General features: G+C 49.1%; 1 long non-coding RNA gene across 2 annotated transcripts; it reads left to right on the forward strand.

The window, feature by feature from the left end:
• The first annotated feature begins 20889 nt into the window (after positions 1–20889).
• On the forward strand, positions 20890–59358 carry LOC137559776 (uncharacterized). Of its 2 annotated transcripts, XR_011029811.1 has the most exons (4): positions 20890–21239; positions 31113–31205; positions 53213–53314; positions 59091–59358. It is a non-coding gene; the product is annotated as an uncharacterized lncRNA (long non-coding RNA). The 2 variants fall into 2 exon arrangements; XR_011029810.1 differs by lacking the exon at positions 53213–53314.
• Positions 59359–72089: the final 12731 nt, after the last annotated feature.

The raw sequence follows: 72089 nt of genomic DNA on the forward strand, positions 1-72089 counted from the left end.
TAGATGTCCAGATGTGTCCCCAGTATCACCCCCTCCCCCAATGTAGCCAGATCTGTCCCCAATATCAGCCCCCACAGCATAGCCAAATGTGTCCCCTGCTTTTGCCACCCCAGAATAGATTGACAGACGCACCCCCAGGAATAGTGCCCCTCTTTATAGCCATATGTGTCCCCGGATCTGGATTACCCCCATTATGGCCAGATGTACCCCCAGGATTAGTGCTGCCCCCCCATTATAGCCAAATGTGCCCCCAGTATATGATTATTGCCCCCCCAGGTGCCCAGATGCACCAAATTAGTAAATCCCCCCTCCCCTTAGTCAATTAGATGCCCCCAGCAAATATGTAACCCCCCCCTTTTACATATCCTACCCCCACCCCCCCAGGATCGATAGCGATGCTCCCCCCCGCATGAGGCAGCCCCCTCCGTGCAGAAATCGTAAAAAAAATCCAACAGCAAGCAGACTCACTCACCTTACCTCGGTCCTGTGACTATCCTGAAGCCTGATCCTCTGTTCCCCGCTCTGCAGTCAGCCCCGTATTGCCGGTAGCCCGGGTTTCCGGCAATATGCGTCTGAATGGAGAGCGGTGATCGGAGGATCAGGCTTCAGGATCGTCACAGGAACGAGGTAGGTGAGTGAGGCTGCTTGCTGGTGGATTTTTTACTATTTGTGCGCCGAGGGGGACAGATGAAGGATCGCTGCAGTTCACTACTGCAGTGATCGTTCATGGGAGGGGGGTGGACTAAATGGCCAAAAGGGACATGTTCCCTTCCACCAATTAGTATTGCAGCTGACAGTGGCGGAGGATGCGCTCTAAAGCGCACCCGATCGTGCACAGCAGGGCTGCAAGGAGGTCAGTATATCTACGTGACTGTGGCTTGGAGGGTGCCACAGCTGACGTAGATATACTGTAGTGGTGGACAAAGTGGTTAAACCGAGTTAGACGAATAATTAGACGGTAACCGGCGGCAGGGAACGGAGCATCGTAGAGGATGGCGCGGGACAGGACAGCTGCAGGGGGCCGGTAGAAGCCCCAAGTAAGTGTCAGTATTTGTTTTTTTACAAGATCCACAGATACCATTTAAAATAAACACATGATGCACCTGAAAATATTACATACTATAAAAATATATTACCTTGCCATTAGTTCCACTCAGATGCTCACCATTTTCTTTTTACAAAGATTCCTTCAAGTTCTGACAAGATTTTGTCAGAGCTGAAATATATCAGTTGCTGACAGTTATAACTGAAAGGACAACTCATGAGCGAGGTAATGTCCATGTTTACCTATGGCTCAAGTGGGCAATATTACAGTTTAACAGTGTGCTGACCAGAAAGCTGTTTTGGTGTAATGGCCATTTTCAAAATGCAGGCGGGAGAATTTCATTGACCACAGTGGACTAACGGGATGCAGTAGAGGAGAAAGAGATTGATGAGCAGACTAAGGTACAAGTATGACGTATGTATATTATGACTTTTAATTTTCAGTTCAGGTTTGTTTTAAATATGCACAAATGGTGCATTTGTGCATATTTAAAACAAACCTGAACTGAAAATTAAAAGTCATAATATACATACTTGGTTGGTGCCATAGTGTGGGTGGGTGGCAGGTTAGTGTGGCGGTTGTGTTGTGCATGTTGCATGCATGATCCTTTTGAGAATCGGGGGGTTCCTGGTCATTTAGAAAATATAATTGTGGATTTCCCCATTTGTAAAGAACTAGTCCAGTTCCTCTTTAAATTTTGCTAGTGATTTAGCCATTGTCCCCTCTCACATTAGAGTATTCTGTTGTTTAACAATGGTGTTCTTGAACCATTTAGGGATCAGAGAAGCAGAGGTAGAAATAATTATATCTGTGAATTCCAGATTCAGCTATCTAATTTTCGAAATGTATTACCTTGCTGTCTTCTTTACATACTTTTGCCACAGGAAATATTTTATTACATAGTGTTGTTGTTGTTTGTTGTTTGAAGGTTGTTTTTCGCTATTTGCTATTTAGGTGGAAGTTGTCCTTCAAGGTTGGACAGCAAATAAATAAATAGAGCTTTTTAGTATTCAATGCGTAAATGTAGATAGTTATTTTTGTTTTTGGCACTGGTGTACCAGAGCCCGTTCAGTACACAAATATCTAAACATCTCATAGCGTACATAATTTTGATGATTGGAACATTAGTTCAAGGACAGGGAGAGAAGAATCCTCGGTACAGAACATGAGTCACCACAATGTAAAATGCGGCTGCTAATTGTTCACGTAGACGTCATTGCTGGTAGAGAAGAAATGATGCTCTGACCTTGGAGGTACCAGCAGCAGGCATTGTCCCCAAGCTCTGCTGGTAGAACATCTTGATGATGCTGAAGTACACCAGTGACCTGCATCTCACCACTGTGGAAACATCTTTTCACTGTACTCTGTAGGCAAGCCTGAATCCATTGGAAATGATTTATCAATCCCAACACAAGGAGACAGTGAAGAGAACCCGAGGTGGTTCTTGGGGAGGGGGGGGATGGGACACAGAGGCATATTCTGCCCCCTAACCCGCCCCCCCCCCCCCCACTGCCACACTATAGGCCCCCTAGATTTGCGTCGTTATTTGTTGCCATCTCCAAGGTAAACAGAGAGGAGAGGGGCTCTCTGTCCAAAACGCCCTCCTGGGGTGTTCCCACGTGGTCTCCAGAGCTGCTATTGGGCAGCTCTCTCTTCCTAGCCACGCCTCCTGCCACTCTCCTACCTCCAGTGTCGGGACTGGGAGCTGGAAAAGCTGGGGAAATCCACTTGCTGGCTTAGTAGCAGCAATCAGGTGTTGCTGCTCGAAGTGAGGACTTGCTACTGGTTTCTATTGGGAGTGATAACACAGGGTTACTGCTGCTTGGCCAGCAGGTGGATTTCCTCAGCTTTTCCACCTCCCAGTCTGACACTGCCCGCCTCCTTGCGTACTGGTAAGAGAATGAATCTCTCTTTCCAGCGCCGTGACCCAGGCTTCACGAAAGTAAAAGTGCGGCCCACAGGAGCGGCAGGGAGTGGCGGTTTTTGAGGCTCCCTGATCCGCTCAGCCCCTCGGATCAAGTACCCTACTTTTTTTTTATTTTATGAGCTCAACTCAGGCTCTCTTGAAGCCATTTCCCAGAGCATCCAAACAAAATCTTTATTTGATTCAAAGCTAAAACGTCATGGGGCTCCTGGAAAACATTCGGTTTTTGTTTTGACAAATCACCTGACCCCACGGCTTGCATTCTGCCATCTTGTGTTTCCATGTTTAACCACTTGAGGACCGCAGTGTTAAACCCCCCTAAAGACCAGGCCATTTATCTGGAAATAGGCCACTGCAGCTTTAAGGCCTCACTGCAGGGCCGCACAACTCAGCACACAAGTGATTCCTCCCCCTCCCCTCCCCACCAACAGAGCTCTCTGTTGGTGGGGTCCGATCGCTCCCCTAGTGTTTATGTTTTGGGGGCGTGGCTGCTGGGGGACTGCCTAACGCTGATTGGCGTCAAAGTGCGGTGGGTGGGATTAGCAGCTCATAAACAGAGCGGGGATCCATTAACAGCTTGCCAGCCGCAATCAGAGCAGACCCCCCCCCCCCCCAGCTATTTACATTTGTACAGTGCTGAAATCTAGCGCAGCGCTGTACAGGGTACAGCCCTGTTACTTAACTGTCCCAAGGAGTGGATCACAATCTAATCCCTCTCATAGGCAGATGCCTATCCTATGAGAGGTTACTGTACAGTATGGATCGCAGTCAGTGCCAATTTAAGGGGGAGGGAGGGAAATATAAAAAATAGGATTTTTTATTTTTTTTAAAAAAATCTTTTAAAATTAATAATAATAACAAAAAATCACATCAGCAATCAGAGACCACCAAAAAATCCTCTATTAGTGGCAAGAAAAGGAGGTAAAATTAATTTTGGTGGTAAGTTTTATGGCCGAGCAATAAATCGTTACAGTGGCGAAGTGTTGAATTGTAAAAATTCGCCTGGTCACTAGGGGGGCATAAATCTGTGGTCCTCTAGAGGTTAAATTAACTTACAGCCTAATTACAATACCATGTAAAACTGAGAACTGGCAGCAGTTTTAGAAAGTTTCACTTTGCCTAGAAAAAAAATGTTTCCCTACTGAACCGCAATCAATGACAACATAGAGGAAGTAGAAGGTACTTTGCAGACACATATAACATGCAGGGACAGAGCCCTCTTACCAAACCTATGTAAATTACTGGCTGGAAAACCCACATACAGTAATTACAGATAAATAGCACAGATATGTGGTAATGAGAGCATTAACACATACCGTGCTATTGAATAGTAACTGGGTAATGTAAATTAGGTGTATACTGTACAGTATGAACAGTGGGTAAAGCAACAGCAGGCTAAACTTTAAAGTGGACCTGAACTCTTGCACAGGACAGACGCAAAACACAGCGAAATGCACCCTGTATGTATTTAGAGAGTTTAGCCTGTCTAATTCCCCCTCATCTGTGACTAATCACAAGTGTAATTTGATCTCTCGGCTGTGTCAGCGGGCTGCTTCGGCAGAGCAGCTGATTTGTAAACACTGGATGTTGGCCCTATGTCAGCTTCCTTGAAAGCAGGAGGTAGACATACTGCATGCAGATTTTTTGCTGGACTTGTATCAGCTGTAACAAAGTAAGTTATTGTGCTGTTGCGTATCTTTTAGAGCAGAGAGGAAGTTCTAAAGTTCGGGTCCGCATTAAATGATGCAAAGAAAAAACAAACGGTTAAAAGGCTTAGCTCCGCCTTATTATTTATTATTCCTATCATCATAGATGAAATGGCTCCAGCAATTTCTGTGACACTTTAGAATTGCTGTGATGCAGGCCAACAATCCACACCAAGGATAGCAAACACCAACCAGTGCAAAGATTTCCTAATGCTGTGAGGTAAGTGGGTACTGTATTAATCCTGATCTGCAGAATGAGGCACAAGAATGCTTTGTGCAGCATATTACTTATGCAGGAACATTTAATCCTACATAGAAGCAATGTACGGCTGTAGGGGGCTGGCAGAAGGGTAACAGTAAATTCGGGCGCCTGAGGCAAGTGGACAAATCGGGCGCCGCCATTCACTCCCATAATAAATATCGTTTAATGGGCGCCCGACAGGAAAAAAGGGCGCCGGAGAAAAATAACGTTTTACAAGCGGCGCCCGGAGACTTTTACTGTTTTATAACTGCTTCTCATGATTACCTATTATTTTATGATTTATAATTTTTTAAACATTATTTTTAAACGAAAAACAGTACAATCTTTTTTAAAACATTATTTTTAAACGAAAAACAATACAATCTTTTTAAAAACATTATTTTTAAACGAAAAACAGCACAATATTTTTTTCACACGTTATTAATGCTTATCACAGGGGGGTCTTAGGTTTAGGCACCACCAGGGGGGTCTTAGGTTTAGGCACCAACAGGGGGGTCTTAGGTTTAGGCACCAACAGGGGGGTCTTATGTTTAGGCACCAACAGGGGGGTCTTAGGTTTAGGCACCACCAGGGGGGTCTTAGGTTTAGGCACCAACAGGGGGGTCTTAGGTTTAGGCACCACCAGGGGAGTCTTAGGTTTAGGCACCATCAGGGGAGTCTTAGGTTTAGGCACCATCAGGGGAGTCTTAGGTTTAGGCACCACCAGGGGGGTCTTAGGTTTAGGCACCAACACGGGGGTCTAGGGGTTAGGGGTAGGTACAGGGAGGGTTACTTACTTTTTTTTTTTAAACGTTATTATACGTTTCACTTTTTAAACGGAAGATTAACGTTTTCACAATTGCCAATTTCATGCACATTATTTAATGATTTATAACTTTATAAAACATTATTTTTAAACGAAATATAGTACATTATATTTTTAAACGTTATCCATGTTTATCGTTTAAAACCCCGCGCCCTTTTTTTTCCCAGCGCCCCTTTTTAACGTACGCGGCAGAAGCCCCAGGTAAGTGAAACTCTTTTTTAATGATATCTTTAGGTCCACTTTGACTACCACTCCCCACAGCTAACCCTTACCACCCCCTCATGGCTAACCTTAACTGTCTGACCCCCGCTGTGGGACAGGTGCATATTTTTGGGTACCGCCAGGGCCGGTTCTCTCATGAAGCAAGGTGAAACATTTGCATCAGGCTCAGAAATTACAGGGGCAGCATTTTTGTACTGTGTTTATACTAACAGCATGCAGTCAGAGTAGGAGAGCAAGGTGAAGAGGTCATCATTGGGGAAAAGCAGCTTGTTGTGCTGTGTGAAGAGCCTGACAGTGAGTGAGGAGGGGGGAGGCAGGAGAGCAGCAGTGAGGTGGCACTGCTGTCCTGACTGAGGAGGAATGGAGCGGCTGAGGCTGAGCAGTTTGTTTGTCACAGACTCACAGCCAGCCAGTGTGCTTTTGTGTTGAGCTGCAGCATGTCATGTGAGAACATTAAATGAAGCAGAGCAAATTGCCGGGTGCCGGGCGATCATTCCAAATCGGCGGGGGGGAAAGGGGGCGCATCCTCACAAGTTTGCCTCAGGCAGCAAAAAGTCTAGAACCGCCCTGGGTATTGCTCTAGGCGCCAATAGAAATAACAGCAGTGAGCGTACAGCGCAGGAGATTTGGGCGCTGCCAGCGCCACCATAGGCCGTAATAGGAATTACAACCATAGCAGCACAGTGTGTAACTTCGGCGCCGTCAGAAGACAGAGCTGAAGTTACTTTTTAAACACTGTAATTTGGCCTCTAGCAATTGCTGGAAGCCGAATTACATCATTCCCCCCTTATCCACCTGGACCTAGAGGGGGAATAGTATTTAACGTCGCCGGGAACTTGGGCAGAAGCCAGCCATACCGGCTGTATTCTGCGCCCAAGTTTCCTGCGACGATTCCTCTCGTCCGCGCAATAAGGGGTAATTTGGACGCCTGCAGCACAAATGCAAAATTGCGGGCACAAGAGTAAGCTAGTTAACATTTTTTCTCCTTAGGTTCACCTCGGGTTTGCTTTAATATCATTAAAATACAAAATGTCTCGCAGCACTGATATTTATAGCTACAATTCTGTGTAATGAAAGTGAAATTACAGTCCACAACAACAATAATAATAATTATTCTAGATGCTTTAAATATATATCATTGTACCTATAAATATACCTGAGAATAAGCGGGGCGGTTTCATGTCATTATGACATAACCAACCATAATATGGGCCTAGTGTGAGAAAGCCTTGAAGTTAATGAGCAGAGGAGACTGTGCTTTGTAATTTCAGGTACAATCGTAGGTGTGGAGAGAACTCACTAATTGTGATTTGGGTTTGTCATATCTGTAGCCAAAGTGCCAGATTCCCATGGGACAGGTGGCATTGTCACTCCAAACTGAGGAAGGCCTGAATGCACACTAGGGTGGCATGATCTGTTACCTAGGCCTTATTTTAGAGTCTGTGTATATGAATAGTGCACTATGATCACGCCCCAAATGCGATATATGAACAGGGTCATATTTTACATAAGGCACTGTAGGCTCATGCCTATAGGCACTTGAGGGTGGAGAGGCAGCTCACCCCCTCCTCTCCCTCCCTATTTATGTAGAGCCAAAAGCTGAGCGTAAATGAGAGGTTACTCACCGAGTTTTCAGTATTCCACCAACAAAGTCTCCCTTCAGCTCTCCATGGCTACAGTGGTGCCTTTCATCATGTAACAAGTCAGTATGTGCTGTTGGGTCAGATGCAGAGTGACAGGCTGCCTGTTACCATAGAGGGGACACTGGACACACGGCTGAAAGGAGAGTCAGTGGAGTGACAAGAGGGGTGCATAACCTCTCATTTACGCTCCGCTGGTGACTCTGCATAGGGAGGGAGGACGAGGCACACATGTCTAATAACTATACTGGGAGGGGGGAGACTGCCTAGAGGCACCGCTTAATATGTTACCTATACCGAAAGGGATGCACTACTTAACAATGGGGGCACCTCTGGCTGCCGAAACAGTGGTAACTTTGCTTTCATTGCTTTTTCTGACATACAAGATAATTTTTCTAGCATGTGCTATTGAAGTGACAATCCTCTGGACAGTACAATCACATTGTTGTATACAAGCTGCAGTTTAGTTTTATGCATTCAGACGGCACTCACAGAACATAATGTTATACTTAACCAGCATTTGATACATGATTTGTTGCCACAGTATGTAAACTTGTCAGAAATAATAGGAGTCTGAACTGCCTTTATCACAGGAAAGCACAAAGTTTATACATTTCTGAGAAAACTACCCAACATTTATTAAGTAAACCGTTCCCAGAAATAAATGATGCATGCACAGAATTTTCTTTATTTTCTACAGCGAATTTCAGCCCTTTACATAATTCCTGATGAATTTCATCGCTAGCAGGGTTGCTCGTAAACTACACCAGTGCGAATCTACGCGTCGTAGTTCATAGACGAAGTTTAAAAACATTGCGTACGCATTTCCGCGTAGTCGTAGTACCGCCATTCGAAGCTTCGCCCGCTACGCGTAGTTGACGTATGTATTGCAAAGTCAACTACGCGTGTGGTAACTGCGTCTATAGGGATCATTGCGCATGCGCAGGAATATTATTGCCCTTCTATACGTATGCAATTCCGCATTGGAAAGTGGAATGTATGTATATATTAGTTCAACCATGCGCATATTTAGTGGATCATTGCGGAAATTTTTCCGCATAAGGGCATAAGCGTCTGCATACACTACACTTCGCACTACGCAAAGCTTCCGTATTTTAACGCGTAGTCTACGAAATGCAAACGTAGCGAAGTTTCTGATTTCGAAACCGTAGTTTGCGAAGCGTAATTGCGGAAAACTACGAGTAGTTCCAGCGCAGCGAAGTTGGCTGACTACGACCATCCCTAGCAAAAATGTTAGCCAAAGAAAAATAACTGTACATATAAAGGGGGCCACAACTGATACAATCATGATTGTACAATCGTACCGCTTCTATGTAATATGAGGGGCTATTCTAAAATATCCAAAGTACATTCACTCACTTTACCCAATAGCTTTCATAAAATTGTATAACCAATGTATCATTAGCGGGCATCTTAATGCAGGGCACTATCAGCACAGAGTTTGTATGTTCTGCTTGTGTCTGTGTGGGTTTCCTCCGGGCACTCCAGTTTCCTCGTTTGGCCCAGTGGCATAGCAATAGGGGGTGCAGTCATTGCAACCGCACCGGGGCCCTTGGGCAAGAGGGGCCCACCCTCAATCACAGTATTAGCTCTTTATTAGATATGTGCTGATAATAATCACGTCTTTAGATGCTTTGAATAGTAGTGGTCATTAAGAAATTGTTCCCCACCCCATTCTTGCACCTCTGACACTCTGGTTGTCTTTGATTGGTTTTGGTGCACTGTATCAATTGTTATGTATAGAGAGCGTGGGGGGCCCCCAATGCAAAACTTGTACTGGGGCCCACAGCTCCCTTACCTCCTGGAGTGGTGCGGCTGCCTCCTCCACCACCACAACTGCAGAGATCTCATGTGTGGCCCGCAGGCAGTGAGACAGGAGAGCGGTTCCCCTGGTAACAGTGCGTATACAGGAAGTAAGTACTCCAGTATACGTGCCACTACTAAGAGCCGCTTTCCTATCTCACTGCCTGTGGGTCACTGCTGAGGTGGTATGCAGCAAGGGTGACCCAGCCCAGGGACTGTGGTGGTGGAGAAGGGGGCTGCCTAACTCCGGGAGGTAAAGGAGCGTGGCCGGGGAGGGAGATGGACGGGCGGGATGCCACCCTTGGAAGACACTGCTTGTTCAGGCAGCATCATGGAAGGTCCACCCCTGATCGTGGGTCCTAACAAACAGGACCCTGGTGCATAAGCAAGCCTGCAACAAGAGTGCACATAAAGTGCTAAGTGCATATATACAGTAATTGGAAGTATATAATTGCCCACGTCTCCAAATTACAACCAGGTTTCGCCCTTCCACCATTGTCAGGGAATATTTCAGTTGTGAAGATTCTGGTCTTCAAGCATGACTGTTATGTCTAGCGGAGGCGCCACAGAGACTATGAGGCAGTTACTCCAGTATTGACTGAGGAAGTGGATTTTTACCTGCATTGCACAAAATGGAGTGTTGAATTGAATGTCTCGTGTCATTGCTTGTGAGGTAAGTCCACCACTAACTCCCATTTTAAACTGATTTAAAGTGTAACTGTCGGGCATAAAATAAAAAAACAATTCTTTATTTTTATCTGATAAACAAGTAATGAGAATGCTAACCAGGCAATCCAAAAGTTAAAATCACTATTACTTTCTTGTTGATGAATGATCATTCCCCAGTTTACCTGACTTATTTAGTACACACAAAATATGGTACATTAAGGAAGTTGCAGGACATGCTGGGTTGTCCTTTTTTGTTTCTCTACTTTCCCCTCAGACTTAACTAATGCAGCCTGATTGGCTGATACCTCTTTCCCTCTTGTTTTCCCCTCCCACACCTCTGTTCCTCTCTGATTGGCCAATATTTCTCATGCTGAGACAATGCACTTTCTATACTTAAGGGCGGTCAATGCATACATAATCAGGCAGAGGAAAGTAAGGAAGGAAATGATATCAGGATTGGCTTCAAAATTGCCACAGTTAATATGGGAAATGCTAAGAAGGATTTTCTCTTTTTTTATTGTAGAAAAATCACTAAAATCAAAACGTGGACAGTGCAATACATACTGTATGTTATGTAAGTAGAGCAAGTATTTATCTACTTATACATGTGTTTTTTTTTTCTGAGATAGTATGGCTGACAGCTCCTCTTTAAGTGTATTTTATTCTTCCTGGCACCTCTGTTTCACAAAGTGCTGCATGTCTAGCAACAGGAATCTACAATGGTCATCTGACAACGCACATGTCAGTGAATAGACTTCTGTGTGAAAGCCAGGCTGACATAATAGAACAACTTTACCTTGAAGTGGGAGCAGGGACAGGCCCAGACTAGTGTTGGGCAAACAGTGTTCACCACTGTTCGGGTTCTGCAGAACATCACCCTGTTCGGGTGATGTTCGAGTTCGGCCGAACACCTGATGGTGCTCGGCCAAACCGTTCGGCCGAACTAAGAGCGCATGGCCGAACGTTCCACGAACGTTCGGCTAGCGCTGTGATTGGCCGAACGGGTCACGTGGTTCGGACCCCGAACGCGCTCTGATTGGCCGAACGGGTCACGTGGTTCGGCCCGAACGCGCTCTGATTGGCCGAACGGTCACGTGGTTCGGGTAAATAAATACCCGAACCACATCATATCTCCGCCATTTGTCTGTGGGTTTAGCTTTGGGTAGGCAGGCAGGGTAGTTCGCGCTCCAGCCACGCTAGCCAGGGTCCCCCCAGTCATTGTGTGTCGCTGCTGGGAACAGTAGTACACCGCTCGCTCAGCCACACTATATAGCATTGTGTGTACTGCCACTGTGTACCTCGCTCAGCCACGCTATATATAGCATTGTTTACTGCCACTCTGTATACACCGCTCAGCCAGACTATATAGCATTGTGTACACCGCTCAGCCAGACTATATAGCATTGTTTACTGCCACTCTGTGTACACCGCTCAGCCAGACTATATAGCATTGTGTGTACTGCCACTCTGTGTACACCGCTCAGCCAGACTATATAGCATTGTGTGTACTGCCACTGTGTGTACACCGCTCAGCCAGACTATATAGCATTGTGTGTACTGCCACTCTGTGTACACCGCTCAGCCAGACTATATAGCATTGTTTACTGCCACTCTGTGTACACCGCTCAGCCAGACTATATAGCATTGTGTGTACTGCCACTCTGTGTACACCGCTCAGCCAGACTATATAGCATTGTGTGTACTGCCACTCTGTGTACACCGCTCAGCCAGACTATATAGCATTGTGTGTACTGCCACTCTGTGTACACCGCTCAGCCAGACTATATAGCATTGTGTGTACTGCCACTCTGTGTACACCGCTCAGCCAGACTATATAGCATTGTTTACTGCCACTCTGTGTACACCGCTCAGCCAGACTATATAGCATTGTGTGTACTGCCACTCTGTGTACACCGCTCAGCCAGACTATATAGCATTGTTTACTGCCACTCTGTGTACACCGCTCAGCCAGACTATATAGCATTGTGTGTACTGCCACTGTGTGTACACCGCTCAGCCAGACTATATAGCATTGTTTACTGCCACTCTGTGTACACCGCTCAGCCAGACTATATAGCATTGTGTGTACTGCCACTCTGTGTACACGGCTCAGCCAGACTATATAGCATTGTTTACTGCCACTGTGTGTACACGGCTCAGCCACACTATATAGCATTGTGTTTACTGCCACTCTGTGTCTGCTGGGAACAGTAGTACACCGCTCACCCGCCACTGTATAGCATTGTGCTCTGTGTCGCTGCTGGCAATAGTGGTACACCGCTCACCCACCACTGTATAGCATTTCTGTACTGCCACTGTACTGCTGCCAGTCAGCGTGTACTTTAAGGATAAGTGAAATGAGGAAGAAATCCGGTGAAAGAGGGAGGGGCAAGGGAAGAGGTGTTTCCCCTGACGGTTCACGTACAGGCCACAGGGGAGCACCCAAGAAAACCCACTCAATACCGTCCATGTTGTCCAGGACAACAACCCTCACAGATCCAAAAGAACAGGACCAGATAATTACTTGGATGACCTCTCAAGCGTCCAGCAGTGGGTTAAGCAGCACCAGCACATCACGCACGAGGTCCGAGTCCTCAGCCAGTTACAAGGAGCCAGTGGGCACAAAGCTGACACAACCGGCAGCGACACCACGCACACAACTGCCAGATAACCAGTCCGATGAATTACCTCAGGACACAATGGGGTATTCGCAGGAGCTATTCCCAGGCCAACAAACTTCCACCTTTGAAAGGTCAATGGAGGAACAGCCAGAAATGTTGTGCCCGGATTCACAACCATTAACTGTGGGAAATGCACCGGGCACTGAAATACAACAAGGCGAGTCCGAGGACTTTGAAACCCAAATCCCAGAGCAAGTTGGGCAGGAGGGGTTGCAATTGCAGGAGGTCGGCCGAGAAGCTCTGGAAGACGACGTTGGAGTGAGCTGCGCAGAGGTTGTTCTGGGGAGCTCTACTCCACGGCGGCGGCCCCCCACAATGACATATGACGAGTTTGAGGAGATGGAAGAGGAGGGTATGGACAATGTGGACAGAGACCCAGATTTTGTTTGTGAACGAGAACATCGCCGTCATAGCAGCAGCACAGATGAGTCTGTTGAAGAACCCACTGCTGCACGAGTTCGCCTTGTGCCACAAGGTAGGCGGCGCGAAATTTCAGGCACCACAAGCGTGGAAGTTCCTTTGAGAGGCAAAAGAGGCGCAAACAGAAATCGCCAGCAAGGCAGGTGCTCCAAAGTCTGGGCTTTCTTTGAAGACTGCACTGAGGATGTTACCATGGCGATTTGCAAGGTGTGCAAGACCCGCCTGAGCAGGGGGAAAAGTATTAACAACCTCTCCACCACCAGCATGAGCCGCCACATGCTATCCAAACATCCCACTCTGTGGGCAAACTCGACAGGACAGGGTACCAGCAACACTGCCTCCCTTGGGTTCACCAGACTCACCACCAGACCCGCCTCAGCAGCAGCAGTAGCCCAGCCATTGCGTGGTTCACAACATTCACAAACATCAGACGACGCTGACACTGTCACTTTCCGGACTAGTGCTCTTGAGGTCTCCCAGTCTTCATCAAACACAACAACCAACAGCCCTTCAGTGTGCAGCCCTACGGTTCAGTTGTCTGTCTCGGAGATGTTTGAGCGCAAGAGGAAATTGCCAGCAAATGACCCCCGGGCCGTGGCAGTAACAGCCAGCATAGCCAAGCTTCTGGCCTGCGAAATGCTGCCATATCGAGTGGTGGAGACAAACAGCTTCAAGGGCATGATGTCAGTGGCCATCCCACGTTACATGGTTCCCAGCCGCTACCACTTTGCGCGCTCTGCAGTGCCTGAGTTGCATGAGCACGTGGTCAGCAAAATAACCCGAAGCTTGAAGAATGCCGTTGCCTGCAAGGTTCACCTCACCACTGACACCTGGACGAGTGCGTTCGGCCAGGGTCGATACATCTCCCTTACCGCGCACTGGGTGAACCTTGTGGAGCCTGGCAGCGATTCCTCACCTGCTACGGCGCGGGTGTTGCCCACGCCGCAAACAGCTGCACCGCCGTCCCTCCCACTGGATAACAACAGCAGCACCTACCTCTCTGACTCCTTCTCCTCCAACGCATCTCAAAGCTGTACCTCATCCGGAAACGCTAACCCAGCAGCAGTAGGATCGTGGAAGCAGTGCAGCACAGCTGTTGGCATGCGTCAGCAAGCGTTGCTGAAGCTGATCTGCCTTGGGGATAAGCAGCACACAGCGGAGGAAATTTGGAGGGGAATAAAGGAACAGACGGATTTGTGGCTGGCACCGATGGTTGTGTGTGATAATGGGAGTAATCTCATTCGCGCTTTAAGGTTGGCTAAGCTGACACACATCCCTTGCCTGGCGCACGTGATGAACCTAGTAGTTCAGCGGTTCCTGAAGACATACCCAGGCGTGGCCGATCTTCTGTTGAAGGTGCGACGAGTGGCCAAACATTGTAGAAATTCAAGTACTGCTTCGGGGGCACTCGCCAAGATGCAGGAGCGCTTCAATCTCCCCCACCATCGCTTGCTGTGTGATGTCCCTACGCGCTGGAATTCTACGCTGCACATGCTAGCCCGCTTTTGCGAGCAGAAGAGTGCAGTGGTCCAGTACATGACGGCGCAGTACCGAGGCGCATCCGGCCAGCTGCCAAGCTTCTGTGGATCCGATTGGGCCAACATGTTGGACCTCTGCCAAGTCCTCCAAAATTTTGAGCAATCCACGTTGCTTGTGAGCAGTGACAACTCTTCAGTCAGCATTACCATACCACTGCTGTGTTTACTGAAGAGGTCAATGTTGAAAATCAAGGAAACAGCTGTCATGATGCAACTGGGGGAATCTGAAGGAGAAAACGATCAGCGTGATGGTACCAACATCAGGCCATCCGCCTCAGGAAACGCTGGCCCCAGCAGCTATGACGAAGAAGAGGAGGAGGAACAGCTGGAGTTGGAGCAGGAATTTCCTGCCACCACTGACGAGGGCCAGAGCGGTGCACGTTGGACTTCCACAATTCAGCGCGAATGGTCAGCAGAAGCAGACCAGGAAGAAGGTGACGACTATGATGCATCACAACAACTATCACAACGCTTACAAGAGGATGATGAGGATTCTGGTAGGACTCTGGCACACATGGCTCAATTCATGCTAGACTGCATTGAACGCGACCCACGCATTGTGCGCATTCTGGACAACACCAATTACTGGGTTTATACCCTTCTGGATCCACGGTACAAACACAATGTTCCAAAACTGCTTGAAGAAAGAGTCAGACAGGTCAAAATGGAAGAATACCAGCAGGCCCTTGTGGAGACTTTAGAGAGGAGATTGACATCCTCCCCCTCCTCTAGCCAGTTGTACGCCGACAGACTGACTTCCGCAAACCCAGGACGACCAGGAGGGCAGCAAACAACACAAGCCGCAGCTAGTGCCCAAAAGGGAATGGTATCGGCAGTGTCCTTGGAGTGGGAAAATTTTCTGACACCCATGCAGCAGCAGCCCACAGAACAGCAAGCGTGCAGATCCACCCCCAACACCGATCGCCTGGAGAAGATGGTCAAGGACTACATGTCAGATGGCGTAGCTGTGTCTAACAATCCATCTGCACCCTTCAACTATTGGGTATCGAAGCTAGACACCTGTCACGAACTGGCAATGTACGCAATAGAGGTGCTGGCTTGCCCGGCAGCCAGCGTTATGTCGGAACGCTGTTTCAGTGCTGCCAGAGGCATCGTCACAGATCGGCGTATCCGCCTCTCCACAGAAAATGCAGACCGTCTGACTCAAATTAAAATGAATCAATCCTGGATTGGAAACGACTACGCAACACTCCAGGACCCCAACCAAGTAACATGACCAATGAATATCTGGGATGGTTTAGCGTTTCCGGTCCCTGTTTATTGAACCTCTCATCTGTATTACATTTATGACTGCATGGCGGCAAAAAGCATTGCTGCTATATCCGCACGCTTTTTGTCCTCATGCAAGGCCTGGGTTGTTGTGTCTCAAAAAGCATGGCCTTCTCCTCCTGCGCCTGCTCCTGTTCCATCACGTGTGCTGCTGCTGCTGGGTTAGCGTTGCCGGTCCCTGTTTATGGAACCTCTCATCTGTATTCCACTTATGACTGCATGGCGGCAAAAAGCATTGCTATATCCGCACGCTTTTTGTCCTCATGCAAGGCCTGGGTTGTTGTGTCTCAAAAAGCATGGCCTTCTCCTCCTGCGCCTGCTCCTGTTCCATCACGTGTGCTGCTGCTGCTGGGTTAGCGCTGCCGGTCCCTGTTTATGGAACCTCTCATCTGTATTACACTTATGACTGCATGGCGGCAAAAAGCATTGCTATATCCGCACGCTTTTTGTCCTCATGCAAGGCCTGGGTTGTTGTGTCTCAAAAAGCATGGCCTTCTCCTCCTGCGCCTGCTCCTGTTCCATCACGTGTGCTGCTGCTGCTGGGTTAGCGCTGCCGGTCCCTGTTTATGGAACCTCTCATCTGTATTACACTTATGACTGCATGGCGGCAAAAAGCATTGCTATATCCGCACGCTTTTTGTCCTCATGCAAGGCCTGGGTTGTTGTGTCTCAAAAAGCATGGCCTTCTCCTCCTGCGCCTGCTCCTGTTCCATCACGTGTGCTGCTGCTGCTGGGTTAGCGCTGCCGGTCCCTGTTTATGGAACCTCTCATCTGTATTACACTTATGACTGCATGGCGGCAAAAAGCATTGCTATATCCGCACGCTTTTTGTCCTCATGCAAGGCCTGGGTTGTTGTGTCTCAAAAAGCATGGCCTTCTCCTCCTGCGCCTGCTCCTGTTCCATCACGTGTGCTGCTGCTGCTGGGTTAGCGTTGCCGGTCCCTGTTTATGGAACCTCTCATCTGTATTCCACTTATGACTGCATGGCGGCAAAAAGCATTGCTATATCCGCACGCTTTTTGTCCTCATGCAAGGCCTGGGTTGTTGTGTCTCAAAAAGCATGGCCTTCTCCTCCTGCGCCTGCTCCTGTTCCATCACGTGTGCTGCTGCTGCTGGGTTAGCGCTGCCGGTCCCTGTTTATGGAACCTCTCATCTGTATTCCACTTATGACTGCATGGCGGCAAAAAGCATTGCTATATCCGCACGCTTTTTGTCCTCATGCAAGGCCTGGGTTGTTGTGTCTCAAAAAGCATGGCCTTCTCCTCCTGCGCCTGCTCCTGTTCCATCACGTGTGCTGCTGCTGCTGGGTTAGCGCTGCCGGTCCCTGTTTATGGAACCTCTCATCTGTATTACATTTATGACTGCATGGCGGTAAAAAGCATGCTATCCGCACGCTTCTTGTCCTCATGCAAGGCCTGGGTTGTTGTGTCTCAAAAAGCGTGGCCTTCTCCTCCTGCGCCTCCTCCTCTTCCATCACGTGTGCTGCTGCTGGGTTAGCGTTACCGGTCCCTGTTTATGGAACCTCTTCTCTTTATTACATTTATAACTGCATGGCGGTAAAAAGCATGCTATCCGCACGCTTCTTGTCCTCATGCAAGGCCTGGGTTGTTGTGTCTCAAAGAGCGTGGCCTTCTCCTCCTGCGCCTCCTCCTGTTCCATCACGTGTGCTGCTGCTGCTGCTGGGTTAGCGTTACCGGTCCCTGTTTATGGAACCTCTTCTCTTTATTACATTTATGACTGCATGGCGGTAAAAAGCATGCTATCCGCACGCTTCTTGTCCTCATGCAAGGCCTGGGTTGTTGTGTCTCAAAAAGCGTGGCCTTCTCCTCCTGCGCCTCCTCCTGTTCCATCACGTGTGCTGCTGCTGCTGCTGGGTTAGCGTTACCGGTCCCTGTTTATGGAACCTCTTCTCTTTATTACATTTATGACTGCATGGCGGTAAAAAGCATGCTATCCGCACGCTTCTTGTCCTCATGCAAGGCCTGGGTTGTTGTGTCTCAAAAAGCGTGGCCTTCTCCTCCTGCGCCTCCTCCTGTTCCATCACGTGTGCTGCTGCTGCTGGGTTAGCGTTACCGGTCCCTGTTTATGGAACCTCTTCTCTTTATTACATTTATGACTGCATGGCGGTAAAAAGCATGCTATCCGCACGCTTCTTGTCCTCATGCAAGGCCTGGGTTGTTGTGTCTCAAAGCGTGGCCTTCTCCTCCTGCGCCTCCTCCTGTTCCATCACGTGTGCTGCTGCTGCTGCTGGGTTAGTGTTACCGGTCCCTGTTTATGGAACCTCTTCTCTTTATTACATTTATGACTGCATGGCGGTAAAAAGCATGTTACCTGTGCAAAGAAACATGACATTTTCAGCATTTAAAAGACAGTTTTTCCTTTGAAACTTTACAATCAATTTTCTCAAAAAATATAAGCTCTTTTTCAAATATTTTTTTTCCTCTTGTACCCACTCCCAAGGTGCACATACCCTGCTAATTTGGGGTATGTTGCATGTAAGGAAGCTTTACAAAGCACGAAAGTTCGGGTCCCCATTGACTTCCATTATGTTCGGAGTTCGGCGCGAACACCCGAACATCGCGGCGATGTTCGGCGAACGTTCTCGAACCCGAACATCTAGGTGTTCGCCCAACACTAGCCCAGACAAATGGGAACTAAGCAGCTGTTTAGTATCTTGTGGCCATCAAGGGCACTACCCAGAATCAGTATGGTTATCTGACTGTTAACAAGGAAGTCCACTGCAAGATCACTTTCATTGGCACTGCCACTAACTTGCACAATTTAATAGACTCCTATTAAGCTGCTGGTAGACATTAGATAATCGCTCTATGCAGGTGCAGAATCTCATGCGCCAGTCACTTCCTGTACAACAGACTTGCAGAACTGTACACAAGGCCGGTTCTAGACTTTTTGCCGCCTGAGGCAATCGTGTGAGGATGCCAGCCCTACCCACGGCCACAATCCACCAACCATCCTGGGAGGCAGTCACTTGCGGGGAATCCAGGGGAGGGAAAGAGAAGTGCTGGCAGCGTTGGTACGGCGGGCGGTGGCAGGCCAGGTGAAGTCTTTATTTCCTGTTTCTGCCTGGCGCCGCCCAACACTTCCACCGCCTGAGAAAGCTGCGTCACCCCGCGTCATGGGCGGGGCAGCCCTGACTGTACAGAGCAGTCTTCTCGGTCATTTGTGTCTCAGCCCCACCTTCACGCATTGCGATTTTGAGGGACAAAATTTTGCATTTTTTCTGTGGTTTGTGATTCCCATTCAATAGGGGAGTTTACCGCAAGGCGATGCAAAGCGGCAAGTGCAAAAGGGCCCTTAAAGTGAACCTGGTCTCTTGCACAGGACAGAAGGAAAGCATAGAGAAATGCCCCCTGTATGTATTTAGAGATTATAGCTTGTCTAATTCCCTCTCATCTGTGACTAATCACAAGTTGTAATTTGATCTCTCAGCTGTGTCAACTGGCTGCCTCGGCAGATCAGCTAATTTGTAAACACAGGATGTTAACCCCATGTCTGCTTTCATGAAAGCAGGGAGTAGACACACTGCAGACACACTGCTAGCTACATGATAGCCGATGAGCAGCAGCATCCCCCTGCCCCTTCCGATCGCCTCCGGCAATCAGAGCAAACAGGAAATCCCGTTCAGAACGGGATTTCCTGTTTGGCTTTTCCCGTCGCCATGGCGACGATCGTGATGACGTCACCGACGTCATGACGTCAGAGGGAGTCCCGATCCACCCCTCAACGCTGCCTGGCACTGATTGGCCAGGCTGAGCAGGGGTCTCGGGGGTGGGCGGTCTGTTACGCGTCGGGTAGCTGCGGATTGGTGGTGAGCGGCGGCGATCGCATCCAACATGCAGCTAGCAAAGTGCTAGCTGCGTGTTTAAAAAAAAAATTGTGAAAATCGGCCCAGCAGGGCCTGAGAAATCCACCGCGGCGGTAATGGACGAGCTGAGCTTATCATTACTGCCAAGGTGGTTAATTATGGTAGCATGTATTATTTTAACGCTATAATGGCCGTAAACTGAAAAATAATGAATTTTTTCCATTTTTATCTTTCTATTCCTGTAAAAATGCATTTACAAAAAAATAATTCTTAGCAAAATGTACCACCCAAAGGAAGCCTAATTGGTGGCGAAAAAAAACAACACATAGATCAATTCATTGTGATAAGTAGTGATAAAGTTATTAGCGAATGAATGGGAGGAGAAAATTGCTCGGATGCATAAGGTGAAAAATACCCGCGGGCTGAAATGATTAAAGATTATTATGCTGTTGCTTATCTTTTAGAGCAGAAAGGGAGTTCTGTGTTCAGGTCAGCTTGAAAAGCTTTCCTTTAAACTCATCCTAATGCAGTAAAAGTATTTTTTCCGTAGTCAGTAGCTGGAAGCCAAGATCTCCTCTTCTCCGGAGGTGCGGCCTGTAAAAGCAGCTGAGTCAGCACTTTGGTGATCTGCTCCAGCACTAATGTATTTCCTCAGATGTATTCATGGTAGGCCAGCAGATGTCTGACTGCAGCGCTATGAATTGCCTTGTGAGTGTGGAGAGGACTCCCTGATCATCAGCGCAGGGCGGGGGACTTCCTCACACTTGTTTTGGAAGCTCTGAGAAAGTTTTCTTGCAGGAATTCCTACTTTGTTTCTGTGATCGAGTACAAAACAGGAACAATAGTGTGAACGGGAGCAGGAAAAAATGGCGCACAGCCGCTAGGTAACTTTCTGGCGCACATTAAGAACGACAGTCAACGATATTTACCGTTGTAAACAGAAACTTTCTGGCGCCGCGGAGCAGCCCGCAGTAAATGTGCATAGAACGTTATTTCTCGTTTTAAAATTTAAGTCCGGTTGTTAGAACGATGTTTAGCGATGTTTAGCTCCCTTCTCCTCCAACCTCCGATCCGCCTCCTCTGCCCTCCGATCCGCCTCCTCTGCCCTCCGATCCGCCTCCTCTCCAGGCTACTTGATCAGCTGGGCTGCCGCCTCCTCCACCCTGGGATCCGCCCTCCGATAGCTTCCTCCTCCCTCCAGGCTGCCTCTTGGACTCTCTGGGCTGCCTCCTCCACCCACCACCCTCCGAGCTGGCAATGTCTCGCACGGCTCTCCGGCCCCTCCCCCAGCATGCTGTTTGATGATGCACAGCTGCCGGGCCACGAGGGGACAGAGCCAGCGAGATGGTGAAGAAGATCAGTCCTGCTGTAGGTGGTCAAAAAGAAGGTGAGGGCGCTCTCCTCACCCGCACAGTGTACCCCCCCTTTTCCAATTTATCCCCCCTTTCCAATTTAGTGTCACCATACTCAATCACCTAGTGTACCCTCCCCACTCATTGTCGCCTTCCTCGCCCACCCAGTGTACTACCCTCCTCACCCACTCAGTGTCGCCCTCCCTACCCACCCAATGTACCCTCCCCACCCAGTGTCACCCTCCTCACCCACCCAATTTACCCTCCCCACCCAGTGTCACCCTCCTCACCCACCCAGTGTACCCTCCTCACACGTAGTGTACCCTCCTCACCCACCCAGTGTACCCTCCCCACCCAGTGTACCCTCCCCACCCAGTGTCACCCTCTTCACCCACCCAGTGTACCCTCCCCACTCAGTGTCACCCTTGTCACCCACCCAGTGTACCCTCCCCACTCAGTGTCACCCTCCTCACCCACCCAGTGTACCCTCCCCACCCAGTGTCAACCTCCTCACCCACCCAGTGTACCCTCCCCACCCAGTGTACCCTCCCCACCCAGTGTACCCTCTCCACTCATTGTCACCCTCCTCACCCACCCAGTGTACCCTCCACACCCAGTGTACCCTCCCCACCCAGTTTCACCCTCCTCACCCACCCAGTGTACCCTCCCCACACAATGTCACCCTCCTCCCCACCCAGTTTCACCCTCCTCACCCACCCAGTGTACCCTCCCCACACAATGTCACCCTCCTCCCCACCTAGTGTACCCTCCCCACTCAGTGTCACCCTCCTCACCCACCCAATTTACCCTCCCCACCCAGTGTCACCCTCTTCACCCACCCAGTGTACCCTCCTCAACCACCCAGTGTACCCTCCCCACCCAGTGTCACCCTCTTCACCCACCCAGTGTACCCTCCTCACTCAGTGTCACCCACCCAGTGTACCCTCCCCATTCAGTGTCACCCTCCTCACCCACCCAGTGTACCCTCCCCACCCAGTGTCAACCTCCTCACCCACCCAGTGTATCCTCCCCATCCAGTGTACCCTCTCCACTCATTGTCACCCTCCTCACCCACCCAGTGTACCCTCCACACCCAGTGTACCCTCCCCACCCAGTTTCACCCTCCTCACCCACCCAGTGTACCCTCCCCACACAATGTCACCCTCCTCCCCACCTAGTGTACCCTCCCCACTCAGTGTCACCCTCCTCCCCACGTAGTGTACCCTCCCCACTCAGTGTCACCCTCCTCCCCACCTAGTGTACCCTCCCCACTCAGTGTCACCCTAGGCCCCACCCAGTGTACCCTCCCCACTTAGAGTGACCCGACGTCCCGGATTTTCCGGGACGCGTCCCGGATTCGGGGTCCGCAGTCCTAAGCAGCCTCACACTCTCCCTCACCACTGCCTACCACTGTATCCCACCACTCCCTCACACTCTCCCCCACCACTCCATCACACTGTTCCCCACCACTCCCTCACAGTCTCCCACACCACTCGCGTCACACTCTCCTCCACCTCACACTCTCCACCACCACTCCCTCACACTCTCCACCCCCACTCCCTCACTCTCTCCACCACCACTCCATCACACTCTCCCTCACACTATCCCCCACCACTCCCTGACAGTCTCCCACACCACTCCCTCACACTGTTCCCCACCACTCCATCACAGTCGTTACACACCACTCCCTCACACTCTCCCCCACTACACCATCACACTCTCCCCCACCACTCCATCACAGTCTTCCCACACCGCTCGCCTCACACTCTCCCCCACCTCACACTCTCCACCACCACTCCCTCACTCTCTCCACCACCACTCCCTCACACACTCTACCACCACTCCCTCACACTCTCCCACACCACTCCCTCACACACTCTACCACCACTCCCTCACAGTCTCCCACACCACTCCATCACACTCTCCACCACCACTCCCTCACACTCTCCACCACCACTCCCTCACTCTCTCCACCACCACTCCATCACACTCTCCACCACCACTCCCTCACTCTCTCCACCACCACTCCATCACACTCTCCCTCTTCCACTCCCTCACAGTGTTCCCCACCACTCCATCACAGTCTTCCACCGCCACTCCCTCACACCCCCCCCCCCACCACTCCCTCACTCTCTCCACCACCACTCCCTCACACACTCTACCACCACTCCCTCACACTCTCCCCCACCACTCCCTCACACTCTACCCCACCACTCCATAACAGTCTTCACACACCACTCGCCTCACACTCTCCCCCACCTCACACTCTCCACCACCACTCCCTCACACCCTCCCCCACCAGTCCCTCACACACTCTACCACCACTCCCTCACACTCTCCCACACCACTCCCTCACACACTCTACCACCACTCCCTCACAGTCTCCCACACCACTCCATCACACTCTCCACCACCACTCCCTCACTCTCTCCACCACCACTCCATCACACTCTCCCTCACACTATCCCCCACCACTCCCTGACAGTCTCCCACACCACTCCCTCACACTGTTCCCCACCACTACATCACAGTCTTCCACCACCACTCCCTCACACTCTCCCCCCACCACTCCCTCACTCTCTCCCCCACCACTCCCTCACACACTCTACCACCACTACCTCACACTCTCCCCCACCACTCCATCACACCCTCCCCCACCAGTCCCTCACACACTCTACCACCACTCCCTCACTCTCTCCACCACCACTCCCTCACACACTCTACCACCACTCCCTCACACTCTCCCACACCACTCCCTCACACACTCTACCACCACTCCCTCACAGTCTCCCACACCACTCCATCACACTCTCCACCACCACTCCCTCACACTCTCCACCACCACTCCCTCACTCTCTCCACCACCACTCCATCAAACTCTCCCTCACCACTCCCTCACAGTCTCCCACACCACTCCCTGACAGTCTCCCACACCACTCCCTCACACTGTTCCCCACCACTCCATCACAGTCTTCCCCCACCACTCCCTCACACTCCCCCCCACCACTCCCTCACTTTCTCCCACACCACTCCCTCACACTCTCCCCCACCACTCCCTCACACTCTCCAACACCACTCCCGCACACTCTCCACCACCACTCCCTCACACTCTCCACCACCACTCCCTCACACTCTACACCCCCACTCCCTCACTCTCTCCACCACCACTCCATCACACTCTCCCTCACCACTCCCTCACAGTCTCTCCCGCCACTCCCTGACAGTCTCCCACACAACTCCCTCACACTGTTCCCCACCACTCCATCACAGTCTTCCCCCACCACTCCCTCACACTCTGACCCAAAACTCCATCACACTCTGACCTACCACTCTACCCATCAATCCCTCACACTCTCCCCCACCACTCCCTCACACTCTCCCCCAAAACTCCATCACACTCTCCCACACCACTCTCCCCATCAATCCCTCACACTCGACCCCACAAATCAATCACTCTCCCACACCACTCCCTCACACTCTCCACTAACACTAAATTAATGTCCAGTGCTGCGTAATATGTTGGCGCTTTAAAAATTCAATAAATAATGATAATAGCAGTGCCTCACACTATCCTACACCACTCTTAATCATCTCAATCAGAATTAAGATTTTTATAAATGAAGAACAGTTACAAATCAATAAAGCTCATGACTACCGTTACTAAAAAAATATAGCTTCTATAACAATATTACTAATTGCAAAAAATTAAGATAAAGAAAACATACAAAACTTACAAATTAAGATAAGTTAAAAAAATTGACACTAGGTGGCGTTGGAGTTAAAAAACACACACACGCATGTGTATATGTCGTCAACACTAGGCTACAGTGAAATGAGTTCAAATAACAAATCATATGGAGTATTGCTAAAGCAGAGGTAGAGCTGTGGTAAGTCTGCGGGTTCTCATACTCTTGGTTGTGGGTTCGATTCCGCTTATTGCATACATTTTTGGAAATAAATTTATTTCATTTTATTTACTTTTTAAAATTGATAATTACATTCTTTTTTAGTTAAAAAAAAAAAATTAATACATTACATTACTAAATAATTACTTGATATCGGAGAAGCAGTGTCATTTCGAGTTTGCCTGCATGAGTGCGTGTGTGAGAGCTGATGTGAAAAGATATTTTTGCACTGGACAGGCAGTAAACACTTTTGGCAGTAAATTTAACGTTTAAAACATATATTAGAAATAAATATATATATATCTTTCACCAGAACGCTAAATACAGTATTAGGAAAAAAATATACCAACAACTTAAGACGGTAAACAACGTTTTAAACAAATTACGTTTTAAGTTTCAAAACGAGAAATACCGTTTTAAGAACGTTAGCGTTCCTAACCATGCGCCATTTTTTCCCCGGCGCCGCTTTTGACTGTATGCAGTGTGAACACAGGACAGGGCACACCCAGGTTACTCGCTGACAGAGCCTGTCTGTCAGTGGCCCAGCATAACCCAGTGTGAGCTGGCAGTCACTGGCCTGAGCCTGGGAGAGACAGCAAACAGGACTTCACAATAACTATTCTGCCCTCGCCAGTCAGCAGTCTTGTATCTGCGCTTTGCATGTACTGCAGCTCATTTTTCTCTAGAAAAAAAAATTGTCTTCAGGTCAGCTTTTTAAGGTGGCCATACACTGATAGATTTGCATCAGATTCGACCATCAGATAGATTTTTGTCAGGTGCCTGTCAGGTCGAATCTGACAGGAATCTATCTGATGTGTGCCACACACTAAGAACAGGTTTCCAATAGATTTCAGAATGAAAGCTATTGGAAATCTATTGAAAATCAATCTAAATGCCTTATTGCACCATTAGATCCAACTTTATGGGCCATAGATCTGCTGCCAGCAGCAAATTGACCTAGATTTTCAATCGTGTCAGATCAAATCGATCGAAATCGGGCGCAAACCGATCGGCCACTCGATCCCGCATCGATTTACGGCCGATCGATTCGATTGAATTGATCGACGGCTGAAATTGGCCAGTGTATGGGCCCCTTTGCCTTTGCTTTTTACTTTATGGTTTCAGGCAGCAGAGGTAGCGTTTACATAAATAGCTGAATTCGCATTATACATGCAACCAGGGGCACAGCTCAAAATCATGGGGCCCCATAGCAAAATTTTGGTTAGGGACCCCTACAAAAAAATTATAAGACACCTTTTTGCTCCTCCCCTTCCCTCACACGCCCGTTTCAGCCAGAGTTACCTAGGGATGCTCATTCGGATTCCGCGGAAATGCAATTTCCGAAATTCCGATCGGAAATTGCATTTCCGCATCGGAATGCGGAAATCGGTAATGCAAGTGCCGTAGGCGGATTTCCGCCGGAAATCGCGGAAATTTCCGCCGGAAATCGCGGAAATTCCACCCGACTTTAACATCGATTTTCTCAAAAACTATAAGGTTTTTTTGAAAACTTTTTTTTGCATATTGTTCACAAGATTCGGTTTAATAAACCCTGCAAATTTGGTGTTTCTAGGACTTAAGGGGGATTTGCTATTAACCTCTAAAGTCTGCGGATTTTTACTGTAATGTAAAATGCAGAAAATCTGCATCTGCCTATTTTCTGCATTTTACATTACAGTAAAAATCCGCCGACTTTAGTGGTTAATAGAAAAGCCCCCGTAAGTCCTAGAAACACCAAATTTGCAGGGCTTATTAAACAGAATCTTCTGAACAAGATGCAAAAAAAAGTTTTCAAAAAGACCTCATAGTTTTTGAGAAAATCGATGTTAAAGTCGGGCGGAATTTCCGCGATTTCCGGCGGAAATTCCGCCTTGGAATGCGGAAATTGGTAGTGGGAAGCGGAATCGGTAATCGGTACATGACGGAATGCGGAATTACCGCGGAATCGGAAATTGGCATTCCGACCATCCCTACCCCCCAGAATCATGTAACCCCCCAGTATTGCTAATCAGAGGTACCCCCAGTATCAGGCAGGCCCCAGTCAGAGGTACCCCCAGTATCAGGCAGGCCCCAGTATAGACAGTCAGAGGGACCTCCAGTAACAGATAGCACCCCAGTATATAGCCAGAGGGGTCCCCAGTATTAGGTAGCCCTCCATATAGATAACTACTTTCCTTTACTCCGCTAGCATTATTCTGCACCTCAGGAGGCCCACTGAGGACCCCATTATCACCGTCTGCCATTGCCACTTGGCCCCTCTTGGCTTCGGACTATGGCTGCTATGGTGATCCCTACTGATATATATGTATAGTGCAAATTGAGTAAGTTTAGAGGCGTATCTGGGTAATATGACGCTTATGGCAAACAATGAAATTGGCTGGGGGGCTTTGCTGGGTGCTTTGCATGGCTGGGGGGTTTGCATGGCTGGGGGGCTTTGTTGGGTGCTTTGCATGGCTGGGGGGCTTTGCTGGGCACTTTGCATGGCTGGGGGGCTTTGCTGGGTGCTTTGCATGGCTGGGCGGCTTTGCTGGGTGCTTTACATGGCTGGGGGCTGCCTGCGCTACTTAAAGACCATAGATCAAGGTGAGCAGAGAGGTAGAGAGAGGCAGAGCAGTGCATATGCTTCCCGCCCGGACCCGTACACTTCACATGCGGAAGTGACTAATGATGTCACTTCCGCATTGAAGTGTACGCGTCCTGTAGGTCGCGTGTGCGCTGCTCTGCCTCTCTCCACCTCTCCGGTCCGATCGCCCTGATCTGAGGCAGTGGGAACGGGGTGGCAGGCATGGCGTGGGTGCTTTGGCGCACACGGCACAAGCCATGCCTGTACATCTCCAGATACGCGTCTATACGCAAAAAAATGTGATTGGATTTCCCAATCAAAAAAACAAAAAAAGCTTTCGATTTTAGGGGCGATTGTATTTATTGAAATAGTGTAAAATTGGATCTTTTAAATTGTATGGTGTGTGGCCACCTTTCAATTTTAGGCTTTTATTGCTGATGACAAAGGCCCTGCAGAGGTCTGGGAGGGGGAAATGGATTCGCCTGGCTTGTTTTGGAAGGATTATTCCTAGCTGTGACTGGCTGTCTTGAATTATAATTAAGAGTCTTTGGCACTGGATTGGATGCCCTTGAAATCTTTCCATATCTCACAGACAGGTTATCTGATTGGCGTGACAGAGCTCTGATACCCCATGTAGAACATTGTACACATGATGTAAGCGGCAGCACAACAAGCTGGCAGCCACCCCCATGCCAATGCTGCCACTTACCTGGGAGGCACTGACACATTGCAGAACAATGTACGCTATGCGAGCCCAGAGGACTCTGTGTAGGAGAAAAGGTTATGGGAAACATGACATGACAGGAACAGCAGATCCCATAGATTTCACTGAAACGCAACCAAAGACCTGCAATGCCTCCCAAACCTCTTAAGCTGTGAGTTGGCGGAACAGCTGCTACAAATGAGGGCACAGGATTCAGCGGCCACAGAGTTCTGTGCAGAATATGCATGAGGTGTTGGCAAGGCTGGAGCATTGTACAACCTGCCAACGTCTCCCTCTACTGGGCAACTTTTAAAGGGCGCTCCTTGTTTTTAAAGGACAACTGAGGTGAGAAGAATATGGCTCCAAGTATAAGGTTTTCATATTTGTTTTCTTTTAAAGCGGACCTGAACTCAGACCTCCTCTCTGTTTTAAAAAGATACACATCAGCATAATAACCTTTAAAGAAAAAAAATGTATTTGTTACAGATAATACATATCCTAAAATTAATCTGCACAGTTTCTACTTCCTGATTCATGGAAGCAGACATAAGACAAATCGCATGCCTTATCCGAGATAACACGCCTTATAAAAGTTAACACGCCTTATCAGAGTAGCACAGCGAGCGCTACGAACTTGTGCTAGCTGCGTGTTTTTAAAAAAAAATATGCAAATCGGCCGACCAGGGCCTGAGCAATCCACCGCGGTGTTACTGGACGAGCTGAGCTCGTCCGTAACGCCCAGGTGGTTGAAGGGAACAAGAGATGAACCTAGACGGGAAAATGAAAAAGATGTTATACATACCTGGGGCTTCCTCCAGGTATGTATAATGGTCGCGAACAGCGAATCTGGCGAACCGCCATAGACTTCAATGGGCAGGCGAATTTTAAAACCTACAGAGACTGTTTCTGGCCACAAAAGTGATGGAAAACGTGTTTCAAAGGGTCTAAGACCAGGACAGGGGTATGCCAGAGGGGGATCCATGCCAAAAGTCCCACCAAAAATTATGGCGTTGACACAGAGTCAGGTTTTAATCCCTACGGGGCAGAAATGGTTCTGGATGTCAGTGGGCTGTGGAGTGTCACACACACAAAAAACCACAGGAGACCGATGGGCTAGCCCTCAATAGGGCTGTTTGGGGTGCTTTCACAGCAAGTGAGGAACAAGAACACAGGCCTAGCTAATGCTTTCCCTACCTATCTGTAGCAAGTCTGTCCCTGCTCTCACTAACAGTCAGCAGCCAGCAGAGAATGAATCCAATATGGCCACCGCAACTGTTTTTTTGATAGGGGAGGCGGTGGTCCAGGAAGGGGTGCTAGCTGATTGGCTGCCATGTGTCTGCTGACTGTGAGGTAAGGGGTCAAAGTTTAGCTCAATGATGATGTATAGGGGGCGATTCAAAAACGCCAAATGTTCGCTGTTCGCGTGCAAATGTGAAAAGCCGATGTTCTCAGAATACTGCTTGTCGGCGAACTGTTCGGGCCATCTCTACTTATTATGCTGTTGCTTATCTTTTAAAGCAGAGAGGAAGTTCTATGTTCAGGTCTGCTTTAAACGTTCCTAGATGCCTGACAGCCCTGGTGATCTATTTGGCTGCGGTAGTGTCTGAATTGCACCAGAAACAAGCTTGCTTGTTCAGAGTCTCTAGGCTAAAAGTACTGGTGCACAACACCAGAGCTTTTTAAATGCTAGAGATTTTAAAAGCTCTTGCTAAGGGAATGCTATGGGGGACTTTTTTTCAAAATCACATCGCTCCAGTGTGCACACACATAGGATAACATTAGCAGGAGCTTTTAAAATCACAATGTGCTCAGAACAGCTCTTCTGGTGTTCACCAGCCCTTAGAGGCAGATGATCAGCAGGACAGCCAGCCAGGAAACTGGTATTGCTTAAAGCAGAGTTCCCCAACCCTGTCCTCGAGGCCCACCAACGGTGGATGTTTTGCAGGAAACCACAAACATGCACAGGTGGGGTAATTAGTGTCTCAGCAGAGCTGATTAACTATCTCTGTGGATTTCCACAAAACATACACTGTTGGTGGGCCTTGAGGACAGGGTTGGGGAACATTGGCTTAACGGATACGTAGAAGCAGATTAAAAAACAAAAATCCACTTTCCTGGAGCTCCCTCCAGCTCCTGGCAGCCGTCCTGTGCCCTCGCTGCAGCTCCGGTGGCTCCTGGTCTCCTCCACTGCAGATGCCTGACCTCGCCAGGTCTGTGTCTGGGTCGGCTTCTTCTGCGCTCCACCGTGCCATCGGGACTGTACTGTGCAGGCGCAGTAGTTCTGATACGTAAAGAGCGCACTTCTCTTGCGCAGACTGTCCGCAAATGGCCGAAGTTGCTATGGGACCCGGTACCGGTAATACAGAAGGCTGAAGATGGCGGCGTGGGAGCGATCCGTGCGCATGGGGCTGGAGGAAGCCCCAGGTATGTATAAAACTTTTAGTTTAGATCACCTCTGGTTTCCTTTAAGGTTTTTCCCTGATTTCCCTTTATTTGCCATTATCTCCTCTTGTGGTGTGACACATAATTACTGAGGCATTGTATACTTTTAGTTAACACTGACACCTAGAGGTCATGTTCAGGTGTCACGGCATAATCTCCCTTTTCCACTGAAAATCGCACAGTGACAACACAAACACGTGATTTTCTGTGCGTTTTTTGTATGCTTTTCAGTGGTTTGCTTTTCAATGCATTTTTGTAATTATCAGTTTTGCTTTGCATTTTGTGTGCATTTCAGATGAAATATTATGGCCTACACAGTTGTCTGTAGGAGGGGGATTCACCACAACATCAGCCACACAGAGCCGCCTGATGATCTGTTTGACAACAGGTAAAGATTTCTCATGGTAAAGGGGGTATCAGCTACTGATGAAGTTCAATCCTAATTTAAAGGAAACCTGTAAGGTGGGGGAGGGAGAGTTTAACTTACCTGGGGCTTCTACCGGCCCCCTGCAGACGTCCTGTGCCCGCGCCTGGGCAAAGTGATCCTTCGGTCCCCCGCTGCGGCTCACTGTCGGTTTTGCAGTCGGTGGGCCACTGCCCTTGCACGGCCCTGGCCGGGCGTGTCCTCGCTCCCGCTTGTGTTGCCGAGGTTTGCTCGTAGTACGCCTGCGCGGCAATCGGCGTGGAGCGGTCCTGGGGCTGCCGCTGCGTCCACGCCAATTGTCGTGGAGTGGTCGGCAAGTAGTTAAAGTGGACCCAAATTAAAAATACAAGATTTCAGAAATAAAATCTATTTTCTAAATTATAATAATAAATAGCAGCCTTTTTTCAGCTGCATGTTGACAAATATAAAATATTTTACATTTATTGGAGGAACCCCTCCCTTCCTTTCAAATTGCCGGGATTTTTCTGGCAAACTGGTGGAGTAGATGGTGTCCGGCAATGGAGGAATTGCTAATGGCTGCCCCCAGTATAACCCTAGCTATGAAAAGAGAAGGGTGAAAAGCATGCACTGAAATGATCATAGGTTTGAAGGAGTGTTTATTTATCTTTGTATGTGTCAGAGTGGTGCAATTAAATATTTTTAATTAAAAAAATGTTTGGTTTGGGTCCGCTTTAAAGATCCTCTTTAACCCTTTGCCCGGCAAGCCGATACTAGGTACGTTGGCAGTTGGAGCCTTTCCTGTCAAAACATACCTAGTACGTGGTTGCCAGGAAAAGGGTTAAAGGACTTCCGATGTGAGGAGTAGAATGTATGCTTACTACTCACCTGTGGCTTTTTCCAGCCCATAGCAGCCGTTTCAGTCCCTTGTTGCAGCCTCGTTCCTCCTCAGTGTCCCACTGGGCGCCCATAATGATCGGTGACCCGCCAGCGGGTTAGCTGCCCGGGCGTCCACGTCATCTGGCACGTACTGCGCCAGCGCATAACTACAGTTGGGCAAAAAGTGCCCATGTGTAAACGGGACCTCAATGACACATGTAGTTCATCGTTACATCGTTCAAATACGTATTTTCCATATTATAATATGTTATCGCCCAGTCTTATGCCACTGTTACAGTGCGAGCCATTGGTTCCGCAGACATCAGTGTGGCGCATATCAGCGAACTGGCATTGCTTTCTATAATACGACTGGCGCAGGCTCCCGTTAACGACTCTTCGAGGTTCTTGTCCAAATATTCCATCCCACATCATCTGGTGAGATATGCTTGAGCGGTCGGAACAAGAAGCAAGCTTTCCAAAGATATGCCCTGGAAACGGTGATGTCACCCTCTTCCAAGTGATACAAACTCATTATTCAGAGGACGATTAGCACGATTCGATAATGCCTGCCATCAAATCCTGGCTCTAGCAGAGCCTTGCTATTGCAGTGCAGTATATTTCTCTACAGAGTGATCAACTGAATATTAATGGTGAGCTACACACACAGCTGATCAGTGGAGCAGAGGGAGGTGGGAGGAATGAACAAAGACTGATTCCATTACTCCCCCTGTTGTAGCCATCAGCTGATCTAGATAGAGTGATTTCCAGTTCCAGGACCCTTTTAAAGAGGACCTGTCAGCCATACTATCTCAGAAAAAAAATACACACATGCAAGTAGATAAATACTTGCTCTACTTACATATGTATTGCACTGTCCACCTTTTGATTTTAGTGATTTTTCTATAGTAAAAGAAGAGAAAATCCTTCTTAGGGTTCTCCATTTTAACTGTGTCTATCTTGAAGCCAATCCTGATCTCATTTTCTCCTTTACTCTCCTCTGCCTGATTGTGTATGCATTGCTCGCCCTCCTCCCAGTCTTCAGGCACTCCCACCCAGCTCTGCAATAGAAAGTGCATTGTCTCAGAATGAGACATATTGGCCAATCAGAGAGGAACAGAGGTGTGGGAGGGGAAAACAGGAGGGAAAGAGGCTTCAGCCAATCAGGCTGCATTAGTTAAGTCTGAGGGTAGAGTAAAGAAGCAAAAAAAAGACAACCCAGCATGCCCTGCAACTTCCTTTGTGCGGAAGATGTACCAAATAAGAGTCAGATAAACTGGGGAATGATCATTTATCAACAAGAAAAGTAATAGTGATTTTAAAGAGGAACTGTAACGTGAAAACGTCCCCTGGGGGGTACTCACCTCGGGTGGGGGAAGCCTCAGGATCCTAATGAGGCTTCCCATGCCGTCCTCCGTCCCTTGGGGGTCTTGCTGCAGCCCTCCGTACAGCGGTGACGTCATTATTTACCTTCCCGGCTCCAGCACAGGCGCTCTGACGGCTGTCGGCTCCGAAGTAGGCGGAAATACCCAATCGCCGTCGGGTCTGCTCTACTGCGCAGGCGCAAGTCTCCGGCGCCTGCGCAGTAGAGCGGACCCGACTGAGATCGGGTATTTCCGTCTACTTCGGAGCCGACAGCAGCCACAGCTCCCCTGCTGGAGCCTGCAAAGGTAAATATTGAAGTCACAGTCGGGTCTGTCGGCGGCTGTTCGGAGGGCTGCAGCGAGACCCCCGTGGAACAGAGGACGGCGTGGGAAGCCTCATTAGGATCCCGAGGCTTCCCCCACCCGAGGTGAGTACCCCCCAGGGGATGTTTTTTAATGTTACAGAGTCTCTTTAACTTTTGGATTGCCTGGTTAGCATCCTTATTACTTGTTTACCAAATAAAAATAAAGAATTGATTATTGATTTTATGCCCGACAGTTACTCTTCACCAGTGAGGGGGTATTACCCCTTGAGCACCAGAGCAATTTTCACCTTTCAGCGCTCCTTCCATTCATTCACCAATAACTTTATCACTACATATCACAATGAAATAATCTATATCTTGGGTTTTTTTGCCAGCAATTAGGCTTTCTGAGGGTGGTACAATATGCCAAGAATTATTTTATTCTACATGTTTTTTAACAGGAAAAATAAGAAATAAACTTGGATAAAAAAATCATTATTTTTCAGTTTTCAGCCATTATAGTTTTTAAATAATACATGCTACCATAATTAAAACCCGTGTGTTTTATTTGCCCATTTGTCCCGGTTATTAAAGCGTTTAAATTATTTCCCTATCGCAATGTCTGTTGCCAATATTTTATTTGGAAATAAATGTGCATTTTTTTCAGTTTTGCGTCCATCACTATTTACAAGTCCATAATTTAAAAAAATAACAGTAATATATATACCCTCTTGACATACATAATAAAAAAAGTTCAGCCCCTTGTGTATTTTTTTATGCAAAATTATTTTTGGGGGGTACTATGCGAGAGTGTGAGATGGAATAAGTTAATTTTAAATGTAATTGGTGGTCTTTTAATAAAATTAATTGTATGTAGGTGTAATTTTACTATTTGGCCACAAGATGTCATGAGGATCGTAGAGGACTGTGCAGGCACATGACAGCTGCAGGGGGCCGGTAGAAGGCCCAGCTAAGTGTTAGTTTTTGTTTAAAAAAAAACCACAGAGCCCCTTTAAAGTTTTAATTCTTTAAAATAACAGCATAATTCTAAAGTTAAAGACGATGTTAATGTGCAGAGAGGAATGCAAGTGTAAAGGGTATGAGGTGTTATCACCTGGCCTGAGCTGTTGTTATGTGGCGTGTTACCACAGACTGCAATGTAAAGTGAAGCATTATGAGCTGTCTGCTTTATTTTTTACTAGTTTATACAGAAGGAGACTCTGGATAGAGAGAAATATACACAACAGAGACACAGAGAGGGAGGGAGAGAGGACAGAGATCCACATACAGAGACACAGACACACACAGAGACACAGACACACACACAGACCCTGACACACACACACAGCCAAAGCCTCCCTCTCTCTCCTTCCCTGGCTGTCCTAGACAGACTAGCTGTAATCATCCTGGCAGCAGGAGGGTGGAACTACATCCTGCCTGCATGTGCCCCTCCCTATCTACTGCATGTGAGAATAACTACAAAGGTGATAACGTAAGGACTGGAGTGATAAGACAACACTCTCACTGTGAAACATATCACTACATGTTAATGAGGCAAATTTCTTAAGTGAATTAACAATTAAATTAAGATCAATATGTGGTGATAAGGTTTCACTCGCCTTATTATCACCAGCTTGATCTTAGTGAATTATGGCCAATGTCTCTCTGGTCTCATTTATTAGGCACGCTGGTTATTATGCAGGACTTGCGATGTGAAAGTAGCGCAAAACATTCTTGCTCACGGCTGGCTCACACTGAGTGTTGAGTCGCCAGCAATTTTAAAAGTTCATGTAACCCTATATGGGTGACCCCACTGCTTCCCTGCGACTTGTATTAAATTGGAATCGCAATGCCTCCAGCATTTGTCGGAGTGATTCAGCTTGAAGGAATGCGCCAAAACAGACTTCCTTCAAAAACCGCTCTAAAAATTGCATTGCAAATTCGCAGTTGCTAAACGAATTGCAATTGCATTTTTCCAGTGTGAACTGAGCCTTAATCTTTGCTGCCTAAGGTCCTGTACATGCATGCAGTAGCTGTTGCCCGCCAGTATGGGTGTGATAATATCTGTCGCGAGGGGGCCCAGTCCTGGGGTGCAGAGTAGAGGCAGGATTTTCAAAGTTTACCCCATCTCGGTAGCAGAACAGGTCCTCCTCTGAGTATATATATAATACCTACTGGGGCAACTATACTAGCTTTACTGGGGCAACTATACTAGCTTTACTGGGGCAACTATACTACCTACTGGGGCAACTTCCCAAATCGGAGGGGTTTGGAGGCGCATCTTCACAAGTTTGCCTCAGGTGGAAAAAGTCTAGAACCGGCCCTGCCATTCAGACTACCAACTTGTGGCACCCATTGCTTGTCATGTGTCAGGAGCAGCAAGGTAATAGACTGCACAAAGCAGCTACACAGAAGAGTGAGGAGGACCTGTCCCGCCACTGAGACTAGGTAAAGTATGAGTTACACCAAGATCTAGAAGTTGCATCAGACACTAGAGGGAGAAACATCCACGCTGGAGTGCACGGAAGGTATGTGTCTGCCGCTGCCCTGCCGCCACCGACGTGCCACCAAGCTTTCCCCTCATGCTGCGACCCCTCCGGCTCCCCAAATACGGCCCTGAGTGGGCCCCCCCCGCGAGAGCATGGGCTGCATCCCCTATTGTTACGCCCGTGGTGTGGTGCCATGCTGGGCGCTGTGGCGCCTGTTCTCTGCCTGGGGGATATCCGGGGCACCCCAGAATAGATCCGGGACACATGCCACCGATCTTGGGGCTAGCAACGCCCATGCTGAGCGGTATGCCCGACACTGTGTCGGGCATACTGCTCGCTAGCCTCAGGAGTCCCCCATGATTCATTTATTAGATCAAATGGCTGCAAAAGCTTTAGCTAGCACTAGGCTAGCTAGTATAGGTGGCCAGCACCCTCCGATCGCCCGCGATCCAGCCACTTATCCATTACCCATCCTGGTTCCAGCGATTGCCGCAGCCTCCCTGCATAGCTCCCGTGTTCTCTGTGGAGAGGATCATGACTACGCATGAGGTCATTCGTAGACGACCTGATTCTGGGTCAGGGTTTCATGCGTAGCAGAGCAGCTACCTCGCTGCGATCTATTGAAAGTCATCCCTTGAGCCAAGCTTTTGTCTCTGATCCGCAGGTCGGCCTGGGATAGCCGGGGCCCTCCGGGGGGACCCGGCGCGTAGAGCCGCTCGCCTCGGGACCGGAGCGCGGACGGAAGCGGGCCGCCTCTCTCCCGGAGCGCATCGCATACGCATGAGGTCATGACATGTACGATCCTCCCTATAGAGAGGACCGGAGCTGTGCAGGGAGGCTGTGGTGATGTCAGACGCTATGCGCCGTCAGCGTGTACGTGTGTATGTGGAACCTGGCAGACTCGGTAATGTATAAATGCACACATGGGGGGGCACACTTATACATTGCGGCAGCAGCAGGTGGGGGTTTTGTCGTTTTTGTCGCTGGTTCCAAAATCGACCACCTGAGCACAACACCTGACCAACCAACTTCGGCCCGACATCTTGCAGCATGCCCGATCGACAATGCGACCAATTTCCGTCCCGAAATAATCGAATTGGATGGTCGATCGACCGCCAAGTCGACTGATGTATGGCCATCTGTACTGTGCCACAAAGGAGCTCACAGTGTAAATCCAACAATAGTCTAATGCTGGATACACACCATGCGTTTCCGCGTTCGTTGCGTCCGTCGATATGCATCGATTCGATTATTTCCGACATGTCCGATTCACGTTTCGATGGATCGTTAGGTCGATTTGCCATACTTTACATGGCAATCGACCTAAAAATCATCGAAATGCGTTCGGAAATGCTCGGAAATAATCGAATCGACGCGTATCGACGGATGCATTCGATGCGGAAACGCATGGTGTGTATTCAGCATTACGTCAATCTTGCTATAATTCATTATCTCATTACTATGTTACATGCTCCATGCTGATAGTATCTTGATTTACATTTGAGACTCTACAGCTGTTTACTGCAACACCCACAGATTTCATCAGGGCCAACCCAGAGGATTAGTAACAAGAGCAAACTAAAAAGATTTTCTCAGCAGGTCTGCCCAAGTATAAATAAATAAACAGATATAGGTTAAAGATATAGTAAGCTAGGGGAGCATATCACCAAAGTCATCTGTCTGTCTATTGTAAGCTACTTTGTTTATTTTCTAAGTAAAACATACAGTATACTGTATATTACAGTAAACAAACATGACAGCAGACTCATGATAATATCCGGCGTGTCCGATCACCGCAGCGGAACGATTCAGTGCTTGATACCCGCGGGCGGACAATAGAAAAAAACGAGCGGCTGATAAGAAGCGCCCGCGGGGACAAGCAAGAATCGATCTGCGCGCGCGCGCCGGCATCGAGCCAGTGGCTCGATTCCGGCGCAAAGACTTACCATGTATGCCCAGCATTACGTTTCAGGCTGCATCAGATTTCCCTTTAATACAGTGATGGCCTTGACAAATAAAATAGAGGCCCTCGAGCCAGACAAACCCCAGCCATGGGCATTTTATTTATTGTATTTATAAAGCACCAATATATTACGCAGCATTTTACCATCATTGACCTACAGAAGCGGGACAGTCCCGCAAAACGCGTTGTCCTTGTGTTTCTTGTGCAAATAAAATTGAAATATTTTACCATGTATGCTACTTTGTTTATTTTCAAAGTAAAGCATACATTTCAGTAAACAAACATGACAGCAGACTTACATTTCAGGTTGCTTCAGAGTTCAGACTTGCCTTTAATGCAGTGATGGCCTTGACAAAAAAAATAGAGGCGTTTGAGCTGGACAAACCCCAGAGCATGACGGAGCAGCATGCAGTGGGCGAGGACTGAGGCCGCATGGTGATTGGCTGGCTGCAGGACTCCTGCAAACTAACCAGTAAGTGGAGGAGACGCTATCGCCGGGACCAGGTAATGATAGATGTCAGTAATGACATTTTGTTACTAAGGTTATTTAACCTCCCTGGCGGTAAGCCCGAACTAAGGTCGGGCTATGCCGCCGGGAGGCACCGCTCAGGCCCCGCTGGGCCGATTTGCATATTTTTTTTTTGTTACACGCAGCTAGCACTTTGCTAGCTGCGTGTAACCTCCGATCGCCGCCGCTACCCGCCGATCCGCCGATATCCGTCGCGCCGCAGCCGCCCCCCCAGACCCCGTGCGCTGCCTGGCCAATCAGTGCCAGGCAGCACTGTGGGGTGGATCGGATTCCCCTTTGACGTCATGACGTCGGTGACGTCATCCCGCCCCGTCGCCATGGCGACGGGGGAAGCCCTCCAAGAGATCCCGTTCTTTGAACGGGATCTCTTGATCTCCGATCGCCGAAGGCGATCGGAGGGGCTGGGGGGATGCTGCTGGGGGCTGGGGGTTGTCTCGCTACATGAAAAAAATAAATAAAAAACGTATTTGCTGCCCCCTGGCGGATTTTAATAAACCGCCAGGGAGGTTAATGTTTTAGGACATTTCTGCATTATCTGTATCACCCTGCACCATTTTTTTATGTAAGCCGTGCAGCATACCCACATGTTTTAAGGACCACTATCACAAAAATTTTAACATTTAAAATACATGTAAACACATACAAATAAGAAGTATATTTCTTTCAGAGTAAAATGAGCTATAAATTACTTTTTTCACATGTTGCTGTCACTTACAGTAGGTATTAGAAATCTAACAGCACCGACAGGTTTTGGGCTAGTCCATCTCTCCATAGGGGATTCTCAGCATGCCCTTTATTCTTTATAAAGACATTCCCTGAAAAGGATTTATACAAAGATGTTGACCAGCCTCCCTGCTCACCGCACTCTTTATTGGCAGTTGGGCGGAGCCACTGCCATTCACAAAGTGCTTTTGAAAATAAAGAAAACTTTGAGAATCCTTCATAAGGAGATTGGCTAGTCCAAAACCTGTCGGTTCAGTCAGATTTCTACAACCTACTGTAACAACATAGGAGAAAAGTCATTTATGGCTCATTTTACTCATTTTAAGAAACATACTCTGTATGTGTTACGTTATTTAAAATTTTTACGATTTTTGCGATAGTGGTCCTTCAACAGACCTGTAATAAGGAAAAACAAAAGAATATGTTTATGCCAGTATCTAGGCAAAGTACGATTCTGATGTCATCAAGCAGTGAGGGAGTCAGACGCCTTACATCCACCCACCCGCTAATTCCTTCATGTGAATGCATAGAACCCAGTGTGTATTCCTCTCACCCACGTGGTTCCCCCGCTCAGCAAGTGATTTTACTCATCTGTACTCTTTGTACGCTGTCCTACACTTCATCTTCCTGACGCCAGCCCACAGTGTGAATGCTTCTCGGTTATCTGCACATAAAGCCTGGTATTACAGTCTCATCTAAGTGCGCACCCACTCAGAAACACAACTCTGCCTCCGGAAACACTCCACACATAAAGGAACCCTGTAAAGACCACAAAAGTGGCAATCCACAGGTGTCAACAGGTCAAAGAAAGTAATTTTGGCGGCAGTGCTATGGCAAAATGGTTGCCACATAGACAGCACTGACATCAGCAGTGATGTGGGCACTGTGGGCCCCCGATGAAAATATTACAGTTAAGTGCCTGAGTTAAGTGCCTGAGCGGCGAAGTAGGCACAGATATCGGTGGGAATTGTGGTGGAGGGGTGTTGTTTTGGCATTGGTGGGGGGGGGGGGGTCAGTTAGGGTTAAGCCATGGTGTGGGGTTTGCTTAAAGGAGTACTGTAGGGGGTAGGTGGAAAAAGAGTTGGACTTACCCGGGGTTGCTAACAGTCTAACGGCCTGGGCAGTACGCTGTTGATGATGTCAGCAGGAGCGAGGGCGTGGTCACGCAGGCGCAGTGGTTTTGCAGCTTTTAAGTCGCAAATTCCGGAAGTGAACCAGAGGCAGGGACCAGAACATCAGCGCGTGGCTGCGCAGGCACAGGACGTCTGCACCCCAGGTAAGTACAGGTAAGTACAACTCTTTTTTCCCCTACCGCCCTACAGTACCCCTTTAAGGTTAGACAAGGGTGGGCAGGTTGGTTAGCGTTAGGCATCAGTGGGAAGCCCATCGGTAGACGGAGGAATTATATGAGAATAGGGTTAAGTTTAGTGTTAAACATCAGTGGATTTTGCAGCAGGGGCATCACTTAGGGTTTCGCATTGGGGGAACTCCTTGTGGTCATTTCGGTAAGCTGAAATTAATAGAGGCCAGCAGTGGTGCTCAGCAGAGCTCGAATATTCGAGTAGCTCGAATATTCGAGCTCTTTTTCAGCTATTCGAGCTCGGTATTCGAGCTCCGAATAGCTGGAGCTATTCGAATGGGCTATCCGAGTACACTCGAATAGCCCATTCACTATTCGAGCTATTCGAGCAACTCGGCGCTATTCGAGCTCGGTACCGAGCTCGAATAGCGTCATAGCCCAGATTGATGTCCTTAGAGCCAATCAGAGGGCTCCCAGGCCCTCTGACGGCAGCCAATCACAGAGGGGGACCCTGGCCAGCCCCTACCCTATAAATAGCGGCCGCCATGTTCCGTTTCTCCATGCTTGCCTGAGACTTGTACAGAGAGAGAGTTGCTCCTTTGTGCTTTGGCTTAGCAAGTGCTCTATTGTGATCATTTACCTAGCGTTTTTGCTCACCTACACCTGCCATATACACCTATATTGTTGTTAGTTAGATAGACATTGTATTTTAGTTAGTAGCTTGTGTGTTACATTAGAGACAGGCAGCTGCTGCAAGCTTACAGGTTTAGGCCTCAGGGGGGCCTTGCCTCTGTGGGCAGCTGTCCTCTGTTTATTTCTCTCATCTATACCAGTATTTCTGCTGTCCTTTACTAATAGTATTGTAGTTATACTGTACTAGGAGTAGGACACTCACTGACTGTCACTGTTTATAGGCTACTAGCTAGCTCCTGCGTGTGTGCACTCACTCACTGTCTGTGTGTACACACACTCTATTTCCTTCTGATTACTGATAGATTATTGTTAGTTAGTTGTACTTACTTACTACTTACTCTTACTGTACCCGTAGGGACACTCACTGTCACTGTTCATATAGGCTACTAGCTCCTGCGTGTGCGCACTGCACTCACTGTCTGAGTGTACACACACAACACACACTCTATTTCCTTCTGATCGCTGATTGATTATCGTAATTAGTTAGTTCTACTTACTGTTACTACTTACTCTTACTGTACTAGGAGTCTAGGACACTCAGTCACTGTCCATAGGCTACTAGCTCCTGCGTGCGTGCACTCACTGTCTGAGTGTACACACACCCACACTCCATTTCCTTCTGATCGCTGATTGATTATTGTAATTAGTTAGTTCTACTTACTGTTACTACTTACTCTTACTGTACTAGGAGTCTAGGACACTCAGTCACTGTGTTCATAGGCTACTAGCTCCTGCGTGCGTGCACTCACTGTCTGAGTGTACACACACCCACACTCCATTTCCTTCTGATCGCTGATTGATTATTGTAATTAGTTAGTTCTACTTACTGTTACTACTTACTCTTACTGTACTAGGAGTCTAGGACACTCAGTCACTGTCCATAGGCTACTAGCTCCTGCGTGCGTGCACTCACTGTCTGAGTGTACACACACCCACACTCCATTTCCTTCTGATCGCTGATTGATTATCGTAATTAGTTAGTTGTACTTACTGTTACTACTTACTCTTACTGTACTAGGAGTCTAGGACACTCAGTCACTGTGTTCATAGGCTACTAGCTCCTGCGTGCGTGCACTCACTGTCTGAGTGTACACACACCCACACTCCATTTCCTTCTGATCGCTGATTGATTATTGTAATTAGTTAGTTCTACTTACTGTTACTACTTACTCTTACTGTACTAGGAGTCTAGGACACTCAGTCACTGTGTTCATAGGCTACTAGCTCCTGCGTGCGTGCACTCACTGTCTGAGTGTACACACACCCACACTCCATTTCCTTCTGATCGCTGATTGATTATTGTAATTAGTTAGTTCTACTTACTGTTACTACTTACTCTTACTGTACTAGGAGTCTAGGACACTCAGTCACTGTGTTCATAGGCTACTAGCTCCTGCGTGCGTGCACTCACTGTCTGAGTGTACACACACTAAATTTACTTGTGATTACTACTGATTATTGTAACTGCTAGTTGTACTTCCTGACTGTTACTACTTACTTACTGTACTAGGGGACACTCACTCAGTCACCTCACTAACCAACCCACTCCATTAAAGTACCCCACTTTTCACCCGCCCTTTTACAAAACTTTTGTCTATACGCCCAAAACATTTAAGATGTCTGGAAGTGGCAGCCAGCGCGGTTTGGGCAAGGGGAAGGGCAGCAAGGGAATCAGGAGGAGAGGGAGCAGCATTGTGGCAAGCCGCGGCCGCGGGCGCGCCACCATGCACAGTTCCGCAGCAGCAGCAGCAGCGTCAGTGGCTAACATTCCTCCCATAGCCACTGGCCGTGGACGCCTTGGGCGCCGCCCAGCAGGAGCATCTGCAACTCACGCTGCAGAGACACAGCAGCAGCAGCGTGTAGCACCTGCTCCCATTTTCCTCCAGCCGGGTCGGAAACGTCCCATTGAGGAAAAGGATGCAGACACTGTGGTGCAACTCATGACGGAGGATGAGCAGCCCGCCATCAGCTCTGCATCCGAGGCCTCCACCCTCACCACCACCACCACCCCTGTTCGCAGCAGCCGCCCAGCAGGGTCTGGGGAGGAGGCCAGTTCACCGTCACTCGCCGACCTGTCATTTAGCAGTCTTTTGACCCCAGGCATCATGAGTAAATTGTCTGCTGTTGTTGGCGATCTTGAGGAGGAGATGCTGATGGGCACTTTGGGGGATGAGGGATTGGACAGCAAGACTGTGGCGACAGTCAAGCAGCCCATCCATGCATCAGGAGAGGAGTTTGGGGGGTCCTCATCCCAGCAGGACATGTTTCAGGAGGGGGAGGATGATGATGACCCGGTGACAGACAGAGACTGGGTGCCACCACCTCCAGGGGATGTCGTCCTCAGCAGCTCTGAGGAGGAGGAGGAGGAGGATGCGCTTGTGGGCCTTGCAAGGAGGCGCATCATTGCAAGCATTGGCAGCGTCCCACAGCCTGCTGGTGTCTCAGGCTCAGCAGCAGCAGCAGCAGCATCAGCCAGTACCACCCCCAGCCGCACCCAAGCCCCCCCCCCAACCACCACAGGGAGACAGGCAGCAGCGCTTCCATGCCGTAGGGGGAAGTTTCTGTCACCAATCTGGCGGTTTTTCACCATGCCCACTGTGTACAGCAAGTACGCCACTTGCAACCACTGTCAGCGGAAGTTGAGCAGAGGTGCAGACCCCTTAAAGTTCAGCACCAGCTCGCTCATCAACCACCTTGCGGCTAAACATTTCCACCAGCATGAGGAGTTCCAGAGGCTGAAGGCATCTGCTGCTGGCAGTGGCACCACACCCATCACTGCACAGCCTTCAGCAGCAGCAGCAGCAACAGCAGCCACCCGCCCTCCTGCTCCTCCAGCAGCACCAGCAGGAGTGCGGAAACGCACTGCTCCTCCCCCCTCTGCAACTCCTGCCGCCGACACTGAGGCCTGTTCTGGCAGCCAGTCCTCAGTGGCCTCCTCTGCTGTGTCTGCTGATTCCCGTGTCAGCAAAAGGCCACGCCAGAGCCTTTTGAGCGAGTCCTTCCAGGGGGTGGTTAGGGCTCTGCCTCCCAGCAGCCGTCGCGTGCGGCAGCTGAACGGCTTGCTGGCACGGGCCATGTGCTCCCAACTCCTGCCGTACACGCTCGTGCAGGAGGGGAGCGACATTCGTGCGCTGCTTGCTTGCGCAGCCCCAGACTGGCAGCTCCCCAGCAGACACTTCTTTGCCCGCAAGGCCATTCCTGCACTGCACCGCTTTGTGATGGCCAATGTGGAGCGAGGGCTGGAGCACGCGGTTGGTGAAAGGGTCCACGTCACCATGGACTCCTGGAGCAGCCACTTCGGGACAGGCCGCTACCTGTCCTTCACTGTCCACTGGGTCAGCTTGGTGGAAGGGGGTGAGGATGGGAGAGCAGCAGCGGGCACAGCAGCAGCAGCAACACAGTGGGTGGTGCCACCCCGCAGGCTCAGGGGAACTGCAGCAGGTTCCTCCGATCCTCTGCCATCCTCCGGCACACCTGGCCAAACCCCCCGCCTCAGCAGCAGCGTGAAGGCCCGCCACTGCCAAGCGCTGCTGCACTTGGTCAGCCTTGGGAAGACCAAGCTGACGGCAACCCATGTGTTGGCCAAACTCCAGGAGCAGGAGAGGATTTGGCTGACCCCCAGAGGCCTCAGAGTCGGAGAGGTGGTGGCCGACAATGGGGCCAATCTGGTTGCCGCAATAGACAGGGGAAACCTGACCCACATCCCCTGTCTTGCCCACGTGCTGAACCTGGTGGTGCAGAAGTTCCTGCGCACCTACCAGGGGATGGGCGAACTGCTGGAAACGGCAAGGAATGTTGTGCGTCACTTCCGGCGCTCGGCTGCAGCCTGTGCGAGCCTGGAAGACGTGCAAAAGGAGCTGGATCTGCCACGCCATCGGCTGATCCTTGACGTTCCGACTCGCTGGAACTCCACCCTGGCGATGTTGGAGCGTCTGGTTGAACAGAGGCGCGCTGTCAAACAGTACCTTGCCCTGGCCACTGTTTCCGCAGCTCAGAGAAGGGACAAGACCAGCAACTTCCCGTCCATCGTCCCCGATGATGACTGGAGGCACATGCAGCAGGTGTGCTTAGTGCTGGCTCCCTTCCTGCAGGCCACAAACATGGTGAGCAGGGACCATGCTATGGTCTGCGAGTGGGTGCCCCTGGTTTCTCTGCTGAACAGGGCCCTCGATGCTTTGCTGGAACAGGGAGCGGCAGCCTTGGACCAGCAGGAGCGGCAACCAGCTGCGCAGTCCACCTCTGAGGGGGAGGAGGAGGAGGACTTGGTGGAGGTCCCTGACCTGGCTGCTGATGAGGGGGATCAGCACAGCGCAGCTGAGTTGGTGCGGGGGTGGAGAGAGGATGAGGCGGCAGAGGAGGAGGATGAGGACAGCACTGACGTCGATGTGCCAGCAGACGTGGCCCGCCTCTTCCCAATGGCAGCGCACATGCTGACGTGCCTGCGCAGGGACCCCAGGGTGATCCAGATGAAGCAGAGGGAGGACATCTGGATCAGCATGATGTTGGACCCACGCCTCAAGGGGAAGTTGAGCCAGTTCCTGCCGCCTGCAGGAGGAGACCCAGCGCAACAAATAAGGAGCTTGCAGCAGGCCCTTGTTGAGCGCTTGGAGGAAGCCTTCCCCCAGCCTTCCACCCCCACTGTCCAGCAGCCAGCATAGAGGCAGCAGCAGGTGCCTGCATCCAGCAGCAGAAAGCGCCCCACAGACCTGCTGTCTCTCAGCCACGAGCTCTACAGGACTGTAGAGGCTCCGGCAGCAGTGACTAGAGAGGAGATGCATGCAGCAGCATCCTCCTCCGGTCACAGCCAGCGCCTGACCCGCATGGTGGCTGACTACATGGGGTCGTACAGCGGGCTTGACAGCGATGCCCCTGTTGATCCCATGGAGTATTGGGTCAAGCGCATGGAGATCTGGAGCGAGCTGGCGCAGTACGCCCTGGAAGTGCTGTCCTGCCCCCCTTCCAGCGTGCTGTCCGAGCGCTGCTTCAGTGCAGCTGGTGGCGTGGTCACCGAGAAACGCTCACGTCTGTCTCACAAGTCTGTGGACAGACTGACGTTTCTCAAGATGAACCAGGCGTGGGTGGAAGGCGAGTTCCTGGCCCCTGTTGTCGGCGAGAGGGGGACATGAACTGGCTGCCGGAACCATCGTTAATGTGCCTTACCACCCTTTACCACCTCCTGGCTCCTGCTCACTAAGCCAGCCTGGTTCACTTTGACTATTACGTCGCCTGCAGCCACACATTTTACACCTACAGTGGGCTGCTGTGTACTGCCCTTCTGCTGTCTGTCTGTGTTTCCCACTGCCAGGGTACACAGAATTACCTTCTTCTGCTGCCACTCTGCCACCAGCTATTACGTCAAACAATAGCTATATTGGTTGCAAAACCAAAAACCAAAAAACCATAAAAAAAAAAAAAAGGTTTAATTTTTCTGAGGTGCCCGGGTTGAAAACTGTGTTGTCCCAGTTGTGTATTGGACACAATGTGGGCTGCACTACCGCTGTCTGGGACCTCCTGTTGTGTTTATTTACAGCCCTGGTATCACCGCTAGGTACCAGGGCTATTATGTCACGCTGCCTACCTGCTGCCACACTCACACTGCTCCTCCATACCTCCTCCTGCTGCTGCTGCTGCTGTCTGTCTGTGTTTCCCACTGCCAGGGTACACAGATGATTTACCTTCTGCTGCCACTCTGCCACCAGCTATTACGTCAAACAATAGCTGCTCGCCTACTCCTCCATTCCTCCTCCTGCTGCTGTTGTCTGTCTGTGTTTCCCACTGCCAGGGTACACAGAATTACCTTCTGCTGCCACTCTGCCACCAGCTATTACGTCAAACAATAGCTATATTGGTTGCAAAACCAAAAACCAAAAAACCATAAAAAAAAAAAAAGGTTTAATTTTTCTGAGGTGCCCGGGTTGAAAACTGTGTTGTCCCAGTTGTGTATTGGACACAATGTGGGCTGCACGACCGCTGTCTGGGACCTCCTGTTGTGTTTATTTACAGCCCTGGTATCACCGCTAGGTACCAGGGCTATTATGTCACGCTGCCTACCTGCTGCCACACTCACACTGCTCCTCCATACCTCCTCCTGCTGCTGCTGCTGCTGTCTGTCTGTGTTTCCCACTGCCAGGGTACACAGATGATTTACCTTCTGCTGCCACTCTGCCACCAGCTATTACGTCAAACAATAGCTGCTCGCCTACTCCTCCATTCCTCCTCCTGCTGCTGCTGTCTGTCTGTGTTTCCCACTGCCAGGGTACACAGATGATTTACCTTCTGCTGCCACTCTGCCACCAGCTATTACGTCAAACAATAGCTGCTCGCCTACTCCTCCATTCCTCCTCCTGCTGCTGCTGTCTGTCTGTGTTTCCCACTGCCAGGGTACACAGAATTAACTTCTGCTGCCAATCTGCCACCAGCTATTACGTCAAACAATAGCTATATTGGTTGCAAAACCAAAACCAAACAAACCATTAAAAAAAAAAAAAAAAAGGTTTAATTTTTCTGAGGTGCCCGGGTTGAAAACTGTGTTGTCCCAGTTGTGTATTGGACACAATGTGGGCTGCACGACCGCTGTCTGGGACCTCCTGTTGTGTTTATTTACAGCCCTGGTATCACCGCTAGGTACCAGGGCTATTATGTCACGCTGCCTACCTGCTGCCACACTCACACTGCTCCTCCATACCTCCTCCTGCTGCTGCTGCTGCTGTCTGTCTGTGTTTCCCACTGCCAGGGTACACAGATGATTTACCTTCTGCTGCCACTCTGCCACCAGCTATTACGTCAAACAATAGCTGCTCGCCTACTCCTCCATTCCTCCTCCTGCTGCTGCTGTCTGTCTGTGTTTCCCACTGCCAGGGTACACAGATGATTTACCTTCTGCTGCCACTCTGCCACCAGCTATTACGTCAAACAATAGCTGCTCGCCTACTCCTCCATTCCTCCTCCTGCTGCTGCTGTCTGTCTGTGTTTCCCACTGCCAGGGTACACAGAATTAACTTCTGCTGCCACTCTGCCACCAGCTATTACGTCAAACAATAGCTATATTGGTTGCAAAACCAAAACCAAACAAACCATTAAAAAAAAAAAAAAAAGGTTTAATTTTTCTGAGGTGCCCGGGTTGAAAACTGTGTTGTCCCAGTTGTGTATTGGACACAATGTGGGCTGCACGACCGCTGTCTGGGACCTCCTGTTGTGTTTATTTACAGCCCTGGTATCACTGCTAGGTACCAGGGCTATTATGTCACGCTGCCTACCTGCTGCCACACTCACACTGCTCCTCCATACCTCCTCCTGCTGCTGCTGCTGCTGTCTGTCTGTGTTTCCCACTGCCAGGGTACACAGATGATTTACCTTCTGCTGCCACTCTGCCACCAGCTATTACGTCAAACAATAGCTGCTCGCCTACTCCTCCATTCCTCCTCCTGCTGCTGCTGTCTGTCTGTGTTTCCCACTGCCAGGGTACACAGATGATTTACCTTCTGCTGCCACTCTGCCACCAGCTATTACGTCAAACAATAGCTGCTCGCCTACTCCTCCATTCCTCCTCCTGCTGCTGCTGTCTGTCTGTGTTTCCCACTGCCAGGGTACACAGAATTACCTTCTGCTGCCACTCTGCCACCAGCTATTACGTCAAACAATAGCTATATTGGTTGCAAAACCAAAACCAAACAAACCATAAAAAAAAAAAAAAAGGTTTAATTTTTCTGAGGTGCCCGGGTTGAAAACTGTGTTGTCCCAGTTGTGTATTGGACACAATGTGGGCTGCACGACCGCTGTCTGGGACCTCCTGTTGTGTTTATTTACAGCCCTGGTATCACCGCTAGGTACCAGGGCTATTATGTCACGGCGAGCTGCCTGCCTCATTGACTGCCTGCTGCCACACACTCATCCTCCTCCTCCTGCTGCTGAATTTACCTCCTGCTGTCTTTGTGTTTCCACTGCCAGGGAGCACATACAATGGCGCTTCCAACATGCGTGCGCCCACCAGCTATTTGTTACGCTCAAAAATAGCTGCATTTCTTTAAAAAAAAAATTGAAAAGAGAAATACGTGAAGAAGAAGAAGACGATATGGAGGAGAAGAAGAAGACGATGAGGAGGAGGAGGAGGAGGAGGAGGAGGAGGAGGAGGAGGAGGAGGAGGAGGAGGAGGAGGAGGAGGAGGAGGAGGAGGAGGAGGAGGAGGAGGAGGAGGAGGAGGAGGAGGAGGAGGAGGAGGAGGAGGAGGAGGAGGAGGAGAAGAAGAAGATACAGTAACACTACTGAACAAAATTAAGGACACAACTTCTCTTTCCACATTTTTTTTTAAAGGAACATCCCCACATAATCACTTGCTGTTGTTACTTGGAAAAAAAGAGGTTTCTTGCATCATTCACCCTCAAAACAAGTGTTGGAAGCTATTTAAGGCCAATTCGAATAGTCAGCTCGAATAGTTAGCTCGAATACCGACTCGAATAGTGAGCTCGAAGTCCGAGGTCGAATCGAATAGTAAAAATTATTCGACTCGAATATTCGACTGACCTCGAATAATTTACTATTCGAATTCAACCAAACTCGAATTTTAAAAAGGGGTATTTGAGCATCACTAGAGGCCAGAGAAGGTGGAAGGTGGGCCACTTGACAACCACTAGGCCCCAGGCACCTGCTTAGGTTAGCCATAGATCTCCTCAGAATAGTATGTTCTATCTAAGATCACCACTCCGCTGGTCTCACTATAATATCAGGGTTGTGTTGCAGGGAATTTATGGATTCTTTCTCTTCCTTATTAAGATTACGATAAATGCCAAGCACTACTTGGGGTGAAATTGCTCTTATTCCTCAATAGGGATGATCGGAAATACCAATTTCCGATTCCAACTAAATTCTGGTTTCCGCCTCTGGAACGAGGTACCGTATGATGCTCCACTGCCACACTACTCTGCACCCCAGGCCTGAGTCCCCCCCTTGACTGCAGGTGTTGTGGGGCAGTGTGAAACTCGCTCTGAGGCCCATGGCTCTTTAGGTACACCCCACTAATGAAGCCACATCCATACATGCAGGGTCGCATTTCTGCAAATGTCACAAATGCCTGGGCCTTGGGCGGAGACTGGCTGAGGGGCGGTTGGGAATGGAAGAAAGGTTGCTGCAAATGGAATGCAGAGGTTGCAGATAAGGAGCAACAGGTAGAAATAGGGAGCTGCCTGCAGCCCAAAGGATTTGTAGATAATAAAAGGGAGCTACTGTACATGAATGTTATACATGGAAGAGGGGTCTGCACAGGGAGTACGAGGGGGGTGATGGAAGAGTGGACTGCATAGGAAATGGGGGGGGGGGGGGGCTCTACATGAAAAGGGATCATCCTGGGGCATAACAATAGACCCAGCAAAGGATGCAGCTGCAGGGGAGCCCAGAAGCTACAGGGGGCGCCATGAGGGTGGAAGTTTTTTTTCTTTGTCCTGAGAGACTGAAAAGTAAGAGCACGGAGAGAGAAAACTTTCTGCACAATTGATCTAATGACTCCATCTGCTCAGCCACTGATAAGGAATCATACTAAGTTTTGCAGACAAAGATTTGTAGTCAGTTTTTATCGGCATGGTGAAAACTTTGAAGTGTGCACTAGCCAATTAACTAACATTGGTTTCATTTTACCTGTGCAGAAAGTGAGGGGGAGGGGGCCCCTTTCAAAGTTTTGCAGGGGGGCCCAGTGATTTCTGGTTATGCCCCTGGGAGCGTGTAGAAAGTTAGTCATGGGGCACAAAAAGTATAAATCCAGCCTTGCATATATGAAGAATCACAAAAACGTACCCAGGGCACACTGTCACTGAGTCTTGGGGTGACACATTCATGACAGGGTCACCTAAACGCTTTCAGGAGAGATTCCACAACTCTTTCCCATTTCTCTGCCTACACGACACGACTGAATAACTCTCAGAGGTCACAAATGATTTTTATTATTTCTATCTAGGCCACAGTGTTTCTGTAAGCTATATTTAGCCGCGCGCGTAAATAAAGAGAATGTCATTAGATTTTCTACACTTCAGAATTGGCTGCATTGCCGGATCGTCTGCCTGTTGCATAAAACATGGCACTGCACAGCCGTAATGATCCCACTGATGACAGTATGTGGGAATGAGGGCAGGCCAAGACATGCAAGCGCCTGGTGGTGGGGAAATGCCATCAACTACAATCTGCAATTGTGAAACATTTCTTCTATCCAGGCCGACCTACTGGCTGATATTAATTCATGTTTATGTTTTATTTACTAGGTGTGCTTAACATTCCTTTATGATTAGGGCGGAGCTACAGCAGGAATGTTGTCTGCAGTAAATAGCAAACATTATTTGGCACAAATAGGATTAACTGGGTCAATAATAGTATCATTGTTGTCTGTAAAGTGTACCAGAGATACAGTAGTACACTCGCACTAATTTATACTTGCCTGGAGCTTCCTCCAGCCCCATAAGCACGTGGCTATCCTTGCTGTCCTCTTCACCCCCTCCATTCTGGCGCTATGACTCCCAGCAATCCTCGCCGCCAGTCAAGGGCTTCTGCGCATGCACGGCTTAGTCACACACGCCCCCTCCCCTGGAGCGATCTGCGCCTGCGCAGTACTATTGCACAGGTGCAGAACGCTCCAGGGGACAGGAGTGCAATGAGGGGGTTCCGCGCGGCCGAGCCATACATGTGCAGAAGGCTGAGACTGCCCGGATTACCAAGAGTCATAGCGGCTTAAGGGAGGGGCCGAGGACGGCGAGGGAAGTTAATGGGGCTGCCCCAGGTAAGTATAAATTAGCGCTAGTGAACCATCTCAGGTTCACTATAACTACCTAACGACTACGTCACGCCGATTGGCATGAATGCGGCGGCAGCCCCAGGACCGCCTAATGCCAATTGGCATCAAGTCCTGGGGCAGAGCTTTGCAGGAGATCTCGCGCACCGAAGCTCCATCATCAGTCTCCCAGCAACCGCCGCTAGGAGACTGTTAGTAGACGTCCATTTACAATGTACATCGCTGCGATCTACGGCAGCACTGTACTGGGGACAGCCGTGTGACATGGCTGTCCCCCTGGGAGGCAGGAGAGCAATCGGCTCACATAGGCTGATGTCTATGAAAGCCGATCGCGCTGATTGGCTGGCTGGCTGGCGGGGGTAGGGAGTGAAGGAGGGATGCAAAAATATTATAATATAATATTTATTAAAAAATAAAACAAATAAATATTTGTGTAAATAAAATTAAACACTCCAGAAGCGATCAGAGCCCACTAACAGAGATCTGTTGGTGGGAAGAAAAGGGGAGGGGGGGAATCACTTGTGTGGTGAGATGTGCAGCCCTGCAGCAAGTCCTTAAAGCTGCAGTGGCCTAGTTATTGAAAAATAGCCTGGTCACTAGGGGGGTGTAAGCCCACAGTCCTCAAGTGGTTAAAGAGGAAAGGGGGGGGGGGGGATCAATACATTGCAAAGTGAGAAGTTAAAAATAGAAGAGAGATCAAGAAATGATTTATATTCGCCATGTAATATGTTCATATTGTTTAATCCACAATCAGCCTGCACGTCATCATCTTTACTACTGGCAGACATGAAAAAAAACATGACAGACAGCACCAACTGCCATTACCTATAACCACACCCTCTTACATTGCGATAGAGGCATAGCTAGGGTTTTCAGCACCTGGACAATACTGCACCGTGTAAAAGAAATGGACCTGGCCACACCTCAGAATGTGGGTGAGGTCGTAGTAGGAGCTTAATGTACAAATACTCTTTAGCCAAACGTGCCCCCTTCCCCCATTCAGGTAGCCAGTGGTGTCCCTTGTCACATGACGCTGCTGGAGAGGATGCTGGGCACTCTGGAGTGGAGAGATGACATCACTGCTGTCATGTTGGAGCTGGGGGTGGTGAGTCTTCTGCTGTTATTAACGTTTCCGCATTCTTCTGCAGAGGGATGGAGGGAGAGAAACGATGGCACTTTATGAGCCGCCTCTCACACACATAGGGGTGCGGCAGCCATGCTTCACAGTGTGGTGCCCGGGGACATATGCCCCTCCTCCATCTCGCGCCTCTGTGCGATAGGCTACAAGGTTGTTTTTCTATAGATATACTGTATACAGTGGGTTGCAAAAGTATTCGGCCCCCTTGAAGTTTTCCACATTTTGTCACATTACTGCCACAAACATGAATCAATTTTATTGGAATTCCACATGAAAGACCAACACAAAGTGGTGTGCACATGAGAAGTGGAACGAAAATCATACATGATTCCAAACATTTTTTACAAAAATGTCGGTGCAATTTTTTAGCGATTGTACAGCAATTACACTTTGCAATTTGGTTCGGGAAACAAGAAAAGCATTTCAGCGCATTTACAATTTTAACCATCCATGCGATGTGAATAGTTTCGTTGAAATTCATTACCATAACGCTTTGCTGATCGCCACCAATCAGCAGAAACTGAAAACTTTATTGTTCCATTTTTGTGAGCGGAGTAACACTTCAGATATGCTCCTCCACAAATGCTCCTTGTGTTCATTTATGCCAACGAATAAGGTAATATCTACAGAACCAGGAAAGTCGCTGTCAATATTTACCTAAAGGACAACTAAATTAAAAGTATATGGAAGCTGCCATATTTATTTCCTTTTAAACAATACCAGTTGCCTGGCAGCCCTGCTGATCTATTTGGCTGCAGTAGTGTCTGACTAACACCAGAAACAAGCATGCAGCTAATCTTGTCAGAGCTGACAATAATGTCAGAAACACCTGATGTGCTGCATGCTTGTTCAGCGGCTGTGGCTGAAAATGTATTAGAGGCAGAGGATCAGCAGGACAGCCAGGCAACTGGTATTGCTTAAAGGGGACCTAAAACGAGCAGGATATAAAGGCTGCCATATTTATTTCCTTTTAAACAATGCATATTGCCTGGCTGTCCTGCTGATCCTCTGCCGTTAATACTTTTAGCCATGGACCCTGAACAAGCATGCAAATCAGGTGCTCTGAGTGGAGTCTTACTGGATTTGCTGTATGGTTGTTTGAGGTGTGTGGTTTAGACACTATTGCAGCCAAAGAGATCAGCAGAATAGCTAGTCAACTGGTATTGCTTAAAAGGAAATAAATATGGCAGCCTCCATATACATCTCGCTTCATGTTTTCCTTTAATAATGTTGTATCCTATTTTGAATTCAGTATTGAATTCAGTATTGCCCAGAACACTCCAGAACATCTTTGTTTTATCGCAAGCTAATTGCTATGGCAAAATTGCTAATTAGTATCCTGGTGGTTGCTAGGAAACCTGACCTCCTCATATTAGGGGGTCTCCATCTGTATGGAGTATAGCAGACAATCCATTAGCAGATGGCGAGACATAACTCATTTGTTATACCTGATACTGTGAATACCAATAAGAGAGGAAACGTGTGGGGGGAGAGGTGTCGCGTGTGAGAATGACTGTTGTGATATAGAAATAGGTGTTGGGATTTTTCTTGTTAAAGGGAAGGTCCGAGGTAATTAAAAAACAAAAATCTACTTACCCGGGGCGTCCTCCAGCCCCTGGCAGCTGTCCTGTGCCCTCGCTGCAGCTCCGGTGGTCCCTCTGGTGCAGATGCCGACCTCGCCAGCAGTGCTGCTCGTATACCCCTTTTCAAAATCCGGATCCGATTTGGATACGGATACCCAGGTATCCGATCCGGGTCGGATATCTGAGTTCAAAAATTTCCAATCGGATATCCGACCCTAGTATCTCCACAGATTCGGATATCCGGATAGAAAACCGGAAGTGGCCTTTAAATTGCTTTAAAAACGTTTTTGAGGGTATATATGAGGCATGTAGCATCATTATTTTGTAAAGGGGAACACTAATTGATGATGTGGGGACTTTAAATCCCCCCCCCCCCCCCACCAAAAAAAAATTGTCTGCCAATTAACATCAGGCCTAGGTTCCAGACAGCGGTCGTGCAGCCCACATTGTGTCCAAAGTCCAACCGCACAACTGGGACATGACAGTTTTCAGCCAAGACACCTCCCAAAAAATTACACAGCAATTGTGTTTTGGGTTAAATATAGGTGGTATCAGTGGCCTGTGGCACCCTGGCCTGGCGGTGGGAGCTGCACAAGCAGCAGGAGCAGGGCAGTAGCAGCAGGTGGAATGTGTGCCAGGAGCATGCCGGACGTGGCACGTTGCAATTGGCACTTAGCACATGTCACGTGGCACTTGGCAAGTGCCATGTGACACCCGGATGTTACCCGGATATCCGGATGAGCAGCCCTGCTCGCGCATCTACTGCGCCTCAGCAAGTGGCTCACGGAGTCGCACTGACGTCAACCGGACTGTACTGCGAAAACGCAGATCTACTGTAGTACAGTCCGGATCACGTCAGTGCGACTCTGAGAGCCGCTCGTGAGCATGTGTCTGGGTTGTCTGGAACTGGTGGTGCACATGGGAGGAATGGCGTGGGGGCCGCCGCGTGTTCTGACGGTAAGGCGGCGGATTCCGCGTCCAGTGCAGCGGTTTCCCCGCAGCAACATGTGTCTGGGCTGTCTGGACCTAGTAGTGCACATAGATGGAGAGCTGCGCGCGCGCGCTGCAAGACACGCTCTTTATACCAATAGGAGGAAGATCAGCTGATCAGGGCGGTCAGCTGATCCCTGCTCAGTCAGTGATTGGTTGATGGGAGCTGGGCGGCGCTGTGGAGCGCTTTACTATATATATCTCCTGCTGTTCATTTGCTGGTTGTCTGGCGTTGCGAATGCTTATGTGTTAGCACTCAGACCTTAGTCAGATCTTTCAGTGTGGTGGAACCAGGAGGACCTGGGAATCCACACTTAGCCAGTTACTGTATATCATCTGTGTTATTCTCTAGCATAGTTCCAGGGTGTTGAGATCACGACCCTCACACCCCAGACTAGGAATACTGTATATCATCTGTGTTATTCTATAGCATAGTTACAGGGTGTTGAGATCACGGCCCTCAGACCCCAGACTAGGAATACTGTATACCATCTGTGTTATTCTCTAGCATAGTTCCAGGGTGTTGAGATCACGGCCCTCACACCCCAGACTAGGAATACTGTATACAGGCCCGGCCCTAGACTTTTTGCCACCTGAGACAAGCTTTAAGCAACCCCCCCCCCCTTCCCAAGCCGTGGGTGTGAGGGGCCGCCGGAGCTGGAGGGGATAGCGGGCAGGAAGGGGGTATTGGGCCTGGCGGCGGGGAGGGGGGTCGGACCCCCCCCCTCCCTCGCCTGGGTCCCCCGTCCTCCGCTCCCCTCCAGCTTTAAAAATTTGCGTGGCTGGCTGGCTGCAGCTGTAAGAGGCAACGGGCGGGGATCACTCACCTCTTCCTCGTTCCAGCCTAGCCTGCGCTCCACTGACGGCACTTCCTGCTACGCCGCAGGAAGTGACGTCAGTGGAGCGCACGTTGGAACGAGGAAGAGGTGAGTGATCCCCGCCCATTGCCTCTTACAGCTGCAGCCAGCCAGCCACGCAACTTTTTAAAGCTGGAGGGGAGCAGAGGACGGGGGACCCAGGCGAGGGAGGGGGGTCCGACCCCCCTCCCCGCTGCTAGGCCCAATACCCCCTTCCTGCCCGCTATCCCCTCCAGCTCGGGCGGCCCCTCACACCCACGGACGGGCGGGTGCCGCCCCCCCCAGAAGTGCTGCCTGAGGCAATAGTTTCACCCCGCCTCATGGGCGGGCCGGCCCTGACTGTATACCATCTGTGTTATTCTCTAGCATAGTTCCAGGGTGTTAAGATCACGGACCTCACACCTCAGACTAGGCCTTGTTCTGATATCTGTTATGACCTGTAGCTTTCCTGACTATTCTTCTGATCTCTGATTTGGTACTTTGCATATCTGATACTCTGTTGACAACCTGGCCTGTCTGACCTTCTGGCTGTCACCCTCCGCAGGGTGTCCAGCCTTTCCGCAGGGGTCCCCTGCTCTTCAGAGGGGACACTGCTCCTTATCAGTCAGGGACTCCCTCTCCAGGTGTCCTTGACTGCAGTAGAGTCTTCTCTACTTATTGGACCACCTGCTACCCCGGTGGTCCAAAGGTTACTGTTGCACCAAAACACTTACACATTCAGGTGTCTAGAGGTTAGACATATTTGATTATTGGCGATTCTGCAGATCCCCAATAATCAGGTATATCTGTATTCTTGGGGATACTGCAGATCGCCAAGGATCAGATTCTCTCTCTGGTTGCTGACACCTATCGTTACAGCAACCTGTAGAAAATCTCATTAATCTCAGCTGCAAACATGTTCCTTCAAGTCAAACTTAAAGAGCACCTCTTTCTGAAAACATATTACATTTTTAACCATTTCTGCCCGCAGATATTTTTCACTTTATGCATCAGAGCAATTTTCACCTCTCATTCATTTGCCAATAACTTTATCACTAATTATCACAATGCATTAATCTATATCTTTTCCGCCACCAATTAGGCTTTCTTTAGGTGGTACATTTTGCTAAGAACTATTATTTTTTAAATGCATTTTCACAGGAATATTAAAGAAAAAAAAAAAGGAAAAAATTCATTATTTCTCAGTTTTCGGCCATTATAGCTTTAAAATAATACATGCTACCATAATTAAAACCTATATATTTTATTTGCCCATTTGTCCCAGTTATTACACCATTTAAATTATGTCCCTATCACAATATATGGCACCAATATTTTATTTGGAAATAAAGGTGCACTTTTTCAGCTTTGCGTCCATCACTATTTACAAGCTTATAATTTAAAAAATGTTCGTAATATACCCTCTTCACATGCATATTAAAAAGTTCAGACCCTTAAGCCCCGTTCACAATACAAACTCGGACAGCCGTGCGTTCGGAACGCAACGCGTACGAACGCACACCATATGCGTTTGTATGCGTTACGTGGCTGATCCCATTCACTGAGAGTGAATGGGACAGCCGCACGTTTTTGGAAAAAATGTGTGCAGCATGCTTTCCCGGACCACACTGGTCTGGAACGCATGCAGTGTGAACATCAGACAGTGCACTCTATGCACTGTCTGATGTCGTGCGTGTCGGCCTCCTGCACGCGTTCCCGAAACGCGGATGGGAACGCGTGCAGTGTGAACGAGGCCTTAGGTAACTATTTATGTTTTTTTATTGTAATTTTTTTTCATAAAAATATTTATTTGGGTAATTTTTGGTGCGGGAGGTAAACAGTTTATTTTCATTGTAATATTGTGGGTTTATTTTATTAAAAAATATATGTAGATGTAGTTTTACTATTTGGCCGCAAAATGGCCACAGTGAATTTTTTTTCTTTTTAGCCCTGGAAGCGAAGTGCTCGCACAGGAGCGCACTGACGCACGCAACAGCACGTCAGCAGCCTTCTAGACGTGACAGTCACGTCCAGGCAGCAGGAATGATTAAGCAATCAGAGTGCTGCTTTTATTTTTTGACAGAGATTTATTGAAGAATTCTAAAATTAAGCATTATGTAAAATGTACCGTGCAAGGCAAGAACACACAGATGTCTCCCAGTCACAGCAAGAGACTCAGCTAACCAGAAAGCATTACTTTAACAAATAATGGACCATGTGACACAGAAAACATTACCGGGTATGTCCCAGTCTGCCGTTTAATTATAGTTTTGTAAAAATTTGCTCCCTGATGTAAGTTATTAAAATACAAATAAATAATTACCTTTTCTTCAGCTCTTAGCGGCTTCCTTCTATCAAGAAGACAAACTCCAAATCTAGAATTTCCTCAAAGGACCAAGATATAATTAAGCCTTGTTAGAAGGGGATCTGTCATGAAGCGACAACACCTGTGAATGAAAGCCATGGTGCAACTACCAGGGCAAGCGGAAACTAGTCCCAAGACAATGATTTCACTTGTTTGTACAGCATGTCTGTTTTGTAGTCTTTAATTGTGTCTTTTTTTGTTTTGTTTGTTTGTTTTGCCCCCTTTCTCTAGCCCAGAACACTTGTGCTTAAATGAAGTGGTAAAGCTCAGGTACATATTGTACACAATGGGGACATAAACCTGCCAATTTATGCAGAGCTTGCACAAAAGCTGTCTTTTTCTGCTGGTCCATTAATTGTGATGTCACTTCCTGCAGGAAAAGTATAGCAACGAAAGTATAGGAACTCTCATTTAATGACTTCATTCTGGTACATACTGTATTGCCAGAGCAGCACAGTTACCCTGTCTGCTCTGCATGTTTTACCTAAGTGAGTATGTGGGACATGTCTGCCATCACAAACCCGGAAGATATTTAGAACGCATGATGATACGCAAGGCCCATGTCTGGGCATGCGTACTTTCATGGGCGCAATTGCGCAACTAAAAGGGAGGCGGAACTGCTGAAGGTAGGAGATTATGGAGGATACATAGCTCTCATTGCGCACCAGACTCCTAGCCTCTGATGAGTCATTTGTGACGAAACATGTCAGGTGGAGTCTGGATGCAGAAGTGAGAGCGGCAAGACAGCGTGGGTGATCCGCATGGTGTCCCGGTCTGCAGCAGGGTTTGGAAGTGCACACCAGCCCGTGGCGCTGGAGGGCAACAAGAGCCAGCCAGTGCTCAACTAAACGGGGGAGAGCCCATATACCAAACTCTGTGCTAGAATTGAAGAGCTCAGGTTGTGCAATTGTGAGTGCAATCTGTATTTGAGGTATTTTTTTAGGACAAATGCCATATTAGAAATCTGAGTCAGGAAAGGCTACAGTGGTTGAAGAGGTGATTGATCGTGTGAGGTGGGGGACGGTCTGAAGTGTCCCAATGCAGTACTAGACCTAACTGGGGGGTCTTACTATCCGGTGAGTGTTGGCTCACGGGGTGTTGGTGAAAGTAGTAGGAGGTGTTGAAGATTAACTATCGTCTAAATTGAAGATTTTAGTGGAATCTCACTCTCAACTAGTGTCATAGACTTCATGTGAACATTGTGACTATATTTAACCTCTTGGTGACTGTTGTGTAGGTGCTACAGTTGTGTTCAAAATTATTCAACCCCCAATGCTGTAAAGGGTTTTAGGGAATTTAGTGTACATTTGTAATTGTGTTCAGAATGAAATCTTACATGGACTTTTTAAAGAACCAAATGCAACTAAAATGACATCAATTGTTTTTGTAATACAGTATTAAATGTATACTGTATTTCTACAGTGATTTCTTCATTGACAAAATTATTCAACCCCTTAACAACTAGCCATACACTGGTCGATTTGCCATCAGATTCGACCAACAGATAGATCCCTCTCTGATCGAATCTGATCAGAGAGGGATCGTATGGCTACCTTTACTGCAAACAGATTGTGAATCGATTTCAGCATGAAACCGATCACAATCTGTGGATAGCGGATAGCGGAAGATAAGGAATGCCCACGGAGACAAGCAGGAATCGATCTGGACGGCGGTGGGGACAAGCGCGGACGCGGCGGGGGTTGATCCGGCGGCTAATCGAGCCGCCGGGTCGACCCGTGTATTACCAGCATAACAGAAAACTGTATGGTGTGTACCTAGCATAAAGAATAGAGGTTCATTCAAGTGTTTTCGATCAGGTATTGAAAACACCTGTGGATGTTAACGAGCAGCAATCAAGCATAATAAGCACCAATTAGGCAGATTTAAAATGACTGATACTCAGCTCCTTCTAGACATATACTGGTGTGTTTACAAACATGGTGAAGTCAAGAGAATGGTCCAGGAAGACAAGAGAAGAGGTGATTTCTCTTCACAGGAAAGTCAATGGATATAGGAAGATTGCAAAGATGTTAAACATACCAAGAGACACCATAGGAAGCATCATTCGCAAATTCAAGGCAAAGGGCACTGTTGAAACACTATCTGGTTGTGGCAGAAAGAAGATGCTGACTTCGACTGCTGTGCGCTACCTGAAGCGCAAAGTGGAGAAAAGTCCCTCTGTGACTGCTGAGGAACTGAAAAAAGATTTCTCAAATGCGGGTACTGAAGTTTCAGCTCAGACCAGTGGCGGACACAGCCAGCAGTGGGCCCCTGTGCAAAATTGCAATTGTGGGACCCTATGACCTAAAAATGGGTGTGGCTATAACCTGCGGCAAAAAATGGGTGTGGATAGAAATGGTCATGGCAATGACCGGATGAGGGCGGAGCTAACTGTAATTTAACAACTTAAGGACCAGGGGATTTTCTTCTGATCGGTGCTGCGTGGACTCTCCAGCCCGCAGCACCGATCAGGAAATAGCCAGGGCGATCAGACTTACCTGTCACGGTCACTTACCTGTCTGGACGAAGCGGCTGGCACTTACGGATGCTGCAGGTGTTCTGGTGTATGCTGGTGGGTCCCTTACGGGTCCTGGCAGGGTGCACACTGGGCTCCGTGTGTGGCAGTGGAGACATCGGCGCTCGGCGACGCTGGTGTGATACTGTGCGCATGCGCGCCCGAAGGGCCGCCTGTTCATGCATCTGTTATGGGTTTGTGCGTGCGTTTGTTCAGCGTGATTGCGTCTGGTTGTCCGCGTCATCGCGTACGGACGTACGCGTCATAGCGTGCGTCCGTCGCGTCATCGTGTGCACCGGATGCGTCATTGCGTGCAGACGTTCGCGTCTTCCCGCCAAACGGCCTATTTAAGTCTGGAGAATGCCACCATTCAGTGCTGTAGTATTGCAGCTAGTTTTGGTGTGTGTTCCCGTGCGTGATCTTTGTATCTGCCTGTTCCTGATCTCATGTTGCTGACCCTGGCCTGGCTGACTTCTCGACTTGCTACCGACTCCTGCTACGTACGACTGCCCGCTCTGTTGCCGACCTCTGCCTGTCTGAGTACCCGTCTGTTGCCGACCTCTGCCCGTCTGAGTACCCGTCTTGTTGCCGAATTTCTGACTGTTCACGGATCCGCCTCAGTATCTGCTCCTGCTTGGAATCAAGTCCTGAAACCCGCCTGGAAGCTGAGTCCTTGCACATCCAGACTCAGCACGCGGGAGCGCTTCAGTTCCTGTCTGGTGACACCATTGGATCTGCTAGCGCTCCTGCCCCGTACTAGCTGTGGAACCCTGTTCCCATTCCAGGGTACAAAGTTAGTAAGTGGCAAGAGTAGCTGCCCTCAGCACATCGGTCTCCAGCTCCCAAGGTACGTCACAAAAATACTACAGCCAAAGATGGAGACCGCTGAGGCAGCAAATATACTGAGTACCTTATGCAAACAAGTTACCGCACTCACGGAGGCCATTAAAGAACTACAAGCTGGTCATGTGCAACTCGAAGGCCGGATTAATACCCTGCGTACTGGGGAATCTCCGTCACCTCCTGCTTCGGCACCTCAAGTAGTTCCAGTACCTGCCTCTGCTCCAGTGGAACCGGTTCCCGTGATCCCTGCAGTAAACCCGGAACCTCGAGTACCTATACCGGAACGCTTCACAGGGGACCGTTCCAAATTCCGCTCCTTCCGCCATGCATGTCAGCTCTACTTTGCACTGCAACCTCGCACCTTTTCTAACGAGGAAACAAAAGTAGGATTTATCATTTCCTTACTACAGGAAGAACCACAGTCATGGGCCCACAGGTTAATGGAGCAAAAACACCAGTGTTTAAGTTCTATGGAGCAATTCTTTACTTCTATGGCAGTGTTGTACGATGATCCCCAGCGTAGTGTTACAGCTGAACTTGCCATCCGCAACCTAAAACAAGGTCGTAAACCAGCGGAAGAATACACTACTGAATTCAAACGTTGGGCATCAGATACCGATTGGAATGAGTCAGCCCTGAAACATCAATATCGTCTGGGATTATCTGAGTATCTGAAAGATGAACTGGCTCGAGTGGGAGTACCCAGTACCTTGGACGAATTGATTACCACTGCCATTCAGATAGACCGACGCTTTCGGGAACGTCAACTGGAGACATCAATGCCCTGCTCTGCCCGTACTTCTTGGCTTCCTGTAAATCAGTCACCATCTCCGATCTCTGCTTCCACTGATGATCAACCTGAGCCCATGCAACTTGGAGTCATGCGTGCCCCATTAACCAATGAAGAAAGAACCCGCAGGCGCCAGGGAAATCTATGCTTTTACTGCGGAAATCCGGGACATTTTCGAAGGAACTGTCCAGTTCGTCCAGCGGGTAAGGAGTATCTTCAGAAAGCTCAAACTCCACCCAAGTACATCCCATCCACGGCTCATACTCATTTTAATATCTCTATTCTCTTTCAGTTTCCCGGAAGAACCCTTAAAGAGGAACTCCACTGAAAATAATGTAATAAAAAAAAGTGCTTCATTTTTACCATAATTATGTATAAATGATTTAGTCAGTGTTTGCTCATTGTAAAATCTTTCCTCTCCCAGATTCACATTCTGACATGTATTACATGGTGACATTGTTACTGTGGGCATGTTATGTAGCTGTTTCTAGCTATTCTGGCTGTTAGACAGCCCTAAACAGCCATTTCCTGTCTGTGAACATTGTTACATTGTGGCAGTTTGCCAGGAGTACCGCGGTATTCAGAGCCTCTAGTGGGAGTGGTTTCAGCACAAAATCAGTCACACAGCGCCCCCTGATGGTCTGTTTGTGAAAATCATTCTTTTTCTCATGTAAAAGGGGGTATCAGCTACTGATTGGGATAAAGTTCAATTCTTGGTTGGAGTTTCTCTTTAAGACTTCTGCTATAATAGACTCTGGAGCCTGCAGCTGCTTCATGGATAAAGTTTTCGCCACAACTCATCAAATACCAGTGCAATCCCGAAAAGAATTATTACACATACACCTAGCAGATGGGTCCACCATCAGCTCTGGACCTGTAAACACTGAGACCCTGCCATTACTTACCTCCACCTCCGCAGATCATCAAGAATGGCTCAAATTCGACCTAGTGTCTTCCCCAGTATATCCTATTATTTTAGGCCTACCTTGGCTCCGGGCTCACAATCCCGCTATCAACTGGGCCACAGAAGAAGTTAAGTTCACCTCCACCTACTGTAATAGTTGTTGTTTTCAGCAAGTCTCAGAAGCTTCTGGCCCGTTACTTTGTACCTCTACCTTGGCAGATGAAGTTCCAGTACAGTATCACGACTATCTTGATGTATTTGACAAGAAAGGAGCCGATCAACTTCCTCCACACCGACCATACGATTGCCCAATTGACCTAATAGAAGGAGCTACCATACCTTTTGGAAGGATGTTTCCACTCTCCGATCCTGAACAGGAGGTACTAAAGCAATATATTCAAGAAAATCTGAGGAAAGGATTTATTAGGCCTTCAGTCTCTCCTGCTGGAGCTGGGATATTTTTTGTCCAGAAGAAAGACGGCACATTAAGACCATGTATTGATTATTGGGCCTTGAATAAAGTTACGATTAAGAATCGCTACCCCCTTCCACTTGTACCAGAACTATTTCAAAAATTACGAGAAGCTACAATATTTACAAAGCTGGATCTTCGAGGGGCCTATAATTTAGTCAGGATGAGAGAAGGAGATGAGTGGAAAACGGCTTTCAGATCACGCTACGGACATTTTGAATATTTAGTAATGCCGTTTGGTCTGTATAACGCTCCAGCCACTTTTCAACACTTCATTAACGATATACTCAGGGATTTCCTCGATCAATTCATCATTGTTTACTTAGATGATATTCTTATTTTTTCTACATCTCTGGAGACTCATCGTCATCAAGTTGGACAGGTACTTGTACGTCTACGGCTGCATAAGTTATACGTGAAAGTAGAAAAGTGTGAATTTGAAAAGGAGTCAATTCAGTTTCTGGGATTTATCATCTCCGCCAATGGACTTGTTATGGACCCTCAGAAGATTCAAGCCGTTCGTGATTGGCCAGCTCCAGACAATAAAAAGGCGGTACAAAGATTTATTGGTTTTGCCAATTTTTATCGAAGATTTATTAAGAATTTTTCTGCTACTATTCTTCCAATCACACGACTTACTCGTCAAAATCATCACTTCTCCTGGACTCAAGAAGCCCAAGTGGCCTTTGATGAGTTAAAGAGACATTTCACCACAGCACCTGTACTAAAGCATCCTGATCCTGCCTTGCCCTTCATCTTGGAAGTGGATGCTTCTGAATCCGCAGTTGGGGCAATACTCTCTCAGAGACATGGAATCAAGGCCCTCCTTCACCCTGTGTCTTTTTTTTCCAGGAAATTGTCTGATTCAGAAAGGAACTATGATGTCGGTGAAAGGGAGTTATTAGCCATCAAAGATGCATTAGAAGAATGGCGTTATTTGTTGGAAGGTGCTTTGCATACTATACTCATATTTACAGATCACAGAAACCTGGAATATCTTAAAACAGCTAGAAGACTGAATCCCAGACAGGCCAGATGGGCTTTGTTTTTCTCAAGATTTTCATTCCATATTACATATAGACCTGGATCGAAGAATACTAAACCCGATGCCCTTTCTCGTATGTTCCCGGATGATCAGCCTCAGGTCAGTCCAGATACAATATTGTCCAACAAGAACTTTTTGATCATGCAACCAGACATTATAAAACAGTTACAACTAACACCAACAGATATCTCAGAGGAAGTTAAATCTAATCTTGTCCAGAAACAGGATCTTTGGTATCATAATGATAGAATCTTTGTACCTGAAGAAACACGAGTAAAGGTACTTCAACTCTGCCATGACCATCAACTAGCAGGACACTTTGGATTTTCTAAAACTTTGGATTTGCTCCGAAGATACTTTTGGTGGCCAGGACTCAGGAGGGATTGCAGGATGTATGTCTCAACCTGTACTGTTTGCAACCGCTCAAAAGGAACCCATCTCAAGTCTTGGGGTTTGTTGGAGCCTTTACCCATTCCTCCAAGACCATGGCACTCCATATCCATGGACTTTATCACCGAGTTACCTAAATCAAGTAATTGCAACACAATCTTTGTGGTGGTTGACAGACTTTCGAAGATGGCGCACTTTGTCCCAATGCAAGAGATTCCAACAGCACAAATAACCGCATCAACTTTCATTAAGGAAATAGTCCGTCTTCATGGTGTACCAGCAGACATCACTTCGGATAGAGGTGCACAGTTTACTTCCAGGTTTTGGACGGCCCTCTGCAAGATGCTGAACATTAAACTTTGCCTTTCTTCAGCCTATCATCCACAAACCAACGGCCAAACAGAACGGACTAACCAAACGCTGGAACAGTATTTAAGATGTTTTTCCTCATGTTCACAGGACAATTGGGTTCAGCTGCTTCCAGTAGCAGAATTTGCCTACAACAACTCCGTTCATTCCTCTACACAACAGTCTCCATTCTTCGCCAATTATGGTTTTCACCCATCATTTCTACCGAATTTGATTGCAGAGACTCCTGTTCCTGCTGCTGGAGAATTCATCAAATTATTACTTCAGAATCATACGGTTTTACAGAAGTCCATGGCACTAGCCCAAGCAACATTTAAGAAGAAGGCAGATGATCAAAGGAGAGGTGACTCTGATATGAATCCAGGGGACTTGGTCTGGTTATCATCAGTTAATCTCAAACTGTCCTGCCCGTCAAAGAAATTGGGACCAAAATTCATCGGTCCATTCCCCATCAAGAGGAAGATTGGCCAAGTGGCCTATGAGTTAGAGTTACCCAGTAATCTGAAAGTACACCCGGTATTCCATGTATCTCTATTGAAACCTGTTCTCGAGGATCCTTTTCCTGGCCGAATCATGGCCCCTCCTCCACCTGTCTTGATTAATGGAGAAGAGGAGTTTGAGGTGGAGACTATTATGGCCTCCAGAAGAAGAGGGAGAGGCATTCAGTACCTAGTGAAGTGGAAGGATTATGGGCCAGAGAATAACACATGGGAACCTGCCTCAAACCTACATGCTGATCGCCTGATTAAGGAATTTCATCAAAGATGTCCTGGTAAACCAGCTCCAAGGGGGCATCCGGAGGCTGCCCCTTAGAGGGGGGGTATTGTCACGGACAGTTACCTGTCTGGACGAGGCGGCTGGCACTTACGGATGCTGCAGGTGTTCTGGTGTATGCTGGTGGGTCCCTTACGGGTCCTGGCAGGGTGCACACTGGGCTCCGTGTGTGGCAGTGGAGACATCGGCGCTCGGCGACGCTGGTGTGATACTGTGCGCATGCGCGCCCGAAGGGCCGCCTGTTCATGCATCTTTTATGGGTTTGTGCGTGCGTGCGTTTGTTCAGCGTGATTGCGTCTGGTTGTCCGCGTCATCGCGTACGGACGTACGCGTCATAGCGTGCGTCCGTCGCGTCATCGCGTGCACCGGATGCGTCATTGCGTGCAGACGTTCGCGTCTTCCCGCCAAACGGCCTATTTAAGTCTGGAGAATGCCACCATTCAGTGCTGTAGTATTGCAGCTAGTTTTGGTGTGTGTTCCCGTGCGTGATCTTTGTATCTGCCTGTTCCTGATCTCATGTTGCTGACCCTGGCCTGGCTGACTTCTCGACTTGCTACCGACTCCTGCTACGTACGACTGCCCGCTCTGTTGCCGACCTCTGCCTGTCTGAGTACCCGTCTGTTGCCGACCTCTGCCCGTCTGAGTACCCGTCTTGTTGCCGAATTTCTGCCTGTTCACGGATCCGCCTCAGTATCTGCTCCTGCTTGGAATCAAGTCCTGAAACCCGCCTGGAAGCTGAGTCCTTGCACATCCAGACTCAGCACGCGGGAGCGCTTCAGTTCCTGTCTGGTGACACCATTGGATCTGCTAGCGCTCCTGCCCCGTACTAGCTGTGGAACCCTGTTCCCATTCCAGGGTACAAAGTTAGTAAGTGGCAAGAGTAGCTGCCCTCAGCACATCGGTCTCCAGCTCCCAAGGTACGTCACATTACCCCATTTTTTCCCCACTAGGGGGATGTCCTCCTGGGGGGTCTGATCGCCACCGGCTTGCTGCGCTTTGCGGGGGGGGGGCTCTTCAAAGCACCCCTCCGCAGCGTTTTCAGCGCTCAGTCCCTCTCCCTCCTTCTCCCTCCCCCTGTGAGCTTGAAGGATAGGCTCCAGCCTATCATATGCCGGCGATCCCTGGCCAATCAAAGGCCGGGGATCACCGTTGTACGTCACGGCGCTGCTGCGCAGCAGCGCCGTATGATGTAAACAGCGGGGATTTCTTCCTCGCGTGTTTACATTTTGCCGGCGAGCCGCGATCGGCGGCTCTCTGGCTGTTCACGGAGACACCCTCCGTGAACTGACATGGAAAGGCTGCTTGATCGAGCAGCCGTTTCCATGGTAACCCACTTAAGACCTGCTGACGCCTATGGGCGTTAGCTGGTCCTAGTGAACCCGGGGTGAGAGTGATATGGAGGCTGCCATATTTATTTCCTTTTAAACAATACTAGTTGCCTGGCAGCCCTGCTGATCTATTTGGCTGCAGTAATAAACTGAATTACACCAGCAACAAGCATGCAGCTAATCTTCTCAGTTCTGACAAAATTGTCAGAAACCCCTGAACTGCTGCATGCTTGTTCAGGGTCTATGGTTGAAAGAATAAGAGGCAGGTTCCCTTGAAAAGTGCAACGCAAAGACGGTGGGCCCAAGTTTTGGTGAGCTTTTCCCCAGAAATTTCACATAATTGTGCAGGTTTTCTCAAGAAAATACACATAATGTGAGCAGATTTGCCCAGAAAATACATTCAATCATGTTGGCAGATATGCCCAGAAAATACATTCAATCATGTCGGCAGATATGCCCAGAAAATTCTTTCAATCATGTCGGCAGATATGCCCAGAAAATACATTCAATCATGTTGGCAGATATGCCCAGAAAACACGTGCAATCATGTCAGCAGATATGCCCAGAAAATACGTGCAATCATGTCGGCAGATATGCCCAGAAAATACGTGCAATCATGTCGTCAGATTTGCCCAAAAAATACATGCAATCATGTAGCAGATATGCCCAGAAAATACATGCAATCATGTGGCAGACCTGCCCAGAACCAGGGCCGGGCCGAGGCATAGGCTGGAGAGGCTCCAGCCTCAGGGCGCAGTGTAGGAGGGGGCGCACAATTCATTCAGCTGTCATTCCTAATTGTGTATGAAGCAGAAAGAAATAAGAAAAGGGGATACATAGCAGTGACTGCGAGCCAGATAACTAGATATTAAGGTGTTGGGGAGGTTGTGGGCCCTGTGGCCCTCTTAGTCTAATAGCAATCAGTGTGTGATGGCTGGGGTGGAAGGGATGGAGGGGCGCACTTTGGTGTCTCAGCCTTGGGTGCTGGAGGACCTTGTCCCTGCTCTGCCCAGAACATACACCTGCTAATATAAATAAATAAAAAAACCATTTACTCACCTGCAGCAGCAGACCTCCTGTCCCAGCCTCCATCCGGCACGCAGCTCCCATGGGTGGTTGGGTGGATAGGTAGACTGGTGGGTAGGTAGGTAGCCTGGTGGGTGGGTGGGTAGGTAGGTAGGCAGCCTGGTGGGTGGGTAGGTAGGTAGCCCTTAGCCGGGTGGGTAGGTAGGCTGGTGGGTGGGTGGGTGGGTAGGTAGCCGGGTGGGTGGCTGGGTAGCTGGGTGGGTAGGTAGCCGGGTGGGTGGGTAGGTAGCCAGGTGGTTGGGTAGGTAGCCGGGTGGGTAGGTAGCCTAGTGGGTGGGTATGTAGCCTGGTGGGTGGGTGGGTAGGTAGGTAGGTATCCTGGTGGGTGGGTAGATAGGTAGCCTGGTGGGTGGGTGGGTAGCCTGGTGGGTAGGTAGCCTGGTTGGTGGGTGGGTAGGTAGCCTGGTGGGTGGGTGGTTAGGTAGCCTGGTAGGTAGGTAGGTAGGTAGCCTGGTGGGTGGGTAGGTAGCCTGGTGGGTGGGCCGTTAGGTAGGCAGCATGGTGGGTGAGTAGCCTGGTGGGTGGGTAAGTAGCCTGGTGGGTGGGTAGGTAGCCGGGTGGGTAGCCGGGTGGGTAGGTAGCCTGGTGGGTGGGTAGGTAGCCAGGTGGGTGGGTAGCTAGGTAGGTGGGTGGGTAGGTAGCCGGGTGGTTAGGTAGCCTGGTGGGTAGGTAGGTAGCCTGGTGGGTAGATAGGTAGCCGGGTGGGTAGGTAGGTAGCCCTTAGCTGGGTGGGTAGGTAGCCTGGTGGGTGGGTGGGTAGGTAGCCGGCTGGGTGGGTAGGTAGCCTGGTGGGTGGGTAGGTAGCCAGGTGGGTGGGTAGCTAGGTAGGTGGGTGGGTAGGTAGCCGGGTGGTTAGGTAGCCTGGTGGGTAGGTAGGTAGCCTGGTGGGTAGATAGGTAGCCGGGTGGGTAGGTAGGTAGGTAGCCCTTAGCTGGGTGGGTAGGTAGCCTGGTGGGTGGGTGGGTAGGTAGCCGGGTGGGTGGCTGGGTGGGTAGGTAGCCTGGTGGGTGGGTGGGTAGGAAGCCGGGTAGGTAGGTAGCCTAGTGGGTGGGTAGGTAGCCTGGTGGGTGGGTAGGTAGGTAGCCTGGTTTAAGGTAGGTAGCCTGGTGGGTGGGTAGGTAGCCTGGTGGGTGGGTGGGTAGGTAGCCTGGTGGGTGGGTAGCCTGGTGGGTAGGTAGCCTGGTGGGTGGGTGGGTGGTTAGGTAGCCTGGTGGGTGGGTTGGTAACTAGCCCGGTAGGTAGATAGGTAGCCTGGTGGGTAGGTAGCCTGGGTTTAGGTAGGTAGGCAGCATGGTGGGTGGGTAGCCTGGTGGGTGGGTAGGTAGCCGGGTGGGTGGCTGGGTAGCCGGGTGGGTAGGTAGCCTGGTGGGTGGGTAGGTAGGTGGGTGGGTAGGTAGGTGGGTGGGTAGGTAGCCGGGTGGTTAGGTAGCCTGGTGGGTGGGTTGGTAACTAGCCCAGTAGGTAGGTAGGTAGGTAGCCGGGTGGGTTGGTGGTTAGGTAGGTAGCCGGGTGGGCGGGTAGGTAGCCTGGTGAGTGGGTAGGTAGCCGGGTGGGTGGTTAGGTAGCCGGGTGGGTAGGTAGGTAGCCTGGTGGGCAGGTAGCCGGGTGGGTAGGTAGGTAGCCAGGTAGGTAGGTAGCCGGGTGGGTGGGTAGGTAGCCGGGTGGGTGGGTAGGTAGCCTGGTGAGTGGGTAGGTAGCCGGGTGGGTGGTTAGGTAGCTGGGTGGGTAGGCAGGTAGCCTGGTGGGCAGGTAGGTAGCTGGGTAGGTAGGTAGCCGGGTGGGTGGGTAGCTATCCGGGTGGGGGGCCCTACTCCTATCCTCCCTCCCTCCCTCACCTCGGGGGCCCCCCTCCCGGTATGCGCGGCGGGAGAGTGGCAAATACAGGAAGTCTCCGGGGCTCCAGCAGGCGCTAGAGGCTCAGCCGCTTGGTCTCCGATGTCTCTCTCCTCTGTATACTGCTCGCTACTTCCTGGTTTAGTAGCGAGCAGTATACAGAGTTGGAGACATCGGAGACCAAGCGGCTGAGCCTCTAGCGCCTGCTGGAGCCCCGGAGACTTCCTGTATTTGCCGCTCTCCCGCCGCATGAGGGGGGGCCCCAAGGTGAGGGGTGGAGAATAGGAGTCGGGGCCCCCCAGGAAAAAAAACAAAAAAACAGCAATACTTAATGGGCCCCTGAAGCAACGGAACTTCAGGGGCCCTCGTGCGGCGGCCGTATGTCCGCCACTGGCTCAGACAATAAGGTGCACACTGCGTAATGAAGGCCTCCATGCCAGAGCTCCCAGGCACACCCCCTTGCTGTCTCCAAAGAATAAGAAGAGTCGACTGCAGTATGCCAAAAGTCATGTGGACAAACCACAAAAATTTTGGGATAGTGTTCTGTGGACTGATGAAACAAAATTAGAACTGTTTGAGGCCCATGAATCAACACTATGTTTGGAGGAGGAAGAACAAG

Source organism: Hyperolius riggenbachi, chromosome 1 (assembly GCF_040937935.1).
Source record: "Hyperolius riggenbachi isolate aHypRig1 chromosome 1, aHypRig1.pri, whole genome shotgun sequence".
Classification (NCBI taxonomy): domain Eukaryota; kingdom Metazoa; phylum Chordata; class Amphibia; order Anura; family Hyperoliidae; genus Hyperolius; species Hyperolius riggenbachi.